Source organism: Chenopodium quinoa, unplaced genomic scaffold (assembly GCF_001683475.1).
Source record: "Chenopodium quinoa cultivar QQ74 unplaced genomic scaffold, ASM168347v1, whole genome shotgun sequence".
NCBI lineage: Eukaryota > Viridiplantae > Streptophyta > Magnoliopsida > Caryophyllales > Amaranthaceae > Chenopodium > Chenopodium quinoa.
The window spans coordinates 242,481-314,569 of NW_018745546.1; the positions used below are offsets into that span (position 1 = coordinate 242,481).

Genomic DNA, 72,089 nt, shown 5'->3' on the forward strand with positions numbered 1-72,089 from the left:
GCCCAAGCGATGTGTAATTGCGTGTGTAGGCACTAGAATGATTTGTGGTATTTGAATACCTAGATTCCTCATGTTGTTAGAGCTAGACAGGCCAGTGAAAGGTGGTGGATTGCAACTGATATTATGAGGAATAATGGGTATCTCTTTCATAATTCAATGGTTCAGGATTGAGCTGAGTTTCTGGATGGTTTGTAATGGCTATTTAGGGATGAAGAAGATATCTGAAGTAGACCTGGCAAACATGTCGTTCAAGTCGGGTTCGGGTCAGGTCAATTCAAGGCGGGTAAAGTTTGGGTCAGCAAATGTTCGGGTCGGGTTCGGGTCGAAGCGGGTTGATTCGGGTTTTGGGTCAAAATCGGGTCAGCACTTCAGGTCAAGTTCGGGTCGGGTCAAGTTCGGGTCAGGTCAAGTTCAGGTCGTGTCAATTCGGGTCGAGTCTGTTCGGTTCGGGTCAATTTTTGAGATTAATTTTCGGGTCAATTATTTCGGGTCGGGTCAAATTCAGATTGAATCAATTCGTGTCGGTTCTATTCGAGTCAAGTTTTTGTCGGGTTATCAAAATAAATTCACTTAAAAAAATAGTTGGAAAAATAAAGTAACATCTTTAAAAAAAAAATGAGTACCTATTACGTAGGAAATAAACAAGCCTTAAACTAAGTGATTCACTATTTCACCCTATTCATTTAGGATTCGGGTCAATTCGAGTCGGGTCACTATGGGACGGGTCGATTCGGGTCAATCAATTTGGGTTAAAATCAGGTGGGTCATTTTGGGTTTTGGGTCATTTCAGTTCGGGTCAAGTTCGGGTTTCAGGTCAATTTCGAGTCAGGTCATTTGGCTTAGGTCACTTTGGTCATAGGGTCATGTTCGAGTCAACTCTATTTCGTGTCGGGTTCGGGCCGGGTCGGGTTAGTTCGAGTTTGGGTCATTTACGGGTAAATGATTTCGGGTCAACTTTTGGGTTAAGGGTCGGGTCATTCAGGTCGGGTCATGATTGCCAGGTCTAATCTGGAGTAAGAAAAGGAAGAGGGAATAAGCTATTCAACCTGGTGGGCAGCAGAAGAAGATTAGACTAGAGTAGTGATGTAAGTAGTGCTAGGTAAATTGCCCTGTGATTTGGTTTTTGGTTAACTAGTAGGCAATCTTTTGTATAGCATGGAATTTTTTGCTCTTGTCTTAGTTTAGTGTGATAGTGTTCTTATGCTTTTGTAAGGAAATGTCACCAATATGAAAAAGTATTAATGTACTTATTTGACAATTATTAATGAAATGAATAAATTTAATTACTGATTTGGACTTAATTTTTTGTTTTTGATTTCGTTTATATTATGTATGTTTTTATTGTTTATTCTTTTTTGTGCATAATGTTGGTGAATGGAAAAACACTCCTAAATAATTGGACTATGTTAAGTTAATTTTCTCAAGAAATAAATTACATCAACCAGGAATAAAATTCTTTCACTCAGAAATTAAATTAACTTAATCAGGAATAATTACATTTTAGTCAGGAATTATACTAATTTAACTAGAAATTAACTTATTTTTGTAACTAAATATATATTTTTAATCAGGAGTAATATTATTTCTTTCAGGATTATTATCCTTTTAGTCAGGTATTAGCTTATTTAGGACAGGAGTTAAATTAAATTTGTCAGAAATTATTTTTGTTGTAATTTTTTTTTTAGGAATTATAATATTTAACTCATATATTATTATTTTATAGTCAGATATTAGATAATTCTTGTCAGATATTGATCTATTTTTGTCAGCTATAACTATATTTTAGTATGGAATTAAATAGTTTTAGAGTTTAATTAGATTGGTTATGAATAATCAAAGTTTTGGATTTAACATTTTTAACTTTGAAATAAGATTATCTTCATCAGGAATTAGATATTATTAGTCAGATATAATTTCTTTCATCTTAGGCATTGGTTGATTTTAGCCAGGCATAACATTTTATTCAGGTATTAGATTATGTAGGGCAGGAGTTAATTTATATTTGTTAGGAATTAAAGAATATTTTCAAGAATATATTTATTTTTGTAAGTAAATACATTTTTAATTGAGAATAAGATAGTTTCATTCAGATATTAGATTACTTTTGTCAGGATATAAAACTTTATAATTAGGAATAAGATTGCTTTCATCATGATTAAAAAGTTTGAAGTCAGGAATTAATAAATTTAAATCTTTCATTAATATCTTTGTCAGTTATTGCATTATTTTTTACAAGAATTATATTATTTTTGTCAGGAATTAAGCTACATTAAATTACTTAGACTATGTTAAATTATAGAATAAAAATCACATATTAAAGTATAAAATACAAATATTATGAAGCTAAAACTGGCGTTGCTCATTGCAAGATCTTGATTAGTGAAGATTGATTTTGGTTTAATTCCACACATTCATTTTTTGAAGATTGAAAGCAGCCAAATCAGTCTTATCATCAGTTATGAATGCACATCCAAACATTGTTGTTCTCAAGTGATTGTTTATACCAACAAATGGAGCACATATCAACCCATATTTGTTTGTTCTGTATGTTGTATCGAAGATTAAAACATCACCATAAGCTTTGAAATCTTCAAGAATTTGAGAGTCACGCCGAAAATAGCTCGCAACATTATTTTCATCTCCAAATTTGAGTTCATAAAAGAATGAAGGATCTTGATCTGCTCTTTCTTGAAGAGTGTCTAATACATTCTGCATGTCTCCACCTTCAACCATACTCATTTTCACCCTTGATACATAGTTAAGGTGATCTCTCTTGGTATGACCTACACATTCTTCTCCGGCCTCCAGCTTCATTGCTTATATAATTATAAGCATCCATTGGTTTAATACCACTCTCAATCATGCTCTCAATTAGCTCACCCATTGGAGCTGATATTTGCCTTTCTGATCATAGATGAGGTCGTTGAACTGTTATTACCAGTTCATGATTATGTTCCAACTCATGTGTAAGAACAGCAAATCTACCTTCTACATTTTTCTTGAAATGAATATGAGCTTTGCATCCAGTTCTTGTCTTATTTACTTCCCTTTATTTTCTCGTTCTTTCATTAGTTTTACCCAATATGGGTATTTCTACTGAACTTTGTTCACATGTAAATTTCATTTTACCCTTCGTCTATCCTTCCTTAGAACATCTAAAATAAAACTCATACATTAAATCATTATTATCACTTCTCTTTGTTGATTTTCTGACGCTGAAACCAACAAATCTTGAATGAGCTTTGTATAAAAAAAATCCTTCATTATAGTCTGATACTGTATAACCTGCTAAACATCTACTTATGTTTTTATTCTTGTCATATTTGTAATAATATGCCGCAAATAAAAGTAAATATAAATTATACAAAAGTCAGGAATTAAAATAATTTTGGTGAAAGAAATTATAAAATTTCAACCAAGAATTAGAATACTTAACTCAAAAAATATATCAATTCAGATAGTTTGTAAGGAATTAAAGATATACAGTCAGAAACTAGATTTTATATATTAGGAATTATAGTTATACTGTCAGGAATTAGTTTTAAGCAATAACACTGTTATAATTACATACCATTTAGTTATCAATTGGTTGAGTAGGTAAACTATTTGATATAGTTAGTTGAGAGTCATATATTCTTACCCTAAACGCACTATGCTTCATTTATCTTTAAAAGGCCAACCACTTTCATTACTTTCTATTGTTTTTCCTCTTAACTGAAATTACTTTTATCTTTCTTCTCAAAACTATATCTTTATCAATGGCAAGTCAACATTCTAATGGCTCATCTTCAAAATCTAAGAAATCTGACTCCCCTCGTCCCCCTCTTTACTGCTATCACGATGTTGTTGCTCCATTAAGGACTATGAAGCACAATGGACCCAACCAAGGAAAGCGGTTTTTTAGTTGTTCTTATTGGCCAGTAAAATACATCCACTCAAAATATCCTTGAATTTTTAATTTGGATGACTATGTTGTTTGATTGGGTAATAAATAAATTTTTTTCTAGGTACAAAGGACGTGCGGATTCTTCAAATGGGTGGATGAGGTCGATGATATTGGCTATCTGCAAGCTCAAATTCTTGATAAGAACTTAATTATCATTGAGTTGGAGGACAAAGTTGAGCAGCTAAAGGATAAGGTGAGAAAGTTGAAGGATAAAAAGGAGAAATTGGCTTAGGAGGTTGGAATGATGGGTATTGCAGCAACTGAATCCCTCATAGAGATGAAGGAGAACATCAGTGATAAGAAACTGATGTTGACCTTGATCTTCTATTGCATGTTTTTTATTGTGTGTTGTTTATGTGGTGAAGGTTTTACTACTATGGAAATGTCAATTGTCCATTTTTGGGGTTTAATCTATGTTGGTGGGATTATGTTGTGGGGTATATGTCCTATTTTGTGTCATGTAGTATGTTATTAGATATGGTGTTGTTAATGATGACGAACTTTTTGTAGAAGTATTGACATAAAAAATGCAGCAGCAACAATGCTTTTAATTGTGTTATGGTTGTAATTTCATGGCATTATATTAGTTAGTATATATGTAGTTATTGTAAATCTTTTGAAATGAATGAAAATGATGAAATTTTCAAGTATGTATTTTCAATTAATTATATTCACAGTTAACATATGAAATTTCAAGGTGTCACGAATTAGTATGTTTCAATCATGAATTAAATATTTTATGTCAGGAATTGAACATTTTTTGTCGGACATTACAATATTTAGTCAGGAATTGAATTAGAAAATTACTATGTTTTAGTGAGAAATTATATGATGTATATATCAAGTATTAGTCTATTTTGGTCAGACTTAAATATACTTTAGTCAAGGATTAAACTTCTACTTTTGAAAATTACTAATTTAATGAATTAGCATCTTTCATTCAGAAATTAGATAATTTATGTTAGCTATTACAATATTTTAGTTAGAAATTTAATAGTTTTTGGTCAGTTTTAAGATAACATAAGTCAGGAATTACATAAAATTACACGAGAATTATATTTTATTACACAGAAATTACAATATTTTAGTCAGAAATTAAACTTCTTTTGAAATTTGTTTCATCTCTTTTTGGTAATATACAGAACTAGATTAGTAATTAATAAGCATAAAGTTAATGGCAATGGCCAACTTACAAAAGCAACTCACCATAGCTACGGTGGTTGATGCTGTAGGGATGTACCCTCTCCTAATATTAGTTAGTCAGAATTAACTAAGTTTGATCCAAAATGGACAATTGAACGATTACAGATCAAAGTATCAGCCACATCCGGCCTTAGAATAATTACTAATTGCCCCAAAATATTCCTGAGATTACATAAATTAGTAGTAGTTCACTGTAGAACAAACATGGCTTGTCTGGCCACCACATCCGCTTCCCCTACTGCTTGCCTGGTTCCTTTGCACAACTTTGGCATTCCTGCGGCTTCCATCAGGTCCCTGCACAAAGAATAGTAATTTTCCATCTCATCAGCACCCATTAGTTTCTTATTTATGCCCTGCACAGCTCTGAGACAATCAGAAAAGATCTTTGCATTCTCCCATGCTTCCCATATAGTCCAAGCAGCAGCAGCTATGATAGCCATGGTTTCAGCCATCACAGCCGAGGTGGCAGTACAATGAACAATAATACCCTTAACCCACAGGCCCTGATTGTTTCTACATATACAAGCAATGCTAGCATCAAAAGAATTTGGCTTAAGGGAGGCATCTACATAAATATTGTAGTCTTGTAGGCCTTCCTGATTTGCAAAACTTTCAATGGTAAAGTTGGCCTTCGGACTTGGGTCCATGAATAAAAGTTCACTGTTTAGGTGTTTCACAGAGGCCACCCATTTTCATGGGGAATTGATTTCTTCTTGAATACCTAGTCATTCCTTCTGAGCCAGAGTCTCCAAGTTATGAAAGCAAAACATTCATTCCAAGGTAGGTTTAAAATAGGGTGGATGGTATTTATTTTGAGGTTTTCCTCCCACCACTCACTGTTGCTAAGGTGCAGACCCTGGAATGGGGGATTGATAATGTTCCAAATCTCAGTAGTTCTATTGCAGTCTCTAAAAATATGTAAACGAGTTTCATTACTAGATGGGCAGAATGAACAACAGCCTGAGGATATTATGTGTCTATAGTTGAGGTGATCAGCATTAGGTAGCCTATCCCAAAGACATAACCACAGGAAAAATTTGGCGGGGGGGGGGGGGGGGGATATGGAGGTCCTAGATGGCAGTGTTAAAAGGCCTAGAAGCTTGCTGTTGGTGAGCTTTATCCCAAAGATAGTTATATGCAGTGTTACTATCAAAATACCCCATTCTCCTAAGAGAAGAAAAGATAAAGTCATCACCATGACAAGGAATTATGGAAGAGGAAAGTTAAGTTGCAACCTGAGGGGTAATCATGGATAGGTTGTCAAGAAGGTCATCCTTAGTTCTACCATTTGAGAAAGAGGATTGCACAGTTCTGTCCTCTTCATTTCTAGGTAAAGGTCCAGAAAATCTATCTCTAATAGGTCCCAAACCTGTCTAATTATCATTCCAGAAGTTACAGTTTCCCCTTTACCAACTCCCCACTAGGAGAAATGAGTAAGAATGTCCCAACCCTTTCCATCATCCTGCCAGATGTGGGATCCTTTGCTGAAAGGAATAGCAGCAGGTCTATAACAGTAATTTTCCCTAACAATGGTGGCAGATAAGTTGCTGGATTTTTGAAGTCTCCATCAAAGTCTAGCCATGGAGACTTTGTTTTGGATATGAGAAAGTCTGAGGTTTAGGCCCCCCTATCTTTAGGAGAGCAGACCTTATCCTAAGCAACGAGAGGGACTTTTTTGGTGTCAGGGGTGGTCCCCCAAAAGAAGTGGGAACATAGTTGGCCAATCTGGTTTGTTAAGACCTTGGGCAAGCAGATAGTTTGCATGGAGTAGGCAAGGATGGAGGAGAGGGTGGATTTTATTAAGATAACTCTACCAGCCTTAGACAGGTGTTTAGCCTTCCAGCTGCTGCGTTTGGTCCTAATCTTAAGAATGATGTGGTTGAGCTGAGTCTTAGTAGGTCTCTTGTCAATAAGAGGAAAACCAAGGTATAAACCCAAGATTGCTTATAGGGACTCCCAGACTAGCACTGAAAATGTCCAAAGAGAAAGGGGAAGCATTCTTTAAAAAGTAAAGCTTACTCTTAGCATTATTCATGCATTGCCTTGACATAGCCCAAAAAAGGTCAAGAGTGTCTTGGAGAGCATTCAGGGTACTAGGGGAAGCTTCTCCTAACAGAAGGAGGTCATCAGCAAAAAGGAGGTGAGAAAGAGGGGTGTTGTTGTTCCTAAATCTAAAGGGGGCCAAGTTTCCTTCAATGAAGGCAGATTCAATTAGGTAAGAAAGGTAATTCATGAATATGATAAAGATATAGGGGGATAAAGGGTCCCCCTGTCTAAGTCCCCTAGATGCAGGGAAAGGAGAGGTAGGGGTGCCATTGACCATGACTTGGAAGGAGGGGTTAGTGATACAATTCATGATCAAGGAGATGGAATCACTGTCAAAGCCAGCTCTAAGAAGGCAGAATCTTATAAAAGGCCATTCTAGCCTATCATATGCTTCCTCCAGGTCAATTTTAAGGCAAAACCAAGCTTTCCTCCCTATTTTCATCAGGAATAAGATTTGTATAGTCAGGTATTTGATTATATGATTCAGGAATGAGATTTACAAAGTCACAAATTGAATTAAAAAATTAATTTTTATGTGTAATTACTATGTTTTAGTCAGGAATTACATTATATATGTCAGGTATTACTCTATTTTTGTAAGCATTAAAATATTTTTCTCAGGAATTAAACAGTTTAAGATCATTTTAACACTTCATAAATCTTCTAATATTTATAATTTTCAAACAAACATACCTATTATATTTGCAGCTTCTTCATCATCTCTTCCTTGATTGGTGTTCTCTTCTATAATTACATTATCTGGTAAATTCATTATTTGTGCTTAACACTTTATGTATATAATCTGAAACTAAAATAGCTTTGCCTGCAAATTATAAGTCGAAATTAACTACGGTCTGAAATCAAATTAGCATCGCATGCAAATTAAAAATAGAAATGAAAATAACTATGATATGAAATTAAATTAGTATTGCTTGCAAATTATAAGTTGAAATTAACAATGATCTGAAAATAAATTAGCCTTGGTTGCAAATTATAAGTCGAAATTAACTCAAAATTAAATACGATCTAAAATTAAACTAACATTGCATGCAAATTATAAGTCCAAACTGATTGTATGCAAATTTAAATTGCATTCAAAATTGAATTAATTCTTTGCAAAAATTTATAAACTCAAAATTGATTACGAACTAAATATGATCTGAAATTAAGTATAATATGAAATTAAATACAATATGTAATTAAATACAATATGAAATTAATACGATATGAAATTATGAAATTAAATTGAAATAAATTGTACCTTTTTCAGCAATAATTGAGCTCAAAATTGATTCTATAGGTGAATCAGATTCTTCTTCAATTATCATTCTTTTGTTTGATTTCTCCGTTTTTGTGATTTGAATTTTATGAAATTTGAAGATTTGAATGCTCTGAAATTTGAGTAAATGAAGGAGTTCTTAGTTTCGCGAAATGAATGCGTTCGCAATTTTGATAGAAAATGACGGCGCTCAAAATTTGAGGAAAATGATAAATGATAAAAAAAATTACACATTTTATAAATTAGTGCGCGGGCTTTGGTCAAGTATCTCAGGTCCACGCTGTTTCGGGGTATTTTTACCCCCTTTTTATAGACAAATGAGAGGCCAACAAGTGGTCCAATTATAGGCTGACACGTGGCATCATGCTCAGTAAATAAAGGCCAATAAAATCATAACACGTGGCCTAAAGAGAGATATCATAAAATTAAGGGCTCAAAGCCCATTAAGGAAGCATGCCTAGCTTGAAGGAAACCCTAATACACGTGTCAATCATGTATAGGGCAACCGATCTTCCTAGGTTATAAAACCCTAGGAGCATGATCTCCCATTTTCTTATAAATACCCCATCATTTCATGATGGATGAGGATACACAATTCCCAAAGGCACAATGCCCAAAATATGCTCTCACTTCTCTTTACCTTCTCTCTCTAAAATTCCGTTTTTCGGTCACTAACTTGATCGTCGGAGGCGGATCTCCGGCACACCGGAGATCTGTTGTTTTGCAGGTGTTGAGGTCGTACGAGTGTAGCGTTCAAGATCTGTCTCCCGCGGGAATTCATACCCCCCTTTCGGGTTATCCAAAAAATGCCCGAAACACACGCCTTTTTTATTAAGAGCCCGATCTCACATGAGTCTAGTCTCACACAAAATGATTTGAAAATTTATATACAACCATTGAAATAAGTTGGTTATAAAATGTTTTTAAGAGCATTACATAATGAGAAATAAGATAGATAAATGAATTAAATAAATAATAACACAATGGGATATAAGATAGATAAATGAATCAAATAAATAATAACACAATGGTTGTGGTTAACGATGACAAATGTAACGTGTCAAAAAATAATACTCCTCCGTTTTCTTTCACTTGCAACACTTTCCCAAAAAGGAAATGTCATAATACTTGCAACACACTATAAAAGGAAAGTTACTTTAGGGAAAAACTATACTTTCCCTTATTTAAAGCACATGACCCACTAAATTACACTCTTAACAACCACTCATCCCATATATTTTAAAGTGTATTATATCATGTGAACCCCACATTTCTTAAATACCGTGAAAAAGTTTTGACAAGGGTTGGAACTAGGTCATTGAAACTAACCCCTACCCTAGGCCAAACAAAATTTGTAATCTCTCAACACACCCTTACACAAGTATAATGGTAAGTTGAGGGTCGAACCACTAAGGAACGGTGGGCGATTATCTATTGCCTAAATCAAGCTACTCTGAAATGGTAGGGTGTAGGTATGTAAATTAGGACAAGGATGACTAAACAATGAATTGAAATCAAGTATGTAAAACGCTAGGGCTAGGATCCACATGTAATCGTAACGGATTCAACTAATTGGGAGGTCAAAGTGACTAAGTCAAGCAATGTGAGGGAGGACCAATCATGCAACCAAAACAACGTATCAAGCTATTTTCCTAGAGGTCTAACTAGCGTCAACTACGATAAACTCTAGCTAGGAACGTCACAAGGCACCTCAATCGTTAAATGCAAGCCACAAATCAATGGTCCGTATCAATGTGAACTTACAATGCAATCTAGTGCAACAATCAAAGTTAGCTACTCTTTAATTAATCACGCAAATGCACATGATCATCAACAATTTAATCACGTCATCAACTCCATCAATTTTCCCCAATTAGCATTAATCCATTACTCATACATGCTTCACCATTACCCTAGCAAGCAATCTTCTCACTAGCCATTGAAATTAAGATCAAAACAACACTAAGCAACAAATTCATCATGATCAAATCAAACAAGCTAAAATCAAACACAAATCAATCAAACTTCAATCAAACTAGAACAATCAACAAAACAAATGAAATCAAACTAAAGATCAAACTATAGATTGAATTAAAGAAAAGGAATCCTTACAAACTTGATCAAAAATCAAAGGAAATGAAGAAATCTTCAATCATCAACAATCCACCATGAATTTCTCTCTCTAAAAACCTAGAGTTTCTCTCTCTAAAATCTCTCTAATTATGAACTAATTGTCATCTAATTTTTCTCCTATTATCCTCTCTCTAAAAATGGAAGGAAAGACTATATAAAGGAAAGATACAAAAGAAGAGTTAGTTAGATAGTCTCAAAAGAAACCCTGGAAGGTGCGGTCGTAACAAGGGGGAGGCACGGCTGCGAGAAAATGGGTACGGAACAAGGATCCAGGCAGGCGCACCCGCACTAGGCGCGCCCGCGCCACCCAGGTGCGCGGCCGCACCACCCTCGTGTGCGCCCGCACCTGGAAGCAGGGTAGCTCCCTCTTCTTCGTCCTAGCTCATCCTCGTGCACTCGTCTTGGTGATGATGATGAACACTAAGGCAGGCAGTCTTGAAATGGCTATTTTGGTGGGTTTATGCCAAAGATGATGCCCCCACCGCATGCATGCACCGATATCAAGAACTTGCTCCTTGCATTCCTTCAAACTTCAGCTCCAAATGACAAGCAAGAGGCATCCAAAATGATGAGAAATATGAGAGGAAGGCTCGGGAATCCTCGGAACACGATCATAACCTGAAAATACATGAAAACAAGCAAATAAAAGGGAAAAAGACCAAATAAACAAAGAAATGCACAAAGAAAGAAAAACTAACTAAGGAAATCACAAACTAAAGAAATAAAGAACAAAACTAAGGAAAACTAAAGAAAAGAGCTATAAAATAGCATGAAATTCATCCTAAAAGCAGCCAAATGAGTGCCATAAATGACACTCATCAAGTGTTTGTTGCATCTAAAAGAAAACGGAGGAAGTATATACTTGGGTTCATAAATAAGTAAACTTTTCTATTGGTTAAGGAACAATTGATGGAACAAATATATTACTTCTACAACAAGCAACAACAAATCCTTAGTCCCAAAATGATTTAGCTAGGTCGGCTACCATAAATCATCATAAGAAATCCTATGATATAAAGAAACGAATATATATAATAAAACCATTATTTAAAAGAGTTTGAAATATAATACTTCGATTTCATAATATTCTAAACTATGCCCCCTCAAGTTATTGAATTTCTAAGCCGTACCCATGTTTTTTCAAAGTTATAAGTTTTTCCCTCCATCTCACAATATTTTGTCAACAATATCCTTTGACAGTCATATCCATTAATTAAAGTTAAGTGGCGTTAATCATTTGACATGTGTCCTATTTTAATTGGTCTAACACTTTCAAATTAAAAAAATCAGAAAATAAAATACTCCCTCCGTGTTTTTTTAAGTATTACAGTTTGACCGGCACATAGTGACACTCCTGCCGGCGAGCCCCCTGCCCTTTTCCCCTCACCCTCCTTTCTTCCTTAACACTCCACGAATACAACCACGTGACGCAACCCAGCCCAGAAAACTAACCAGCTAGAAAATCGACCATGAAACAACCAACAATCCTTCCCCCCCCCCTCAAAACGAGCCTCCCTCGTCGTTTCGGAAGTGTGGGAAAGAAGGTTGGGGTTTGTTTCGTGGTGGTTTAATTAACGGAGGAACAAGGGTGGTCGGTTGTTGGGATTTTAAGAAAGAAGGTGGATGTGGCGGGGGTTAGGGGAAAGGGAGAGGGTCTGGTTGGATGAGATGGGGAGGTGCAGTACTGGCCAACCGGTTAAGGTGGAGTGGCGGCTAGTTTTCCGACGAGTTTAGGGGAAGGGTTAGGGTTTGGCAGTGGGGGCAATTCTGTTTTTTTTTAAAAAACTTTTCTTAATGTTTTTATTTTTTAATCTTTTTATTGTTTTTAATAAGGAACTAGGAACGACAATTAACGACCCTAACGTTCGTTAATTAATGTTAACGTTAAAAGTTATTGCTAATTCAAAGAAATGAAGTTGAGGGCACAAATTAGAAGTTTGAAAAAGCATTGAAACATCTTAGAAATCGAAAAAGTCTATGGGCATAGCTTAGAAAAATGGTGACAGTACCCCTAAGAGTCTATAAACTCATGTTGTAGGTAACATGAAACACAGGTATTTAGTAACTATATGTCTCTGAAGAATAGCTCAAGTGGTTAGAGCTTTCCTTCCGATTTCGGGATATCTTGGGATCGATTCTCACCCTTAATCAACAAAAAATATTTCTCAGAACTACTTAAAACTGTAGTAAATCAAGTGGTAGCCTAATGGTATTGTGGAACACCCTACTCCCACATTTCAACCATAAGGTTAATTGCTAAGGGTTCATTTGGCATTGTTGTAGTTTTCTGTTTTTTAGTTTTTTGTTTTCTAAAAGTATATAATATGAGTCCCATAATGAATCAAAAATTATATAAACTTTTTAAAATTATGATAATTTTGAAAACTGACAACAGAAAAGTGGAAACACCATTTTCTTGTTTCCTGTTTTTGGTTTTTGGTTTTAAAAAAATAGGAAACTGAAAACCGAAATTGATGCCAAACAAGTAAGTTTCTGGTAGTAATTAAATTGTTTAGGTGAAACTCCTAGTTAAAAATTCAAAATGGCTAAAAACTAAAATGACCAAGGATTCCTTATGGTTAGTTCTGTATCCCCTTAACTCCACCCACCTAAGTACCTAACAGCCTAATAAAGGTTGTGTGATTACATTAGACTCTTGATTTAGAATGTAACAACAATATTAGATTATTAGGTCGATTTACCAAGAAAGCTAGTTCTGGTTATACTTCTTCTTATCAACTGCAATAATTGATTCATTAGCAAGTTTTAAAACTCACAATTATCAATGTCTTTTTTTTTTTCGACGTATACATTCTTGTAATTGATCATATATTGAATGTAACCTTTAAGAATCATCTGTAAAATTCCAACAAGAGATTGAATAAGTTGAAATTCCATATTTGTTAAGCCCTATACTTGTAGCAGTGGCTATGCGCCTGTGGTCCTGCACCATGACTTAGTTAGGCATGCATCCTGTATATTTCTTCTTTTGTTCATAGCAATTCGCCCATAAGTGTAAGGAGGCAATGAAGACAATGACACGATCAATTAGTAGTTAGTAACTAGCTTTTGAAATCCTTTATTACCCGAAATGTCAAATTAGTTGTACACTCATTGTGGAAATTAAGGACTTCTAAAACATAAACAGAGACTTGATAACAAAATGCATACATATTTGAATAAAGAACAAATATGGCATAGACTTATCTAACATTTTATCTTAGCCTTTGTTTAGGGAATCCTTGTTTCGTATGAAATTATTCTTTTATAGCTTGTACCGCCTTTGAACTTATAAGGTTGGACACTCTATTGGTTTATAAAGTTCCCTTAATTCAAATAAATACCATAAGAAAACTAAGCATAAGCTACTTTGAAGTTAACAAAGTAAGAATGCAGCAAAAAAATATGCATTCAATATTGCTTTCTTTGTGGTTCATTCTCATTGAAGGTGTCATTCAATTACAGGCATCGCATTATCATTGGGTTGTAAGTATATTCTGCTTCGAACAGAAGCTCTTTTTTCTGGTGATATTCCATCTTCTCTATGTATAGCGAAACACTAACTGTAATGACATGCCATGCATACAAGTAAACCATATTAGGCATATATGATATTTTGAAAATAAAAAAACAGTTAGTTTTGTGTACATGTTAAGTTGATGTCTCTCATGACTGCATTGTGGAATGTAGGTGACAGAAGCACCCTACACTAGACTCTGCGGAACGAAGTCTATTCTTACTGTCAATGGGCAATTTCCAGGACCAACGATCTATACACACAAAGGCGAAACAGTTGTAGTTGAAGTTGTCAACAGAAGCAAACATAACATCACCCTTCACTGGTAAGACCATTTCATTGAACTATTCTCCAAAGTTCTGACTGTAGGATGAAAATACTTTCTTTAGATCTAAAAGATTACATTTTTATTCGCTCCTATCTTCCTCATTACTTCAGGTTTATCATCTCCATCTGTGCCTAGTATATACTGTTAAACTGTTACTAGCGTTACAGCTTGATAAGAAAAAGTTTATAGGAAAATTGTTGTCTCTTTTGCAGGCATGGAGTGAAACAGCCGAGAAATCCATGGTCAGATGGACCTGAGTACATAACTCAGTGTCCTATCAAACCAGGAGGGAGATTTACACAAACTGTGATCCTGTCTCTGGAGGAAGGGACTCTTTGGTGGCATGCTCATAACGAGTGGACAAGAGCAACCGTCTATGGTGCTATCATAATCTATCCGAAACCTGGAACTTTTTATCCTTTTCAAAAGCCTGATCTTGAAGTGCCCCTCCTATTAGGTGCCCAATTCTTATATCATCCTCAAAAATAATGTTTTCATGCTTACTTGTCTGCGTATTGTACTGCTATTTTTGGTAGCCCTCTTTGTTCTTTGTATATATTATTTCATACTTGACACATTTCGATGACCAGGAGAATGGTGGAAGCGAGACATCTTTGAGATCTACGAGGAGTTTCGTGCCACAGGAGGATCGCCTAATGTATCAGATGCCTACACTATAAATGGCCAGCCTGGTGACTTGTATCCATGCTCTAAAGCAGGTTAGTGCAATTTTTGTACTTTAAACCTTTCAAGCAATGCAAGAGTAGAATTATGAGTGAAACAAAAGCAAAAATTATAGAAAGAGATCAATGTGAAATTGTTTTATAAAAAGTCTAAGGAACAAAACAAAAATTATAGTTAAGGTCAAAGATAAAGATTATGAAATTATCATCAGAATACAACCACATCACAGGTTTAGATTAACATATTGTTCTTAAGGTGTGTTTGTCACTTATAAAATATTTCCTTGTATTGCAGAAACGTTCAAAGTCCGAGTACAATATGGAAAAACCATTCTATTACGTATAATCAATGCTGCCGTAAATCAAATTCTCTTCTTGGCTATTAAAAATCATTCAATCACATTAGTTGGCACGGATGGAGAGTACACCAAGCCTTTTACAAGTGACTACATAACAATAGCCCCCGGTGAAACCATGGATGTTCTAGTTCATGCTAACCAGCTCCCAGGCCGCTATTATATGGCAGCTAGAGCATATTCAAGTGGGATTAACGTTGATTTCGATAACACCACAACCACAGCTGTTATAGAGTATGAAGGGGTTAATCTTAACGCGTCTTCAACCCTTTCCCTCCCTTACCTCCCAGCTTATAATGACACCAATGCATCTTATTCTTTCACGAGTAGCTTAAGAAGCTTAGCTAGTAAAGACCATCCTGTAAATGTACCCTTAAAGGTGAACCACCGAATATTCTCCACTGTCTCAGTTAACGCGTTACCTTGCCCTGCTAACCGTACATGTGAGGGCATAAATGGGACAAGATTTGCTGCAAGCATGAACAATATAAGTTTTGTTCTTCCTGATATTGATATTTTACAGGCTTATTATTACCATATCAAAGGCGTGTATGGTAAAAAGTTCCCAAAGTTTCCTCCTCTGCCATTTAACTATACTGCTGAATTTCAAGATTTGGCACTAGAAGTATCAAAACATAGCACCCAGGTGAGGATTTTTAAGTTCAATTCCACAATCGAGATAGTCTTGCAAGGCACCAATTTAGTTGCTGGACTAGACCATCCAATGCATATCCATGGACAAAGTTTCTATGTTGTTGGCTATGGATATGGTAACTTTGACAAAAACAATGACCCTAAGAACTACAATTTGGTGGATCCTCCTCTTCAGAACACCGTGATTGTGCCTAGAAATGGCTGGGCTACCATCAGATTCAAAGCTCACAACCCTGGTAAATTCCGATGCTTATATCTTGTTTTCTGATCTGTTTGCTTCATTTCGTTAACTTTGTTAGTCAGACATCAATACATATCTCTGACATACACCTAAGAATCTTCAATGAAAACCTGCACAATGGGCAGAATGATCGGGTTGTGTAGGAAGCTTTTATGCTTCAACAGTTTTGTTCGAATATGTCATGAAAATATGCATTATATGGTCCAAATGAGGTTCAATTAATCATACTTCGTGCTCATTTCAAGTGTGGAGTACCCTGACATGGTTATTACAAGTAAAAAGTAAAAGTACTTTAAAAACTATCTTCCATTCTAATTTGGATTGATGTCAACTTTGTTCAGGAGTTTGGTATGTGCACTGTCATTTAGAACGCCATGTTACATGGGGTATGATGACCACTCTCATTGTGAAGGACGGAAAAGACCCGGAATCACAAATGCTGCCTCCACCACCAGACATGCCACCGTGTTGAAGATGCTACTCAACCAGATTAATTATCAGTTTTTGATGATCTTAATAGAACTCTTGATTTTGGAATTTGTGGTGTTATGTTATTATCTATGGTTAGTCCATTGCAACTGGCACAACCTATTTCATTTGTTTGTGTAGATGAATGCGATTGTCATGGCATTTGGAAATAATGTTTGTAGCGATTTCTTTAAGAATTCATTACTCCAAGAAATTAGAAATCCAGTTCAAATTTTATGGCTCCAAATGCTATGCAACAGGAAAAACATTATTATAAACCATAATTATGTGACTAATCACACTGCAGCGTAACACACATGAGGCTTTGTTATATACCAACATGAACTATATACATATTCTCGGCATACAATAAAACAACAAAAGTATTCTTGAAAAGTCATCCAATTTTCATAGGAGGATATCTCTTCTGCCCTTGCAGAAAATTGTTTTCATGAAATAGGTAATACATGCAGTGACGCACGAGCTGCTAGCAGCAACCTGTACACGATGATGTACGTTGATTTGCAATTTGTCCCCTCATTAGTACATGAATATACGTTGGGAACAGTTAACTCCACATCCCATAACCCATTTGAAGGTAAAAGATTTTGCAGGGCTGCAGTTACTGATGCAGTTTCTAAGTGTCGTAGATGAAGATACATGACACCAAATAGGCACATACAATCCAGCTAGAATCTCAAAGGTCAAACGCTATTTGCATGAGATGACCCACATCATTTAAGTACTTGGTTGAGTTGTACTCTTCTGCATCAAAAAGCTCCACTGAGTAAGATCTTCGAAGGGAAGGTTTTTGAGTAAGCTTCCCAAGTTCAGAAGAGTTTGAGCCACCTTTCAGAATCTGCACAACCTGCAACACAAATAATCCATTAAAATCTCCTTGTTAATGACAAACAAACTGCACACCCGAACCTGAACACATCAACACACACCATCCCAACCCCCCCCCCCCCCCCCCCAATAAAAAGGAAAAAAGGCCAGGAGCATTTTTCTTTGGATAATATGATTCAAAAACATGCCTCACTCATTTGAGGTCTTTCAATTGAGAATTGATGAATACACATGTTAGCTGTCGTGGCCAGTAGATTTATTTGATCCTTGTCATAGCCATCGCCAAGATATGGGTCAATCAGTTCCTTTAAATTGCTCTTGTCAAGAAACGGTTTGGCCTGACATAATTAATTGAAGATGCTTAAGATCAGATAGCCAATATATTTGGAAGACTAGATTAGCAGAATGGAATTTGCGGGTGAGAAAGCATATCTATGTAAAGGATCATGCTCCTACCCACATAACTAGGCTCTTCTGAGTATTATCCAATGCAAGACGACCTGTAATAAGTTCCAGCAGGAGAACCCCATAAGCGTACACATCAGTTTTTTCATCCACTATGCCATGCATGAAGAACTCTGGGGGAAGGTAGCTGTAACAACCAGAGTTACAGTTAATTACTAGTAAACAATGGGCTCATGACAAAAAAGATCATTTAGTTCAATCTACCAACCCGAATGTTCCTTCAAACTTTGAAACGGTGTGGTGAGTCCATTGATCTGGAAGCCACTTTGCAAGCCCAAAATCTGAGATCTGCATTTGGAGTATTAATTAAACAAAAAAAATATATAAAATAAAAAAATAACGTCCATAATTGATCCACAAAATTCATTTTTAGATATTCTATGTAGCAGTAACCAAGAAAATAAATTTACATTTCACACAGTAAAATAACAAATCAAGGGCCTCAGAAAAAATTATTGAGGCAAACAAGGATCACAGCAAATTTCTCAAAAATCAACAATTACAAAAGAGAGACCGTTAGATCGAGTACTAGAATTCCTAAACAACCCTTTAATATGAGCATACAATACCTGTGCTTCAAAATCCTCTGTAAGCAGTATGTTGGCGGCCTTGATGTCCCTATGGATTATTCTCCGTTGACAACCTTCATGAAGATACTGTAGGCCTTCGGCTGAACCCAAGGCAATCTTATATCGAATATCCCATAGGAGTTTCTCCCTGGAACCTAAAAGGCAGAGATAAAGCCTCATTTATTTTCAATCAACAGCTAGTTGAAAAATGTACCAGGTATTAAAAAATGCTCTTCATTAATACCCACCACGGAGTACAGATTCTAAGCTTCCATTAGGAGACAAATCAAGAATGAGGTGCATGCCCCCTTCCACACCATAACCATTAACTTTAGCAATATTAGGGTGATTGACATGCACAATGATTCCAAGCTCGGATAGAAAGTCTGCAGCCAGCTCTTCAGGATCTCCCTTGGACAGACGTTTTACAGCGATTAGATGTCCACTTGGAAGAACTCCCTTATAAACCTCAGCATAACCTCCTTCTCCTATTTTATTTTCTGCACAAATGGGGGCCAGGGGAAATTAACGACAATGTGGATAAATAAATAATTAAGTACAAGTTAATAAATTGAATGGAAGTCAAGCAGCATTATGTTAATAATATTAACGCTCTGCAAAACTAATAAAGTCTTGGCTACATTTTGTTTAATCACCAAGTTTCAGATCACGAACCACAGAAAATCTCTTATAGAAATGGGGAAAAATGTAAATACAAAACGTTAGCTGCCCTTTCCCCTAAATGTAAACTCTGTAGGTGGTGGCTTAAATATTTAAAATTATAGACTTTTAACTTCTTAATTGACAACATCAAAATTACCTTTGCTAAACATATTTGTTGCCTCTTTAAGCTCTTTGAGTGAGAAATTTTTCCAAGATGGCTTGAAGAAGCACATTCCACTTTCTAGTGCAGGTATAACTGGGATCATGCGATGCCTAGCACTTTTACTCTTTCGCCTCGTAAGCTTTGGCAAAGTCAATGGATGAAGTGTCTGAAAACGCTTAGGTCCCTTTTTTAACATATGGATGAATCCTCGCCAGTGGGAATTTTGTCCACCAGAGTTATGTTCCGAGTCTGAGGTGCTCACCGTATCAGACTCTGAAAATTCCTCGGATTCTTCTCTGAGTGAGTGTTCATCTGCAGGCGCTTCTTCTGTCATCTCAAGTGGTTCCTCTGAATGAGAAAAGACTAATATAAAGGTTCTGTCAATATTACTGCAGACTATGTCACACCTAAAACTGGCAAGGATCATAAGCAGAAGAAAAGTAAAATCATCATACCATGAACAGGAAAAGGATCTGAGAGTCCAGATATTCGTCTGAGCCTCTGAAAGACGCCCCTCTCCGCAATTTCTGATGGATCACAAGAACTGTTTCTGCTGTTACCATTTCAATGAAACGAGTTATGAATAAATCAACTTGCCTTCTGCCCTCCCTCCCTCTTCACACCCAAAAAAAGATAGAGATAGAGCATAGAATCACACAAGCAGCTTACTAAAAATGATTCCAAAAGGAGTTCCTTCAACAAAGTCAAGACTAGAAAATCCCACACGCTACATACGTACACACAATGTAATTAAATGTTTTCAATGTGGTCACAAACTTACATAGAACTGTTTTGCTTGTGAAGGATCCCAAATAAACAGTATCAGTTAAGAAAAACAGCCAATTTCCACATACTATAAAATCTTAATAGTATAATATGTTTCAAATGACCTAAACAAGAGAAAACGTAATGAAAAAGGTGCACAAAGAAATCGCAAAGAGACAGCTTGAGCTCATACCCTACAAAAAACAATCATCAGATTGCTTGATGTATTCTGATCTCATTACTGGGTTTTGCACATGATACAGCTAGTTAAAGACATATGATATGATTTTCTAAATGAAGATGAAAAAGGCACATCTACTAACCACTACTCATAATTAAAATTTTTAGATATAACTATGAATATGTAACAGATACTAAAGCCTAATGATGTGAAAAAGGCACATCCTTTGCTTGCACTTTTATTTTGACATCCTTTAACATGCCTCTAGAAAGATTTCCGTTTTAATCTTCTCAAAGTCGGCTATTACATTTTTGCTATCCAAATCACCAAAAGAGTAAAACGAATATAAGTTTCTTAATTGTCTCACATGACTACAAGCATTCATCAATAGTATAGGTTAATAACCTTCCAAAAGAAGTAAACAATCCTATTATTAACTCATTTTAAACATTCATATCATTTCATACATATCATTAGCTTCAGGGAAAGACCCCCCCCCCCTACTGTAAATACATTTGCCTCTCGAAACACAAACATCTCCCTTTCAAAAACAAAGAGGTTTTAATCCACAATTATATTGATTATGAACAAAAATAGTTCCATTTTGACAAACCTTTCCCTATCCTCACCATTATTAACCCCTTAAACACTTATTTAATCTCCAACTCCATAATAACTCTCCAAAACATCCCTATTCTACCATCATTGTTTACAAAATATCCACAATATATGCTAAACAAAATACATTCAAAACCCATATCAGCCATAGCCTTCCTACCCCGGCTTCGGCCTTGGCCGAGAGATAAACATATAGAGCACAAGAAAAAACACTACAAACAACATAGCAAAATTTGTTGCATGTTCAAAGTACTACATTAACAATTGCATTTCACATGAACAAATGAGCACTAAATGTGCAACTAGAATGATCATCAACAAATAACCATCAAATTATATCATTATGAATTTATGATCATTTCTTTGAATTATTTTAAATCAATGTTTATCCAATATCAAACAATTCATACACAAATAAAGCAAAAAACCAAAAGAAAATAGATTTTAAAAAAAAAATTAAAAATGCAAAGAAATTAAAAATAATATATGAAAGAAAATGATGAAAAATTACCGAGGAGGTAGAGGGGAATGCTCCATAAATTTCAAAGAGAAAGGGAAAAGAATGAGGCAAGCCAGAGGAGACAAAAATGGAGAAGTTCTTTAATTTTAAAAATTCCGCTTTATTTCCGAAATACTTTGCTGGAATTTCGGCAACTTTTTTTTTTTTTTTTTTTTTTTTTTTTTTTTTGTTTTTTTGTTAAAAATGGAATTGTTTCGTCTGTTGCTAAATAGGATTATATTACTCTTATCAGAAAATTTAAAATGTACAACAAATATTTATCTCTTATTACAAACAGATAATATCCATTTTTTTTTTTTTGGGTGAAATAAGGATTTGAGATGAATTAATCAAAGATACTGTGATTGTTGACGGCACGAAATCGTTGTTGCGATGCCTGCACTACGGAGTAGACCGTTCTCATTCCTTATTCAAGAAAAATAAAATTATTTTGTGATTTAGGCTCACCACTCGGCATGTTTAGTTGTTTGTAATTTTTTTTTTAAAATTTTTTTTTTTAACAAAGATTTCATATAACGAAACAAAAATACAAAACAACAAAGGAAACAAAAAAAAGGAAATCAAAACAAAACAACAATCAAAAAGACCAAAAGAGAAAATGTCACTGACTGACGAGCACGAAGAACCTGAAATTTTTTCAGTGGAGGCAGATGCACCATGGTGCATCCAGTGTTCTTTAAAAAAAGGTGGAATGAACATTTAGCTATTCAGTAAAGAACATATACTTGTTTTGTAAAGAACATATAGCTATTTTATAAAGAACATCTGTTTTGGGTGTTTTTGACTGACGAGCACGAAGAACCTGAAATTTTTTCAGTGGAGGCAGATGCACCATGGTGCATCCACTTGGTGCATCCAGTGTTCTTTAAAAAAAGGTGGAATGAACATTTAGCTATTCAGTAAAGAACATATACTTGTTTTGTAAAGAACATATAGCTATTTTATAAAGAACATCTGTTTTGGGTGTTTTTGTCCATCGGGAGAGTTACAACACGAAGACTGATCCGGGGTGAGCTGTACCTGCAAAACAAACGGAGACACCAGTTGGGTGGTGCTCCGCCTCCGACGCATAAGTTAGAAACTTGAAGAGAGAAAAAAAAGGTGCGGAAATTTAAGTGGGGATCCGCTCGGATTCCAAGCTCAGGATGTCTCTATCAAAGAGTGAAATGTGTAATAAATGGTAAAACGTGTCCTCAAAATGAGGGACATCTCCCTATTTATAGGGTCTTTGGGAATTGTGCCCCTGATTAGGTTACTGAACCCTAATCATTGGTGGATTGCGCCGTTTGGCGGTATTCTCGGGATTTGGGCCTGAAGGCTGCCTCTTCCCTTGATTTCGGGAATGACACGTGTCGAGCAGGGATTGGTCAATTTTAGACCAATCTTGGGCTGACACGTGTCACCTTCTGATTGGGCCACGTGGCAGGGTAAAATTACCCTAAACATTTGCCCCTCACAGATGTGACGTGGCACGCCACGTGGCATCTGTGACACATGTCACGCTCCAGCTGGCGGTAATTTTACCGTTATAGAGTAACCGTTCATCTTCCGGGTAAATTACGGAAATGCCCCCTAATTTACCCTCTCTATATAGCCGTTTTACCCTCATAATTTTGTACGTTTACAAAAATTTTCTAGAGAGAAACTTCGAGAGAGCAGAAGACATCCGTTTTAGTCAGGCGCGAGCAAGAAACTTTGTTCTTCCGCAACCCAGCCGGACCCACCTTTCTTCAGATATCAAATCCAAAGGTACCGTCTCTGTCTCTCTCAACTCTTTTCTTTTTTCACCGTTTGTACATATTTCTTGCAATAAATGGATGCATCACCAACACACACGGCGCAGAGTCTAGCCGGTCACTAGGGACGGCTGAGTCTAGGACTGGGAGTGCCGACTCGGGGTGTTGGGACCACCCTTTGCCATGGATTCCCACCAGTTATGTGTCTGTGCAGGACACCATGGCTCGGACAATGCAGACGGCCACTGATCCGAATTATAGAAGCGAAGGCTCAGGCGGCCAAACGCCTGAGGGATAATCGTCTGGTTAGGGAGACCAGACAGCTCTTGAGAGATCCCCTCCGCGCGCCCCTTCAACCCCTGCTGACTCTTTCTTGGAAGAGTGTGACCAAGGCGGCGACGAGGCCGCCTCTGCCCCCATGGACCAAAGCGAGGGGGAGACGGAGAGCGACAGCTCCGCCTCTACCTCCGAGAGTAGCGATGACTTGCCCCCTCTTCCGGATAGCGAGGAGGAAGAAAGGAAAAAGTGGAATGAGAAGGACGATCCCTTTAGCATCCACGTCACCTCCAAGGACCGAATCCAGATGGGGGAGAACTTAGAGAATTTTAAGAAAATGCACCCGCTTGGAGACGGGTATAAGATCCGGGTGCCGCCTGAGCTGGGCACCATCGCTTGGGGGGATGATCAAGAGAACGCCAACAGCTATTTTGGCTGTTATGAGGCGGCGTTCAAAGCCGGCCTTCGCTTCCCCCTTCACCAGGCGGTGAAGGTAATTTTGAGAGGCTACGGCCTTGGGGTCTGGCAACTTACCCCCAACTCCTGGACCAACATTCTGGGGTTTGTTTCCGCCTGCGAGTTCCAAGGGCTTAACCCCGGCTAGGAGGCCTTTGCAAGCATGCATTATCTCAGCAGAAGCCCAGGCGGCTGGAGGGCGTGGTATACTCTAACCACACAGCCGCAATACATGATGACCTTGGACAAGGTCTCCAAGTTCGATGGATGGAAGCACAGGTTCTACCTGATGTCAGCCCCATCCAGACGGGAAAATTATGAATTCCATCTGTATAATAAGAAGCCCGACTTGTTGGGCAGGAAGTGCGCTCTTCCCCGGATCCCAGAGGAAGACTTTGACAAAATAATCGGGGCAGACTTTTTCGGCCTCACAGACGCAACTCTGTCAACCGGGGAAACAATAAAAGTCCCTAAGAATTGGATTCCCAAGAGCGCCTGGTTCAGGGATGAATGTTTCCTAGCCGCCTGCGGGCTAGGGCACATGTTTAATAAACGTATGCGCCTGGGTTCACACCGTCTGTAGTATTTTTCTATCGGAATTGATTTATGATTCTAATCAATTTCTTTCTTTTTTGCAGAAGAAGCGCTAAACATGTTGCAGTCGGAAAAAAACTCCCAAGCGGTCTTCTGCGACCATCCGCAAAGATCTTGCGGAGAAAGCTGCGGCCGAGCTCAAGGCCAAGGTATTGAGCGCCTGACCCTTTCTTAAGTTTATTTTATAAACTGTCTTGCCCGAATACTAACCTTTACTTGTGTATTTTCACAGTGGGGAGAAGTTGGGAAATCGTTTGAGAAGAATCTCAAACGGGCTAGAGAGGAGGCCCCAGCCGTTCTCAATAAAATAAAAAAGTCTGCCTTTGCGTCAACTCCTGGCGCCTCAGCCGGGGCTAAGACGATGTGGGTTGCGGGGCGACTCGAGAAGGTAGGCGGCAGCGTGGGCCTTGATCTTGTCAACCCCTTATCAGCAGCCGCGGGGTTCACCACGCCTGCAAGCGTTTCCCGCTTGGCCGGCTCTGAAGGTAAGAACCCTTTTGAATCCCCGCTTGAGCTGGGGTGGCCTTTACGGGTGAAATCCCACTCCCAACAAACGTCATCCTCAGACGGTCGGCAACAGATAGGTGCTGCCTTAGTTTCGCACTCATCACGTGTTGATTGTGGTGCAGATCAATCTCCCCGCTGGCCAGACGTCCAGAAGCACGCCAAGGCCATGTTGGATGCCGTCCGGAAGAGGGATAAGGACAATATCCCTGGAATAGAGACGTTCAATCTTGAACGCATTCTATCCCTTCTGGCTGAGGTAAGAAACTTGTCAACTTAATGTTATTTTTTCCAAGTAATTATCCCGCCTGTAATTCTTATACTGCCTGCTTTGCAGGCCATGCTGCGAGTGGACGGGCTCAAACGTCCTTATTCCCGCAAACGGGAAGAGGTAAAAAGGGCCAAGAAGTCCGCCATAGACGCTGATAATATTGCTTTACACTCGACTATCGTAAATGAACTTGAAACTAAAGCAATAATTATGACACAGGCGTCTAAAATCCAGCAGCTGAAGCTAGATTTGAAGGCGGCTGACCAGCGGGCAACAGATGCTGAGACGGCCAAGAAGGGGGCGGAGGAGGCCCAGAAGAAGCAGACGAGAGCGCCAAGCAGGCTGATGAGGCGCTCAAGAAGGCCCAGGCGGACCTTGGCAAACTGAAAGCCAAGGTTGAGAGACTGGAGAAGGATGTTGCTCAAGCTTAGAAAAACTTTGCAACAACCCTGGAGGCGGAGCAAAACCGCCTTGTTGCTGAGAGTGATGCTAACAACGACGCCTGTATGAAGATTACTTGGGCTGCCTTGTACCCAGAAGCTGATTATAACATCTGGGCAATGGCACACAGCTATGCCGAGTACGTGGTGTACTAGAGAGAGCAAGGTGAGCCAGAGCCTGCCTCCTTTGAAGCCTGGCTCAGCAACAGTGAGCCAATCGCGCCTGAGCTTCCTGGTCCCGACGAAGCGCACCAAATTCCCTCAGATGATGAGGAGAAGGTGGAGAACCAGGAGGCTCCGTCTGCAAGTCAGAAGTGACCCCTCAGCGGAAGTATGCCAGTCTTTGCTTTTTCAATTCCTTTTTATTCAGCGGCTGTATGCCAAAACTTGCTTTTTCCGGCCTGCGTGCCGAGTATTTGTGTTTTTACCGGCTATGCAGCCGGGTTAATTAACAATTTCTTTCTCCCGGACGGGGTCTGGTTAACATTTGATCCATTACAACCGTTTGGTTGGATGGACTTTTATGAATTGCACCGACTAGGTCGGTTTTGATCATTTAGCATTTGAATTTTTTTTTTTGCAAATTTTAATTTTTTCCTAACTTATCGAAAGCATGCGGCGATTTCTTGCCTAACTTATCAAAAGCATGCGGTGAATTCTTGCCTAACTAATCAGTAGTCCGGTTGTCCTTGCCCCTTGACGGCTGTGTGATTGGTTTCAATTGGAGCTGGTTAATTGACTTGAAAACGTCTGATGCTGCAAAGAGCATGATATGTTTACAAGTCAATCAATCACAGTAGTGATTGCCCCAAACCAAGTGCACAGCCGTACACCAACAGGCGTTTCAGTCACTACACAGACGGCTTATGCCCGTCTTGGTAGAGATTTCATAGCCATTGAACTCTTGCCCCAATTGGGGTGAGGTGCAATTTTAAAATAAATAACCTGTGAGAACTTCAGCCGGTTACCGACTGATACCTATGGGCATCCGATATTTAGGAACTTATTCGTTCTTCGTAGGTTATTTTAGTTAGACGGCTATGAGTTGACCAATTTGGTCGTTCAATTTTTACCGTTTGCATGGATACGTAGAACCGACAATCTTTTCTCTGCGACGATTGCACCCGGAGGGGTGTCGCCGGACGACTTTTTCCATGTTGGGACAGGCGATTTTATAAAAATAGCAACCATCCGGCCATTTTAGCCTCTGGTCCTTTTTTAGACCGGTTGTGTAGCCACTAAACGTTTTTGTGCTTAGTTTCTTAATCAGTGTTGAATTTACACTAAGTATCGAACTTATTTTTTTAAGCATACGAGTCTGTCTAGGTAATATCCAGACGGACAGACAAATATTTGATCATACTAAGTATCAAACTTAGTTAGATAAATGGAGAATCCGTCTGAGTATTACCCAGGCGGATAGTATCATACTAAGTATCAAACTTAGTTAGATAAATGGAGAATCCGTCCGAGTATTACCCAGGCGGATAGTCAAGCAGTTGAATAAACAAAATCAAACTTAAATAAACAAGATATCCGAGTATTACCCAGGCGGACTAACAAATGAAACCTTCACTAAGTATCGAACTTAGTTAGGTAAATGAGGAATCCGCCTGGATATTACCCGGATGGATAATCAAACGATAATTTTGCAAACAAAGTCTGAATCTTCATTAACTGACACTATTTAAAAAAAATTTACATTCTCAGAAGTAGTACTTTTTTAGATTGTCTACATTCCAAGTTCTAGGCAGGCGCCTTTCGTCTGGAGTTTCCAGGCGGTAGGTGCCGTCCCTTACTTCTTCATAGATCCGGTAAGGGCCTTCCCAATTTGGGGTTAGCTTTCCCAACTCATTGGCCCTACCGGTTGCCTCCATTTTTCGTAACACTAAGTCGTCAACTTTCAAAGGACGCTTGTGTAATTTTTTGTTGTAGGCTCTCGTCATTCTCAGACGGTAAATCTCATGACGCAAGGCGGCATTGCCCCTGCGTTCTAGGAGTGAATCCAATGCCAGGCGCATTGCTTTCTAGTTTGCCTCTTCATCATACAGCATGACTCTGAGAGTCGGCTCGTAATGTTTGATGGGCAAGACGGCTTCAGCACCGTAAACCATGAGAAATGGGGTTTCACCGGTTGCCCCTTTCGCTGTTGTCCGGATGGCCCACAGGACATGGATTAATTCTTCTTCCCATAAGCCACCAGCTCTTTCTATTTTCTTTTTAATGTCGTCTGAGATGAGTTTGTTGAAAGCTTTAACTTGGTCGTTTGCTTGGGGCCGGCCAACAGATGCGAAATATCTTGAGATCCCCTGATCTCCCAACCAAGTTTTTAGCTGAGGCGTCTCAAACTGAGGACCATTATCAAAAACCATAGACATGGGTACCCCGTACCGGGTGATAATGTTCTTCTAGATGAAGGAAATTACGTCTGAGGTCTTGATGTTTTTAACCGCCTCAGCCTCAACCCACTCGGTGAAGTAATCCACAGCCACTAAGATATAGCGCTTTCCGCCTGGAGCAGGCGTGTTAGGACTTAGAATGTCCATGCCCCATTTTGCAAACGGGATTGGGCTGTGGATGGTCGTCAGATCAGTAGCAGGACGGTGAATGAGTTTGCCAAATTTTTGGCACTTGTCACATTTCTTCACCAACTCCTTGGCGTCCGCCTCAAGATTGGGCCAAAAGTAATGTCGTCTGGCTCTGACGGCTAGGGACCTGCCGCCTATGTGAGTGGCGCAGAATCCCGAGTGCAAGTCTTCGAGAATTTCTTTCCCATTTTCTAGGGTGACACACTTCAACAAAGGCTTTAGAAACCCCGCCTTGAAGAGTTCTCCATTTTTCAACTCGAATCTTGAAGCTCGCTTTTTCTGGACGGCTGCTTCCTGTGGCGAATCAGGAAGTGTGCCGTCTGAGAGATAGGCCTGGATGCCATCCATCCAGGTAGAGCTTCGGTCCAGAATTCCAACGGGATCCTCATAGATGCTTCTCTTTTCAAGAACTTCCCAGAAGACTGACCGAGGCGTATCATGGCAGGCGGAAGATGGCAGCTTTGACAATGCATCCGCCTGGCTGTTTTCTGACCTAGGCACCTGATTCAGCCGGAGTTCCTCAAGTGCCTTGGTCACTTCTTTGACTGCCTGAAGATATTTAATCATAGCTGGATGAGTAGCCTCGTAGCTTCCCTCATACTGGCTAACAACCAATTGAGAATCAGAGTAGGCTTCAATTTTCATGGCCCCTGCCGCCTTACACATGCGAATGCCGGCTAGCAGGGCTTCATATTCCGCCTCATTGTTAGAGGCCTGAAATTTGAAGCGTAGTGCATACTCAAATCTGTCTCCTTCAGGAGACTCATAAATTACGCCTGCACCACATCCGTTCTTTGTAGAGCTCCCGTCTACGTACACTTTCCAAACCTGATCAAGATTATCCGGAGCCACCGGACGAGTCATTTCCACAATGAAGTCGGCAAACGCCTGACCTTTCACTGCCTTTCTTGGTTCGTAAGTGATTTCAAGGCTCTGCATTTCAATAGCCCATTTCAACATTCTCCCGGATGAGTCCAAGGTAGACATTGGCCGCTTGAGTGGTTGGTCCGTGTAAATCACCACCGGATGTGCCAAAAAGTAAGGCTTCAATTTTTTGAATTCCATATACAAAGCGAGGCCAAAATTTTCAACCATGGGGTACCGGAGTTCAGCATTTTTAAGAACATGGCTAATGAAGTAAACCGGGAGCTGCACGCCGTCTCGCTCAGCAAGGAGAATGGCACTGAGGGCATGGTCTGAGATGGCTAAATACATGTATAACGTCTCCCTAGGCAAAGGACTGACCAACCTAGGCAAAGAATGTAAATGCTCTTTCAACCTCTGGAACGCCGCCTCAGCATCATCCCCCCATTCAAATCTGGTCTTCTTCCTGATTGCTTGGAAGAAGTAGAGGCATTTGTGACCGGCTGAGGAACCTCCCCAGGGCGGCCAGACAACCGGTGAGTCTCTGAACTTCCTTAACAGAGCAAGGTGATCCGTCTGTAGCTTGGATTTGACTATCATGTCATCAATGTACGCCTCCACATTCCTCCCAATCTGATTAATGAAGATCGTATTAATCATCCGTTGGAAAGTGGCAGGCGCATTTTTCAAGCCAAACGGCATCACAGTATAACAGAATAGCCTCTGATCAGTGACGAAGGCCGTCTTCTCTTGATCTTTCTTCCACAGGGGTATCTGATGGAAGCCAGAGTAGGCATCCATAAAGCTCATCAAGGCGTGCCCGGCTGTAGAATCGACCAGATTGTCGATCTTTAGAAGCGGATAACTGTCCTTTGGACACGCCTTGTTGAGGTCTGTGTAATCAACACACATGCGCCAGGTCCCATTCGGTTTCTTCACAAGGACCACATTGGCCACCTAGTCGGGGAAATTACAAGGCCGAATGAACCTAGCGTCTAGCAGCTTTTTGACTTCGGCAGCTGCCGCCTGACTTCTTTCCTCGCCGTGGTTTCTTTTCTTTTGCCGGATGGGCTTCTTTTTGGGGTCCACGGCGAGTTTGCGGACAGCAAGATCCGGGCTGACGCATGGCATCTCTTCCACTTCAAAGGGAAAAATGTCTTTGGATTCTTTCAGCAGAAGGTGCAAGCTTGCACCCAAGGTAGCATGAGCAACCGTCCCAACCTTAACAGTGCGTTCTGGACGTCTGTCGTCCAATACGAGATCAATGCTTTCGCCAGCCGGTGGGGGACGGAGCTCATCTGACCGTTCACCGGTTAGTGATTGCTATTTTTTCTCTTTTTTCACCTCCACCAGCAGACGAGCCTTTCTTTTCTTTCCGGCTGATGATGGGGTAGGAGCTGGGTCGGCCTCCTTGACGTTGTCAAGGTCTATTTGTTCCTGACCGCCTGGGGCCACGGTATCTCGGACGGCTGAGAGATAACATTCCCGGGCCGTCTTCTGATCCCCATTCAAGGAACCAACAGAGCCTTCATCCCTCTCATACTTGATGAGCATGAGGGAAGGGATGATTACTACCTTGGCTACGTTGAGGGTTGGCCTGCCAAGAATGATTTTATAGGCGGTCAACTCCTCAACGACCAAGAATCTGACGACAATATGTCGTCCTTGGCCTTTCTCTCCCAGCCGGATGGGTAAATCAATTCTCCCGGCTGGGTAGACCATCCCACCCCCAAAACCAACCAAGGGGTGGGTGACCGGATGCATGATGCTGACGTTGTATTTCAGCTTTTGCAAGCACCGGAGACTGATGATGTCTGATGAGCTGCCGGTGTCTATAAGGATCCGTCCAACCAGCTGATTGGCAACCTTACATTCAATGACCACCGGGTCATCATGCGGGCGGCGAACGCTGCCCCTATCCTTCTCAGTGATCAAGACGTCTGGGAAGGAGGAGCTGGCTTCCGCCTGCTCATCATCATCTTTGTCCATCTTTCGAAGATGGCTCATGGTGCCCCGGATGATAGGGCCACCACATGAGAACCCACCTGCTATAGTGTAGACCGGCTCCTTATCGGTATCCGAGATACTAGCAGGCTGGGGGGTAGTCTTGGAGGAGTGACCCTTGTTTTTCTTTTTTGCCCCAGCTGGGGACTTAGAAATGTAGGACTTCAACAGCCCTTTGTCAGCCAGACGGTCCAACGCACGCTGAAGACTGAAGCAGTCGTTGGTGTCATGGCCGACCTCCTCATGGAACTGACAGAATTTATTCTTGTTTCGTGACTGGACAGAACTCTTCATAAGATTCGACTTCTCAATGGACAGTCGGTCCTTTACCTCCATGAAGATGGAGTTGCAGGCTTCTCAATGGACAGTCGGTCCTTTTCTTCTGGGACGGCTGGTCAGAGTCAGTAACCGCCCAGACTTCTTTTCTTTTCTTGCTCTCTTCTTTGTTTTTAGCAGGCTGAGCTGACCGGCTGTCTTTCTGTTTGTCAGACTTCTTGGAGTCTGATTGGCTACCAGGCGAGCAGAGGTCGGTAGCTTGAATGTAGCTTTCCGCCTCCCTCAGGGCCGCCTGTAGGGTGAAAGCCCCTTTTCTGACTAGGTCGAACTTAAAGGTCGACCCGTCTCTCAGACCTTTAAAAAAGTCTGTAAAAGCTACCTCATCAGGTAGTCCCTGAATCTGAATTCTGATCAGGTTGAACCGCCTGACATATGAGCGCAGCCCTTCTCTCTCTCCCTGCTTAACAGTGCTCAAATCAAGGCTTGTTTTCTTAGCAGGGATGTTCATTGAGAAGTTGGAAGCAAACAGGAAGGCAAGCTTCCTGAAGCTGTCTATGGACCCGGCTGGCAGGTTGCCAAACCATTGTTGGGCAATGCCCTTCAATGTAGCCGGGAAGCATCGACACCAAGTGGCATCATCCAACCCCTGCAGATACATGAGGTTGGTGTAAGCCATGAGGTGGTCTTCCGGATTGGTGGTACCATCATAGGTACCAACCAACACATTCTTAACCTTGGCCGGCTGAGCCGCCTCGGTTATCTCCCAAGTGAACGCAGAAGGTTGTTCACCCAAGCGCAGCAGGCGAAGCTGCCAGTCTAATGGCTGGACATTTGGATATGCCGCCTGTCCCCCAAAGAGGGCCGGCTGCATCAAGTGAGGAGGATACTGTCCGTAATCCTAAGTAGGCACATACGGTACATTTCCAATCATATGAGGGCCAGAATGGACGGTATTACCGCCTGTCTGACTCTCATGCAAGGAGGGTGCATTCCCTGCAGAAATATTGTTGAAGCTGTCTGGAAAGTTCGACGTTGAAGCCGACTCAGACAACGATTGATTTCTCTTCCGGTTGATGATCTCCCGGGCATCGAGAGTTGATTTTTTACTTCTCACCGGCTGATGAGGTCGGCGAGGGTTATTGGTGTTCGTCCAAGGAAGGAGAATTTTCGACCAATCGATGGTCCCGACTGCCTTCTCCTTTGGGTGAGGAGTGGGCTGCCGGTTTCTGACTGACTTCCCCTTCTCTGGAGGAGTCTTCTTCGCCGACTGACCTTTACTTGGGCTAGTCTGGCTTTTGGTGATCAGCTTTGTAATTTCACCCTTGAAACTCGTCATGAACCTCATGAGTTCGTCTCGGGTGACAGGGGCCGATCCAGCTGCCGTTTGGGTTGCCCCTTCCGGCTGCCCAGTAGGTCTGCTCGGACCCGCCTCGGGAGAGTTACAAAACGAAGACTGATCCGGGGTGAGCTGTACCTGCAAAACAAACGGAGACACCAGTTGGGTGGTGCTCCGCCTCCGACGCACAAGTTAGAAACTTGAAGGGAGAAAAAAGGTGCGGAAATTTAAGTGGGGATCCGCTCGGATTCCAAGCTCAGGATGTCTCTATCAAAGAGTGAAATGTGTAAGAAATGGTAAAATGTGTCCTCAAAATGAGGGACATCTCCCTATTTATAGGGTCTTTGGGAATTGTTCCCCTGATTAGGTTACTGAACCCGGTGGGCTGCGCCGTTTGGCGGCATTCTCGGGATTTGGGCCTGAAGGCCGCATCTTCCCTTGATTTCAGGAATGACACGTGTCGAGTAGGGATTGGTCCATTTTAGACCAATCTGGGGCTGACACGTTTCACCTTCTGATTGGGCCACGTGGCAGGGTAAAATTACCCTATACAACATCCAGTTTTATATGGTTTTTTTGTAAATTTCAAGAACATTTGTAATATTAGTAAAGAACATGATAATATTAAAGAACATCATTCATATAGTACAATTGGTATAAATGATCATGTATGTATATAAAAATGTACATTTTACTGTATTATAATGTACATTGTATTATATTCTAATGAACATATACGTTATAATGTTGGTTACATGTTTTATGTACATTGTATTATTTGCATCATATAAGTATATAAAAAAAGAATATTTAACTGTATTTTAATGTACATGGTATTATTTGGATCTACAACTTTTTCTAAATTTGTCTATTTTCTTGCTTTCTTCTTCCAAAATATATTAATCGGTTGATCTTCTTCAAGAATTTCATTTTATTTCTCATTGCAACTACAAAATTATATCAAAATCACAATTAGTTTTTAATAAAATCAAATATTACAATTTTCAATAAATTTTATAAAAAACAAACACTCAAACTCAAAATAAACAAGTATGAATATCAAATAAACAAGTATAAATGTCGAATTTGGTCTTACCTTTCATTTCTATTTGTCATCTTGAACAATTTTGGGCTCAAAATTTCGAATTTCTTTAAATTTTGTTTGAGGTTTGAGGAATTTAAACGGGTTTGAAGTTTTGTTTGGAGAAAAAAAGTGAACTTTTGGTAAAAAAAAATTGAAATGATTTGTAATTAATGTATGGTAAAAAAAATTTAATTATAGTACTATTTATCTATTTCATTATACAAAATTTCTTTTTAAAAAAAATATATATATACAAAATTGTTGCATAAAAAACTGATGTACATTACAAATGAACACTATGTTCCATTATGTATATGTCCATGTACATTATAAATGATTGTTATGTTCTTTAATATGACCATGTTCATTAGTATATATCTGAATGTTCATTCCGCCTTTTTGTATTTTGGAGCGGATGCACCATGTGGATCGTGCATCCGCCTCCACAAACCAACTATTATGAAGAACCAATCAGTGAGCTGGAGCCACCCATAGACGAGGAACTTTACGAATCCAGCAAGAACCAAATTGTAACAGAATATCTCTAATAGCCCCCAACAACCTAACACAAGAAATATCATCCGAGCACGAACGACATAACATGGAAACAAGAACTAAGATGTCTGTATACATGAGAAGACAAAAAAAAAACCCTTTTCGTCTAGCAGCTTGAAGAGCCCATAAGTAGTTCTGATAGTAAAGCTGACGAGGTTCGACAGTCTCGGGCACACCCACCCAAAACAGTAATGGAAAGCTCCTCTCTGAAAATCCAACGTGCCCCTGCAGCCTGATCACAATTGTTACCGAGCACCATCAAAGAGTGTACAACAATCTACGATACCTGAATGTAAGCCACATAAACACCCAGATGTAACAGGAGGAGAGACGAAACAGACGTCGCCGGAAAGATAACACGGAGCTAGAAAGCTTAGCAACCTTAAAACTATGTGATACCCATTCTGCACAAATATGAAGAACGGAAGCAGGAGACCAGACCGCCTATCTAAAAATAATCTGATTATGAGTAAGCTAAATAGCCCACAAAAGAGATACCAAAGTGGCTATACTATGTCAATTCTTAGATTTCCCAAAACCAAAAATAAGCTCTGTGAACCAATGAGTAAACGAGTGCACTCTCAAAGAAGTACTCTAGAGTCCCAAGGGACAAGTGATCAAGAGATGGGAAACAAACGGACAATCCCGGAATAAATACGAAGTCGTTTCCAAGTAATCATGACAGAGAACACACACGAGATTGACTGGAAGTCCCCGAGAATGCAAAGTAGCAGAAAGAGGTAAAGCATCATGAAGTAGCTTCCAGCAAAACATCCTCAACTTGGACATAATGAGCATTCACTAAAAGCGTTTCCACCATGAAGCTAAAACCGGATCACTAGCCACTAACACCATGGACTGGTCAATCAGCATCGCATAAAGCCGATTTAGTGGAAAACTGACCATCACGTGTAAATTTTAATACACAAAATTATCCATTGGTTTTTGAGGGCGATTAGTAAAGAAAATATGGGAAGCCGTAATATTGTCAAATAACCTATGGACCTTAGAACTATCCCACGCATAAGAATGCAGATCAATAATAGAAGAAACATGAGTTGGAACATCCGACTCACCTAAACCATATTTGAAGGAAACCGGCCCTCTAGGGCCCAAACATCCTCGAGGAGACGAACTTGAGTCCCCAAACTTACTTTCCCCGCAGTCCCCTGAGCTAGAGTGGATATGACATCCAAAAGACCTCTATACCCCCAGGAAGACCGTAAAACCTGACTCGGCTGGAAAGAAAGAAGGGAGGAATACTTCGCTGATAACACACGCAAAACTAGAAGCTGAGGATGACGATATATAGGCCAACTCTTCTTGGCAAGCAGCGCAAAATTTAAGCTCTATAAACTACGAAGCCCTAGTCCACCCAATCCTTTAGGACGATGAAGCAGAGAAAAGGGGCGAAGGGCCATCCTGATGAGTCTATTTTGTATATATTTTTATTATTCCTCGTCCCACGGTCATATTTATGTTTATTTGAGCTATACGGAGCTATTTTTATTACTAATATACATTTTCTAATGTTTTTGTATAGTTGATATTATTTTGTAGGAATTTGCAGATTATGATGATTCCTTAGCTTGTTGAGCCACTATGAAGCATTAGAGTCGGATTGTATTTTATTATCAAATATTTTAAACCCTAGAATGTTCATGTTACGAGTATATGGACTAAACAATTATGACGATCCAAATTACTTGAATGAATAAGAGGGATTTTAGGGCCTAAAGCAAACGAAAGCCAATCCCAAGTGATTAGCTATTGTGCATGAATTAAAAAGGCAGGCCTGATTGGGTGGCCTAGTGTTTGATCGGCCATGAGAGTAGAATGTCGGCCATTTTAGAGTTTTATTCCTAATGGGATTTGTAAAAGCCCATTGCTTGGTTATAAAAAGGGGGGAGTTGCTGGTTTTGCGACCAGCGATAGGTACCTGGTCCTACACTAAAAAAATGCACATTTACTAGAAAGAAAATGAACATTTAATAAAAATGAACATTCTCTCGAAAAAAATGAACATTTAATAATTGAACATTGTATGATATAAAAATGAACATTTATAATATAAGAATAAAAAAAAGAGACTATAAAACATAAAAACACAAAAAAAAAAAAAAAAAAAAAATTGTATATCTGTATTATATAGTTGAACATTTCAATTTTTAATAAAAATACCCAACAAAAATTAAAGGAAAATGGTCAAACCGCATAAATCAAACAAACCTGGAAACCAAAAAATTGCTTCAATTTCAACAAGAGAAAAGAGGTAAAATCAATAATACAATCTTTACAATCTTCCTAATTTGAACATGGAGGGGCAGTGCGTCTTTGCGGGGCAAGTGTGAGCTGATATGTCCAATTTATATAGTGTTTTACCCCCGTCCCATGGTCATAATTAGTAGTGTTTTTGGCTCTTTAGAGCCACTTTTATCACTAATTAGTGTTTTCTAGTGTTTTTGTAGCTTTGCTTGAGTTTTGTAGGAAATTGCACATTTAGAGCGTTTTCCGAGTTTTTGCACGAAGCAACTACAAGCATTAGGAGGAAACGACCGTCTTTGAAGCCTTGGAACGGTTAGAGCCGGTGATTAAAGGTTCGGTATGTGATACTGGGGCATATGGATCGAGTATTCAAGACCCAAAGAGGAAATTCGAATTGGGCCGAAGAATCGAGCCCAATCGAAGTCCAAGCCTCGAAGAAGAAGTCGGGCCCGATCGGGCAAGCTTGTGCCCGATCGGGCAGGAACGCACAAAGAAGCAGCACCAAGAAGGCGCGCCTGATCGGGTGAGCGTAAGCTCGATCGGGCGCGGCGCATCAGGAAGGGCGAAGGAAAAAAGGCAGGCCCGATCAGGCGGCCCTTCGCCCGATCGTGCGCGTGTTTTAGGAAGACCTGATTGTCGAGATTGTTAGTTTTCATTTAGGATTTGTTTTAGGGATGTTTAAGTACGATTTTTGTACGTTATTTTGATTACCTTCTTTTTTAGATTTTCTCTCTCTACTTAGAATATTTTCTCTCTTACATTCTCTCAACTTTGTTCTTAACTCCATTCCTTAATCCAGATTTCTTTTGGGTAACAATTTCTTCTCTTTTAATTTTAGTTATTTTCTTTTATTCTTTCATCATGTCTTGATTTATTGTTTTGATTAGTTTAGATTTAATTATGCTTGAGTATTTTTATTTCTAGGGTTTATGGGGATCTAATAAATAATATGAAGGGGTAATTTGTGATTGTTGATTATCAATGCTTGATTAATTTCCTATTGATTGATTTAATGTTATGCAATTAGGTTTGGCCAGATTTAATTGTATGAATTAAGCAATATTAATTCGAGATTCGACAGATGAGAATTGATGTTTAAGCTTAGTTTCAATAGGCGAATTAGTTTATAAATGGTTAAGTCGAGATTCGAGAGATGAGATTTAATACCAGTAAATTAACTCTATGATTATAATACGTAGCGAAAGCCCTTTATGATCTTACTAATTGATGCTTGATGATTGTTTATTATGATTTGCCCTGGAATATTGTTTATTAGTGAACCTATGCCCTAGGTTTTCCCTTCATTGAATTATACCCTTTTTACTCCCTTCCTACTCTTACCTTTTAGTATTTAATTACCTTTTTACAACAATTTGTACTTGATAATTTAGATTGCATTTAATTAATTAGGAGTAAATTGACTTGTTTCCATGTGGTTCGACCCTTCTTCCCTATCTACATAGTTAGTGGATTTAGGTTTTATTTTTGATTAGGTGAATACGACTTGAGCCTGTCAAATTTTGGCGCCGTTGCCGGGGAAATGGTTTTATTTTTATTTTCTGATTATTTTTTGTAGTCTAGATTATCCCCTCTTGTCTCAAAGAACGTTAGTTCTTTGAGACAATTCTTATATTTGTCTTTTAGTTCCTTGTTTATGCCCAGGTGTTCCATATCAGGTAACATTCCATTCGATCCTGAGATCGAGCGCTCGTTTCATAGGCAAAGGAACCTTTATAGACAAATTCTAGCGGGTTTTGAGGAAGACAACAATCGAAGAGACCCTCTCTCTGATTCTAGCGACGTAGAAATTCCTTCAGATTCAGAATCAGAGATGACGGCCTAAAAGAAGCTCAGTGACTACTCGCAGCCGAAGCTCACAGATTTCCCGCACCTTACTCCCACTTCGGCTCTAGATGGAGTTCAATTTAAGATCTAGCCCCAATTTATCACTATGATAGAGAGGAAGCAATTTAGTGGAGCTAAGGGTGAAGATCCCAATCTTCACATTGCAGATTTCTTCTTGTATTCTAACACCATTAGACAAGCCGGGGTCACGCAGGACCAAACCAGGGAGATACTTTTTCCCTTTTCATTATGTGGCAAAGCTAAATTATGGTTTAAAACTCTTGCTTTTAATTTCTATAATAAATATTAGCCTGTAGAGAGAACAGCTGTACTAAGTAGTGCTATTTAGAACTTCGCTCAAGAGGCCAACGAAACTTTATACGAGGCTTGGGAGAGGTTTAAGGATCTACAGAGAGAATTCCCCCACCACAATCTATCACAATGGCAATTGATCCAAGCTTTCTACAATGGACTTGGAAATTCATCTAGATCAGTTCTAGATTCTGCAGCTAGTGGGAGATTCATGAATTTAAATGTGGACGAAGCAGGACAGGTTATTGAAGATATGGCAATACACAATTCCCAATACGGGAATCCGAGAGGGTTTGCAAATAAAGGAAAACATAATGTCGATTCCGTATCCTTTTTGCAAGCTCAATTAACGTCTATTTGTTAAAAATTAGATAATATTACTACTACTCCTAACTCTGTAGCTAATGTTTCTGCTGTTGCTAACAATGAAGCTTTTTGTGAAAATTGTGGAATTGTAGGGCATTGGGAGCAATATTGTAGGAGTTCCATGGAACAATTTAATGCCTTCCAAACCTATAGGCAGAATAACCCATATTCCAACTCTTATAATCCTGGTTACTAGAACCATCCATATCTTTCGTACCGGAGTACCAATGTACAAAAGCCTCCACCTCCACAACAACCACAACAGCAACCCCCACCACAGCAGAAATATTACCATCCAAATTTTTGCCAGAAAAGCCATGCACAACCCTTATCATCTTCTGACCCTGCCATGACAGAAATTAGAGCAATGCCTACTAATATGCAAAAGCATATGGAGAGTAGGGATGCGCAAATTGATTCTATTTTAGCCCACAATAAAATCATGGATAATCAAATTGCACAACTTTCATCTACCCTACAATCCCGTTAGCAGGGAGCTCTACCATCACAACCTATCCATTCTACAGATCATGCCAATGCAATCACTCTAAGGAGTGGTTCACATTATGATGGACCTCGTATGCCAAATGAAGACGGACCAGTTCCTGATCCAGATTCCTCTATACCAAACGCTAATCCTGCTAACCCTGCAGGGCTACAAACAGATACTAACCCTTCTAATGTTTCTTTGCAGGATAAATCTCAGGATAAGGGATGAGATGTGTAGAGCCCGGTTATCAAACTAACCCATTCTGTTGGTGATGATAATGTTACTTTTAATATAGGGAACGTTTTGAAAGGGCCTATGCTAGAGGAAAATTGTTGTTATATTGATGTAATTGATATAATGGACAATATTTGTGATGATAGCTTGCCACAGGTTCTTGCAAGGGATCCCCTGGAGGAAATTCTTTGTGGGAATTTATCTACAGATAATGCAAGCGTATGGGGTAATGAATTATAGGATATTGAAAGTGCTCTTTCCTTAAAAGAGTTAGACCCCAAGGAGACAATGAAGGTAGTAAATTTAGTTCAGGAATCGAAACCTGCAGAGGTCAAGAAACCTGAACTAAAACCTCTCCCTTCTCATTTAAAATATATTTTTCTGGATGAACATGAACTATACCCCGTGATCAACAGTACTGCACTTAATGACCTACAAACTTCCAAACTTCTAGGGGTTCTTCAAACCCATAAGAAAGCAATTGCGTACAATATTGATGATCTTAATTAGAATATCAATGGCTATTTGCTGGGTTTCGGCATTCTTCGGGTCTATAGCCCACGATCCATCTGCATTACGAGTTTGACGGGACAAAATCCAATAAAGAGACCGATTTTTAAGCTTTTCACTCGCTACACAGCTTGTCGTGGACTCTGTGGTGCTTGAGGTTGAAGATTCTGCTGGAATTCTATTGGTCTTACTCCAATCAACTCGAGCCCTCTCATAACTCTTGGAGCCTAGATGGTGGCGATGCTTATTCTTCTTTGCATTTTCCTTGCCTTTTTCACTCAGAGCCTATTACAAAATGGAAAGCTATTGTAAGTAGTATTGTAGTTGAAATAAAGTATATATGTGAAAAATACTTACATAATATCTTACATACCTTAAATTCATCTGTATTGCAATATGTCTTAAACTTTTTCCATTGCTCTTCTGTGATGTAACCTTCATAAAGCTCCCAGGGCTTAATGTTTGCACTTGGTGAGTCATGCGGAGGTGCAGTTTCCTTAGTAATGAATCGTGAAACTAACCAAGACTTGTGCTTCCAAAATCTAGCACCAACAGCTTCGTGGAACTTCTTCTCTTTACTACCCTTGGGATCATCAATGTGGAACTTCCGCTACAAAATTAGAGAATCTTAAGTTTCATAATTAATTATAAGTATCGTTAAATTTAGAGCAATAAACCATATTTATATCGTAGAGGAACATGGGTGTAGTTGTTTGGACTGCTCTAGACGGACCTCGTCCCTGTTTTGTAGAAGATTTTACTTGGGAAGTGGAGGCATCCATGTCACCAGATTGTTCCTGTCCATCATGATCATCTATGTTTTCTTCCATTGTAGTATGCCTACACCTACACAAATAATGAAATTAACAAGAACAGAATCAAAATCATAAAAATAAAATCATATTAATGTAAATACTATACAATAAAGAAATTAATGATTTAGATATATACCAATTTAATAAATTTAATATTAATTGCAAAAAAATACTATTGTTAAAGGAATACAATAACACAAACCTTGGTTGTAGTTATAGGAACCACTAACACTTCCTCACGATCATACTCTACGTCATCAACAATATCTTCCCCTTCTTGTAGAGGTTGCACTTCCATTATTATAGGCGGAATGTCATCAAATTGGTCATTCTCTTCTTCATCCACAACATCTTCCACACCCACAATTTTTCTCTTGCCTTCAACTACAACACGCCATTGCGGATCTATATTATCCTTGATGTTGAATACTTGTTTCGATTGTGAGGCTAATACAAAAGGCTCTTCACCATCAGTATAACGACTAGAGTCAACCAAGGTGAATCCAAATAACTCATCAATTTTCATACCACGACGGTTATCAGCCCATGTGCAACGAAATAAAGGAATTGTGAAATCACCATAATCCAACTCCCAGATTTCTTGAATGACACCGTAATATGCCTGTGTAGCTTCAACTGGCCTTTTATCCCTAGAACTTGAGTATTCAGTAGAAGATGCAACCACGATAACAACACTATTTTGTTGCACACTTTTTTCATCTTGACGACAAGTGGCAAAAGTAAATCCATTGATATCGTAACCCTCATAAGTATACACAAGTGGTTGTGGACCTCGTGAAAGCCACTTGATCATTTCAGAAACATTCTCATCTCTACTCAATTCAAGCTTCACTTGGCCTTCAAACCACTCAACAAAGTGGAGATTATGCTCCTGCATCAACGCATAGGAGCTGATCCTGGGATTGTGAATTTTCAACTCATGAAGATATTTTTCAATATATGGATGAACTGCAGATAGGTTTTGTAGCACAAATCGGTGGGCTGTCTTATATCGATCAAGTGGAGGTTTAACCAATTTCCGACCTACTGTACCCTTTCCTTGAAGTCTTCCCTCGTGACGAGTAGTCGAAATCCCAATTTCTTTAGCCTTAGCTAAAAACACTGAACAATAGTTCCCTGCTTCCTCTGCAATGCATCCTTTCACGATGCTCCCTTCAGGATTTGCTCTGTTCTTTGCCTTATCTGCCAAAGTACCCATTTTCCTCTCATAAGGGTACATCCAACGCATAAATACAGGACCACACTCCTTTATCTCATGAGGAAAGTGCATAACAAGGTGAGTCATTATGTCAAAAAAGGAAGGAGGAAAATACATCTCAAATTTGCATAATGTTTCAACAATATCATATTCCATATCGTCGAGTTTTTTTGGATCTATCACCTTACTACAAATTGCATTGAAAAACAAGCAAAGCTTCACAATAGCATGCCTAACATGTTTTGGCAAAAGGCCTTGGAGTGAAATTGGCATGAACACTTGCATCATCACATGACAATCATGGGACTTCATACCAACTACTTTCTTATCAATAGTAGAAACAAAACGCCTTATGTTCGACGAATACCCTGTCGGCACCTTGATTCCTTTCAAACACTCACAAAAGATTCTTTTTTCTTCTCTAGACAATGTATAACACGCATAGGGCAAAAATTCTTTTTTCGTTGCTTCATTATCCTCAGGCCATAACTTAGGTCGAATTTTGGCTTCCTTCATGTCTCTACGCACATTATCACCATCCTTTGTCTTCCCTTTGATATTCAACAAAGTCCCAATTAGTGCCTCACAAACATATTTTTCAATGTGAATAACATCAAGACAATGTCGAACCGACAAGTCCTTCCAATAAGACAGATCCCAAAACTTAGACACTTTTTTCCATAACACACCCTTCTTCGATATCTCTCTGTGCATCTTACCGAAGATTGTCTTAACATTTTTAATTTTCTCATACACTTCAATTCCTGTCAATGGCTCACGACTCACTCCCTTCTCAACATGCCCGTTGAATTGTTATCTCATCTTCCTGTATGGGTGATTTCGACGAAGTGATCGTCTGGTATGCATGTACACATTCTTCCCCCAATGCTTCAAGCGTGTAATTTGCATGTCATCCTCACAAATAGGGCAGGTTTTTGTCCTCTAACTTTGTACCCTGACAAATTTCCATATGCAGGAAAGTCATTTATAGTACAAAACACCATGGCTCTTAATATGAAATTTGTACCCGAAAGAGCATCAAATGTCACAACACCTTCATCCCACAACAGTTTCAAATCGTTAATAAGGGGCTCCAAATAAACATTTATCTCATGGCCAGGTTGTTTAGGACCTGGGATTAGAAGTGATAACATGATGTACTTGCGCTTCATGCATAACCAAGGAGGTAGGTTGTATGTTGACAAAAGAACAGGCCATGTACTATGTTGACTACTAAGAGTGCTAAATGGATTCATCCCATCCGTACTTAATGCCAGTCTTATGTTCCTCGGCTCCTTCCCGAATTCTAGAAATTTCTCGTCAATGTATTTCCATTGAAACGAATCAGCTGGGTGTCTGATAAACCCATCCTTCTTCCGCTCATTTTCATGCCAAACCAACTTCTTTGCTTCATCCTTAATTGAGAACAGGCGCTTCAACTTTGGTATTATAGGAAGATACCATACTACCTTAGCTGGTGGCCACTTCAAGGGATCCTTATTTAATCCCTCTCGCTTGTATCGTGACACACCACACTTTGGGCAAGCATCCAATTTTGCATTCTTCTTTCGATATAGCACACAATCATTAGGACATGCATGGATCTTGGTGTACTCTAAACCCAATGGACACATCAACTTCTTCGCATAGTAAGTCGACTTAGGAATGTCATTTCCTTCTGGAAACATATCAGAGAAGGTTTCCAACAACAAAGTGAAACTAGTGTTGGTCCACCCGCTCTTCGCTTTCAAGTTATATAAAGTTAAAATCCCAGAATGCTTGGAATACTTAGAACAACCAGGATACAACGGTGTCTCAGCTGCTTTCGACACATTCTCATATATATGAGAATCTTCATTAACATGATCGCCTAACCCATCTATCGTCTCTTTTATCCTGTCTTCCTTCATGGCATCATTAAAACCCACTTCATTATCATGAAAACCATTCACCTCTCTCTCATCAGCTTCATTGTCGTTAATAGAAGAATTATCCGCGAGAGGAAATTTTTCACCATGCCAATACCAAATACTGTAGTCTGGCATAAACCCACGAATAATCAAATGGTCCTCTTTTTTCTTAATGTCTTCCCACCTCTTCACATTCTTACAATCACGACAAGGGCAGAAAATAGGTCTTGCTTTGGTTAACCTTTGTTCAACGAGTGTACTCCATTGGTGTTGCACTGCGATTCTACAGAACTCATTGACCCCGGCTAAGTATTCTGGTGTGGTTCGAGAACCATTATACATCCAACGACAGTCCATTTCTAAAAATGTATGATTAAAACCCAAGAAACAAATTATATTCAACATCACAAATCAACACATTCAAAATGCATGATTCCAAAGGTCCTTATCGCTCCAACCTAACCCATCCTTGGAAGTGTATTCTCACTAGCAAATGGTTGACCATTTTTCGGCCCTAAGGAAATTTCGGCAGCATTTCCATATGGTTCTCAAATTACACGATGTAATTAATTTCTTAATTACATATGTACCCTGAGAACACATTAGGGAATGCTAACACAAAATTACCTTTACTTCCAAAAAACAAGCAACCATTTACATCCTATGTGAGAATACAATTCCAAGAACAGTCCCAAACGGGGACTATTCAAGATTTACTCCTAATGAGTAAATCTTGAACGGGTATCTAGGCATATGAAGATATAATGCATAATAAATATTAACACATTCAAGATCAATCATGTCAAATAAAAGTAACCAAACACATAAACATGAGTTATTTACCTAACAAAGAAAATTTGATATTTGATGCAAATAAATTATGCGCATACAATAAAATAGACCAACCATAAAACTATACAGTAAAAGTATCTATATAAAGTACAACATACTTCAAAATTTCCAAATGCGAGAAAAATATTCACCTCTACCTCTAATTCTTAGGAATTCGTCACATAAATATCAAGCAGTTATAGCTCTCATCTTTGGTACATCAATCCAACAGCAAAAAAAGGAGAAAAATTGCCCGAAGCCTCAAAATTTTTTGTAAGAAAATAATCCCAAGCCGTTCGCAGGCTTTCATTTACCATACAATGAGAAAATTATTTTCTACAAAAGAAGCATTTTTTTTATAATTCAACTAGAATGAAAAAAAGGAGACAAGTAACCTAAATCCCTTTCATTAAACTATGGCTATCTACAAACTCATTATATCCTCAAATCTTTACGATGATATAATCATATAGCAGATGCTAAAATCCCAACAGATTTTACTCCGTAAGAAACAATAATTCTGTTCCTAAGCATTACCCAGCTAGCCATAAACAACATCAATTCGATGGCGATCATTGCAAGATCACAATAAAACCCAATTGAACCTCAAATACGAGAATCCAAAGACAGATATAATCATTGCAACGTCACAATAAAACCCAGGTGATCCTCAAATACAGCTCACAACATTCATCACCAGCTATATTATATAATAAACAGAAAATTTCATCAACTTGATAATTTCAATAATCAACAACCTTAAACAAATTAACCCTTTCTTTATTCATTATTATATAATAATTCACAAACAAATATATAAAATTAAGAATTCCAACTTTCCCACTTCACAATATCAACTCGGCTCCCCACTTCTAAAATCAACATCAATTATCCAAAAATCCACTCAAATTCATAACAAACAAAATAAAAAACTCAAGCTCAAATTCAAATTCAAAAAAGAAAAAAAAATACCTGGATTCTTGAGTTTCGAGAAGAGAGCTTGCAAAGGAGACTGGAGAAAACGACCGGAGAAAACCACCTGAGAAAACGAATGGAGAAAACCACCGAAGCAAACGGCGGAAATTGCGAGGAGCAAACGACCGAAGCTCGCAAGGGAGAAAGGGATGGAGAAGGGACGAAGAAAAACAGGCGACCACCGGAGCTTGCAAGGAGAAAGGGAGAAGAGTTGAGGCCCGACGACGGAGAAACAGAGGACTGGTGACGTAGAAAGAGAGGATCGGCGAAGGAGCTTGCAAGAAGATGAGATTACGCTTCAGTAATGGGGAACATATCGAGTATGAGGGAGGGAAAATGAAAAAAGGGGATTGAAAAGTTTTTAGGTTTAGAAAAGTTTTGAGGGTTATTAATTTTGAACATTTAATCGTAACGGACATTTTAAGTCAGTTACAAATAAGTTGGTCAATCTCGTGTTGAGTTTACTCTTTGTAACGGACATAAAATGTTCGTTACAAATAACTTAGTATTTGTAACTGTCAGTAATTGCCCATTACAAATAAAAATTTATTCGTAACGGGCATAAAGGTGTCTGTTACGAATAAGTATTTATTTGTAACGGACACCTTACCGCCCATTACAAATACTCATTTTTTACGCGGATTGAAATTTTTTTGTAACGGACCTTACTATTGCCCGTTACGAATGATGTTATTGTAACGGGAAACAACATGCCCATTACGATTAAGCCGTTACAAATAGACTTTTTTCCACTAGTGTAAGGGTATTAGCCCTGATTTTTGTATGCACAGGATACATTTAGAGGATAACTATAAGCCCTGCATTCAACCCCAAAGAAGATTGAATCCTAACATGCAGGAAGTAGTCAAGAAAGAGGTTATGAAATTATGATGCAGGTATTATCTATCCTATTTCTGACTCCAAGTGGGTAAGTCCTGTGTAGGTAGTGCCAAAAAAAGGTGGGATGACTGTGATCACTAATGGAAAAAATGAATTAATTCCCACTAGAACTGTAACAGGGTGGTGTATATGTATTGATTATCGTAGACTAAATATCGCGACTAAAAAGGACCACTTCCCCCTCCCCTTTATAGATCAAATGCTTGAGAGGTTAGCTAACCATAAGTTCTTTTGCTATTTGGATGGGTATTCGGGATTTTTCCGAATTCCGATTCACCCTGAAGATCAGGAAAAGACAACCTTTACATGCCCTTATGGCACTTTTGCATATCGTAGAATGCCCTTTGGTTTATGTAATGCTCCCGCTACCTTTCAACGTTGTATGATGAGCATCTTTTCTGATTTCAAAGAGTCTATAATGGAAGTCTTTATGGATGATTTTAGCATGTATGGTTCTTCATTTGATTCTAAACTGGGAGAAATGTCACTTTATGGTGACAAAGGGAGTAGTTCTAAGTCACATTGTATCTGACAAGGGCATACAATTAGACAAAGCTAAGATTTCAGTGATTTAGCAATTACCTACCCCAGTTAACGTTAAGGGAGTTAGAAGTTTCTTGGGTCATACAGGGTTTATCGTCGCTTTATCAAAGATTTTTCTAAAATTGCTGAACCACTAACTCACCTTTTGCTCAAGGATGCCCCTTTTATTTTTAATGATGAGTGTCTTAAGTCTTTTAACAGGATTAAGCAGGCTTTGAAATCGGCACCCATCATATGTGCTCCCGATTGGAATCTCCTTTTCGAGATCATGTGTGATGCAAGTGACTTTGCACTAGGAGTCGTGCTTGGACAAAGAAAGGACAAGTTTTGCATGATATTTATTATGCAAGAAAAACTTTGGATGAAGCCCAAGTTAATTACGCCACTACGGAGAAGGAATTTCTTGCTGTTATATATGCTTTAGAAAAATTTAGATCATATCTTGTTGGTTCTAAAGTCATTGTTTTTACTAACCATGCAGCGTTGAAGTACTTGATAGCTCAGGCGGAATCAAAGTCAAGGCTAAACAAATCTTTATTAATGGGTAAATTTGGTTGTTGGTTTTGAGGTTTGACTTTCGTTGACTTTCTCTCTTCTCTCTCTTCTCCATGGTTAGTAGATTTTGATCGGTTTCATCACCAATCTTGATCTTCGATGGCTAAGAAGAAGAAGCAGAACAATTCTACACCTCAATTAGTACAGCATAGGAGTTCTACTGATACACTTTTGCAGAAGTTGCGAAACTCAGGTACTACTTTTGTTCCAAGCCCGATTCAGGAGGTAGATGAGCTTGTCACTCTGGCGTCGGCTCTGGTCAATCCGTCTTGTGGTTCTATTCCCCGGAGTGATGCTGAAACTATTGTACTATTTGCTAAAGCCATTTCTAAACCATCATCTTCGATTTCTAATAAAACAGTACCTAGGGTTTCTAGGTTTACTGTTCCATTGGATGCTGGAGTTGCTGCTCATCGATCTGAACCAGCTGTTCCTGATTCTCACTCTGTAACCCCCCCAGAACAGAACTTGCACAAGGATGGTGAAGATCGAAGCTTATTCTCTGGGAAGTTGGCTGCTAAGGGAGCTCCCCTGTTCTTTGTTGCCTTGGTGGTTCAGAATGGGAAGCAGGTAGCTCAGCTTTAGGATTCTGAACTTTTGGAAGGTAATAATAAATGGTCTAATGCTTTAGTTTTCTATGTTGTTGGTCATTATCCTACTATTGCTGCTGTTCATCGTTTTCTAGCTCAACAATGTCATGATGTGAAAAAACTAGACATTTTTTAGCATGACGATGGGTATTTTATCATTAATTGTTGCTTAGTTAGTGATAAGGATACTATTCTTTGCTCTGGTCCGCATATGTTCATGGGAAAACCAGCAATCATTAAACCTTGGAGTCCTAAATTTGATTTTGGTGCTGAGATTTTGAGAACTGTTCCATTATGGGTTAAGTTCCGAAACTTACCTTTAAATTGCTGGGGTCCTGAAACTCTTAGTCGTATAGGTAGTTTGCTTGGTATACCAATTTAATCTGATGAATGTACTACAAGACAACTAAGAGTTTCCTTTGCTAGAGTTATAATAGAAATTGATGTTAACAAGCCATTGCCTAAATCTGTATTTATGGAAAGCCCCTCGAAGGAAACTCTAGAACTTAAGGTAGTCTATGAATGGACTCCTCCCTTTTGCTCTAAGTGCAATAAAGTGGTCCATGATTGTTCTGTCAAAGTTCCAACAGCTCCTAAGCATTCAGTGACTGCAGCTCCCAAGCAGTTAGTGACTGCAGCTCCTAAAGTGCAGCATGTCTGGGTTGCTAAGCCTAGTCAAGCTCCTGCTCCTGTTGTTGATGTTGATGCTTCTGCTCATAGGAAATCTGTTATCACTCCACAGGTTCATACTTCTCAAAACTCAGATGAGGGGTGGAGAATAGTTGGAAGGAAGATAAAAAGTCAGCAAACTAGGGTTAATCAGCCTGCTTCTACCTCTAATGCTTTTGTTGCTTTAATTGCAAATGAAATGGATGGTGCAGGTGGTTTCACTATAAATCCAAGCGGGGGTGAGGTTAATCCCCCTTTGTGTCATGATTTGCTCTATCTGGAATGTCAGGGGCCTAAATGACCCTGGCAAAGTTTCCTCTGTAAAGAGGTTGCTTCATTCTCATTCAGTTGATGTTATTGGCCTAATTGTCACAAAAGTCAAATAAAAAAAAATGTTTTCACTTACCAAAAGAAGTTTGGCTCTTCTTGGCTTTGGGTGTCCAATTATGATCATTCTCCTAAAGGAAGGATTTGGCTTGGTTGGAATGCAGATAGAGTAACTGTCAATGTCTTAAAGATTCATGACCAATTTATACATTGTAGTGTCCTTTCTAAGGATCTTTCTACTCAAATTCATCTCACTGTTATCTATGGGCTTCATTCTATTCATGATAGGCTTCCTATATGGGAAGGGATTAGGAACATCTCTATTCAGCATTCTCCATGGCTCTGTGCTGGTGATTTTAACTCTATTCTTCATACTTCAGACAGGCTTCATGGTACTAATGTCACTGATTATGAGACTAGAGATTTCCAGAGTTTAGTTGATGATTTGGACCTCACTGAGGTCAAGAGCAAAGGAGCTTTTTACTCTTGGTCAAATAAGGCTCACACTGGTCCTAGAACTCTATCTAGGATTGATAGAGTCTTTGGTAACCAAGCTTGGCTGGCCTCTCATGGGCATGTTGAGACTGTCTATATCCCCCCTTCTTTATCTGATCACAGTCCAGTTCTTTTGGATATTTGTCTTGCTCTTGCTGGGAAAGGTAGACCTTTCAGGTTTCTAAATTGTATTGCTGATCATCCTGATTTCCTTAATACTGTTTCTCAGGCTTGGTGTTCTGGTGGTTCTGTCTGGCAGAAGCTTAATTATGTGAAGTCTAGTATCAAGTCTCTTAATAGCAAGCAGTTTGGCAACATTGCTGAGAAGATTGATCAAGCAAATGTTGAGCTTGCTGGAATTCAGAACTTAATGGCTCAGAATCCTGATGATTTGGATTTAAATGTTAAAGAATCTGATGGTATTAAGGTTGTCAAACACTGGAATGATATTCAAGAAAGCATCTTCAAACAAAAGTCTAAGATCAACTGGATTAGGCTTAGAGATGGCAATTCCCATTATTTTTTCTCAGTGATTAAGAATAGACAAGCAAGGAACAGAATTGACTCCATCTTTGACTCTAACCAGGTTTTGCTTAAGGATCCGTATGCTATTTCTCATGAGATTATCTCTTTCTATAAGTCTCTTTGAGGGACTCAGGATCCTTGGCCTCCTGCTGTTGATCTTGTTACTATGAGGAGAGGTAAATAACTTAGCTCTGTTGCTTAGAGCTATCTCATTCAGCCTGTCTCTCACGTTGAAATTAATGCTGCTCTTAAGGGAATTGATAGCACTAAAGCTCCTAGTATTGATGGCTTTAACTCCTTTTCTTTAAGAGAGCTTGGCATATTGTGAAAGATGATATTTATGCTAGTGTTATTGATTTCTTTACTAAAGGGACCTTGCCTAAGCAATGGAACTGCACAACTATCACTCTTGTTCCTAAAATCCCTAATGCTTCCCATGTTAAGGATTTTAGACCTATAGCTTGTTGCACTGTGGTTTATAAGCTCATTTCTAAGGTCATAACTTCTAGACTTGCTATTATCATTGGTGAGGTCATTGATGATGCTAAAGCATGTTTCATTCCAGGAAAGCACATTGGTGACAATATCCTTCTTGCAACCGAGTTGATCAAAAGCTATGATCACAAATTTATTTCACCTAGATGCATGGTTAAGGTAAATATGAAGAAAGCCTATGATTCAGTTGAGTGGGGATTCTTGATTACTATTTTGAAGGAGCTTGGTTTTCCTCAGAGATTTATTAATTGGATCTGGACCTGGCTTACTTCTGTCTCTTATTCTATTCTTATCAATGGTTTCCCTGCCCCTCCCTTTGAAGCTAAGAAAGGTTTAAGACAAGGTGATCCTATGTCTCCCTTTCTTTTTTTCTATTTGTATGGAATACATCTCCAGATGCCTTGATGAGCTTAGGTTAACTCCTGATTTTAACTTTCATCCTAGATGTGAAAAGTTAAACCTAACTCATATGATGTTTGCAGATGATCTATTGATGTTTTCTAGAGCTGATAGTGTTTCTGTTAAGCTTCTCTTCTAAGCTTTCTTGAAATTTTCTAGAGCTTCAGGGCTTTCTGCTAATCTTGATAAAAGTAAAGTTTACTTTGGAGGAGTTTCTGTTGATGTTCAGATAGAACTTAAAGAGCTTCTTTGTGTTTCTCAAGGTTCTATTCCTTTTAGATATCTTGGGGTCCCTCTCTATTCTAAGAAGCTTACAATTGCTCATTGTAGGCCTTTAGTGGAGAAAGTGACTGCTAGAATTCAAGGGTGGATGGATAAACACTTGTCCTATGCTGGGAGGCTCCAGTTGGTTAAGAGTGTGTTGTTTGGTATTCAAACATATTAGGCTCAAATCTTTATCTTACCAAAGAAAATTCTGAAAGAGATTGAGGCTAGATTTAGATGCTTTCTTTGGACTGGATCCTATGCTCCTACTAAGATATCTTTGGTTGCTTGGAACTATGTCTGTCTTCTTAAAGTCTGTGGTGGCTGGAACTTGCTTTCTCTCCCTGAGTGGAATAACGCAACTGTCACTAAGTTACTTTGGGATATTGCTCACAAGGCTGATAATCTTTGGGTTAAGTGGGTCCATATCTATTATTTCAAGCATAAAGATTGTTGGACCACTCCTATCCCGGCTAAATGCTCTTGGTTTTTGAAGAAAATTCTGAGTTGTAGAGATATTGTGAATGATCAAGGGGGTTGGGATGGTTTCATACAGGGCAATAAGATGAAAATCAAGAAGCTTTATGCTGCTATTGGGCCTCAAGTCCCTAAGGTTCCTTGGAGGAGGGTCATTTTTCATAACTTGGCAACTCCTAAAAGTGTGTTTATCTTGTGGTTAGCTTTGTGGGATAGGCTTGTCACTAAGGATAGGTTTCTACAATGGCACATCTCTTGTGATCCAAGGTGTTTCTTTTGCTTGAATAGTAATGAAAGTGTTCAATACTTATTCTTTGATTGTGAGTACTCCAGACAGGTTTGGAACAAGGTTTTGAGTATTTTACATGTTTCCAAGGCTGTTCAACAGTTTGTTGATGAGACTGAATGGTTGAAGAAAATTTGCAGAAGTTCCAGAATGAAAAACAAAGTGATCCAAGTTGCCTTCACTGAAACAGTCTATGGTATTAGGATACAGAGGAATGCAGTTTTGTTTACTGGTTGTTGCAAGCCTGAAGATGTTCTTGTTAAGGATATTATCTTTCATTTAGCTTGTAGAATCCCAGCTGGAAGAAAATACTTGATTGTTTGATTTTCTGCTTAGTTGGTTTTGACAGGGAGCTGCAGGTTTGCTGGTGTTCTGTTATGGTTTCAGGTTGCTGGTGCTGTTCTGAAGTCTGTAGTAGCCTAGGTTTCTGTTTGCTGCAGCTTTTTGTATGGGGCTGCTCTTGTTCTGCAGATGCTCTGTTCTGGCAGAATGCTATTTCTAGTCTGCTGCTACTGCTGTTCTGGTCTGCTGCTGCTATTGTTGGATGACTGTTGCTGTTCTGTTTTCTGAGGTTTGTGGCAGCTGTTTCTGCTTGCTGCAGCTTGATTCTGGGTAGCAGCTGAGTTGTTGTTCTGCTGTTGTTGTTCAGGCAGTCTGTTTTCTGCAGTTGCTGGTTCAGGTGCTCCTGTTGCTGTTCAGTTGCTGTTTCTGGTTTGCTTGTTCTGTTCTGGTCAGCAAGTTTGACAGCAAGGTTGTTGCAGCTTGGGTGCTGGTGTTGCCTTTTGTTTTGGCAGCTAGTAATTTGGTGTTTTTTCTCTTGTTTTTTAGCTGCTCTTGTTTCTTTGCTTGCTAGTTTATGCTAGTTTTGGTTTTTCAGCTGCCCCTTTTGCCTAATTTTTTGTGCTAGTTTTGTCTTAGGTTCTCTTGTCTGGTCCTGGTTCTCACAACCCTTCCTAGAAGGTGGCTGTGAGCTTGAGTCCAGTAGGTGTCCTTGTTTCTCTTAAGCACCCTTCCTAGATGGTGGTTTGGGTAGATTCTTGGACTATTGGTGTTGGTTTGGCCTTTTTGGTCTGTGGTGTTTGGTGGTGTTACAACTTAGCTTCTTGTAAGTTGTAACTTTCTTATTTTGGCAATAAAATTCATATTTTCCAAAAAAAAAAGCCAAGGCTACTCCGTTGGGTTCTTTTTCTCCAAGGTTTTAATATCGAAATAAAAGATAAAAAGGGAGCAGAGAACGTAGTGGCAGACCACTTGTCACGTATCAGGTATGATGAGGGTAATGATTCTCTTCCTATAGATGATTCATTCCCTGATGACAATCTATATGCAGTTGTAGAGTAACACCCATGGTATGCCGACTTTGCTAACTATTTAGTGGGTGGTACTCTACCTCCTGACTTGTCCTACCAACAAAAAAAGAAATTTCTTTATGATATTAAACATTATTTTTGGGATGATACTTTTTTGTTTCGTGAGTGTGCAGATGGATTATTTCGCAGGTGTGTTCCCGAATGGGAAGTCCACGGTGTGCTTACTAGTTTCCACACCTCACCATATGGAGGACATCATGGCCCCACTAAAACGGTGGCCAAGATTAATGAGTAAGGTGTTTATTGGCCTACAATGTTTAAGGATGCTAACACTTTTGTGCAGGCTTGTGACTCTTGCCAGAGGAATGGCAACATCTCGTGGTGGCATGAGATGCCCTAAACTGGAATTTTAGTAGTTGAAATTTTTGATGTTTGGGGTGTTGATTACATGGGATGGTTCCCTTCTTCAAAAGGGAACCTCTATATACTTGTCGCCGTCGATTATGTATCCAAGTGGGTTGAGGCCATCGCTACTCCTACTAATGATGCCAAGGTGGTCCACAGTCTTTTTAAGAAGACCATCTTTCCAAGATTTGGCGTGCCTAGAGCTATAATCAGTGACGGAGGATCTCACTTTCATGAGCGGCAAATAGACACCCTCCTCAAAAAATATGGTGTCTACCATAGGACAGGTTTAGCCCACCATCCCCAAACTAGTGGCCAAGTTGAAGTTTCTAACCGTGAGATCAAGGCCATTCTAGAGAAGGTGGTGGAAAAGTCAAGGAAAGATTGAAGCGATAAGTTGGATGACACCCTTTGGGCGTACAGAACTGCGTTTAAGATCCCAATAGGCACTACTCCATATAGACTCGTGTACGGTAAAGCATGTCATCTCCCGGTCGAATTAGAATACAAGGCATATTGGGCTATTAAGGAGCTAAATTTGGATGCCAAATTAGCGGGAGAAAAGAGGTTACTTCACTAGCTCGATGAGTTTAGGTTGACGGCCTATGATAGTGCTCTGTCTACAAGGAGAAGACAAAGAGATGGCACGACAAGATGATCCTTCCGAGAGAATTCAAAGAGGGTGATAAAGTGTTGTTGTTCAACTCTAGACTTAAACTATTCCCAGGAAAGTTGAGGTCAAGGTGGTGAGGTCCTTTTACTGTAAAAAGGGCTAATAAATTCGGTTCTGTGGAGGTTTTCGATGAACATAGTCACGAGTTTAAGGTTAATGGCCAAAGACTCAAGCTATATCATGAGGGGGCTACGATTGGTGCAGTTGAATTACTCCACCTAAGTAGTTCCGATTCATTTTGAGCTTCAATGTGGTAAGAGGGTCGCGCGGGACCTAGTTAAACTAGCGCTTTGCGGGAGGCAACCCGTATTTCTTGCTTTCTAGACTAGTTTTTCTTTTATTTTATTATTTTTTATTTTTTATTTTATTTAGAGAGGTGAGGAGAGTAAAATTTTACCTTTCATAAGTGTTTTTGTACAGGTTTTAGATCGTAAAGTAAGGAGTTTTCAAGAGAAAAAGGTGAAGAAAAGAGAAGCTTCAGATTGGGTACGGGCCCGATCGGGCGAGGCTCGCCCTATCGGGCGCGCACCTGGAGGTCAGAATCAAGGAAAATACGCTCGATCGGGCAAGGAGTCCCGTCAGGCGCGAGATATGGATTTTATCGGAGCTTTAAATCGCCCGATCGGGCGAGGCACGCCCGATCCGGCGCCCAAAGAAGGAAGAAAATCAAGGGAAATTTCGCTCGATCGGGCGGAAATTTGGAGAAATCGAGTGACACAAAAAGAAATATCGGGCGAAGCTCACCCGATCGAGCGAGCAATTTGGCGATTCCAAAGTTCGAGTTCGCGCTCAATCGGGCGCGCATTTCACATTTCAGCCTACCACATATTCGCCCGATCGGGCGTGTCTAAATCCTCCGGGCATTATAACTTCTTTCTCCCCCTTTATTTTCTTTTTCTTTCTCACTTCTTCTTCTTCATTCACACTTTCTCTCTCTAAAACCTCCATTTTCAAACCTCTAAACTCACTTTCTTTTCAAGATCTCGTCAAATTCATCCATCAAAACTCAAATTTTTTTACATATTCTTAATCCTCACACCTTCCTCTACATTTTCCACTAACTTTCTACCACTTTCTCTCAAGATTTCTCAAAACCCTTAGAGAGAGAAAGCTTCAATACCCAAATTTTTCACTACAAATCGCTTCAAAGAGATCTAGACAACAAAGGGGTGAAAGTTCTAGGCAACAACAACTGATGGTCGACCCGGAGCTTCAAATACCGGGATGAGAGGAGGTTTTTATCACCTCAACGGAACAACGAGCTAAGATGCTCAACCTCATCTAGAGGCAGGTAATCTCTACTCGATTCGTTCATCATCCTACATTGTCTAGGCTAGGTCTTGATAAACCCGTAGAGAAATTGTTTAAGGGTATAAGAATGAGTGGTTTTTTCCAAATGCATCATGATACCTATGATTATTTGACATTAGAGTTTATTTCTAGTTTCAATATTATTATAATGAATGCTTTAATCACTCATGTACAATTCCGATTGCTAAACAATGATGTGCGATTAACTTTAAAAGAATTTGGTAAATTGTTTGAGCTTAAATCGGACAAACCTATCAAACCCTCCCAAGACCACATTGCCGTGGTCTATAAGAGACTCACCGGAGAGGGTTTTCTTAACCTCCAACACGCCAAAGGGACGTGGATTCAACATCCCATCCCAAAGTTTTGGCAAAGGTTTGCCGGCCTCACAATTTTTGGGAGGCATGAACCGGCAAACGTTAGGAGGGATGAACTTGAATTGTTGGCTTCCTATATGATTCCTAACGCTGAGAAATTAAACATACCACATAGGATAGCCCAACACTTTCAAAGGGCGGCCAATGCGGCCGAGGGGGGTAGGTCTAGGGCGCCTATCTACTTTGGGGGGTTGGTGACCCATATTGTTGTTAAGCACCTAGGATGGAACCCAACCGGGCATAGGAAAGTGAAGGGTTCAACCCTCATGGACCTAGCTTACTTAGGGGGCCTAAACTGGGTGCAACCTATTTGCGGTGAGACTTGATGGATAGTCCACCGGGAATCGCCCACCGGGAATCGGGTAGGAGAGACCAAGCATTTACACTACCCAACCCCTCCTTGACCAAATTTGAGAAGGGGAAGCCTTCTTACACTTTCGAGATAAACGGTCAAGGCGAGGTTCAAGAACCTCACCTTTCACCACAACCCCACCATTCCCCCCAACACCATTCACCATACTACTAACCACCACCCCAACCCTACACCTATGGCATGCCCACCTCCTCCGTCGATTATAACATCGACCCCCATGCCCCTTATGAATTTTCGGCTTTTTGGAGCCAACTTGACCACATAGAGAGGGGGCAAGGGAGAGTGGAGGGCATGGTGCAAAACCTAGACTCTAGGTTAGGCACTTTGGATAGGCGGGTAGGTCATGTAGAGAGGAACCTCAAGAGGGGTTTATACCCTATGTACGCTGACTATGCACGCCGAGGGGCTATCCCCCCCGAGGCATTAGTCCCTGATTGATTCCAATACCTCCAAGGAGGGTATTCTACCCCCGGAGCTTTTGATACTTACGTGGACTACTCTTCAGTCCATGGATATGGGGGTGATGCTCCTTTTGGGGGTATGGGGGGGGGGGGAGTGTAGACCCTAACTACTTTGTAGGTGGTTCAGGCTATGGTGGTGCTGGAACGAGTAAGGGTGGTGCCGGCTCGAGTTGTGGAGGAGGCTACGAGAGGATGGATGGTGATGAGGAGTAGTTTCTCCTAGCTACACTCCCAAGTCAATGAGGGCATTGCTTGATTTGGCTTGGGGGGAGATTTCTTTTACATATGGTAACTCTTTCTCTCTTTTCTCTATTTATTGCTTTCTAGTATAGATTTTATTGCAATCTAGTGTAGTTTTTATTGCTTTCCATTATGAAAAAAAAATATAAATTTTTTTTGAAAAATAAAAAAAAAAAATTCAAAAATACGTTCCAATGAATTGTAAATCATGCTTCCAAGTGCCCCATACTTGGAAAATATTGTTTTGATTCTTGGTATATGAAAATGAGGTTTGTGAATTTTGTTGATCATGATTTGAAGTTTAATTGTTTGGATTCCTAAACATGCGTCAATTTTGCCAACTATTTGTGAATATAGTGCTTGACTAGTTGATTTGGTTACGAATGTGTGATAGTTCCCGGTATGTCAAGGAATTTGAGTATTGGTTTGCAACTATTAGTAATGTTTTTATGGCTCAATATTATGCACATTGAGGAGGATGAAGGCATTTGTTCTCTTAGGTAGCCTTCAGACGGTATTAGATACATTTGTTCCCTTCTTTTTACCCATGTTGTTGCTTGTGCCCTTTTTATTGTTTATTTAGCCACATTACAAGCCTATATGAGCCTCATTGGTTACTAGTCCCAAGCTTGGCTTGGGGGAGCTATTAGTTGGTTAGGTGAAGGAGTTGTGGTGTGCATATCATTTGCTCAAAGTGGGAATAAAAGAAGAGTGATTGTTCTTTGATATTATGATTGGAAAATATTGATGTTTTGTGTTTCAAAGTTGAAAATTTCCAATATGAGGTAAAAAGAAAAAAAAGAGCAAAGAGAAAGGGTGGTGCCGGCTCGAGTAAGGGTGGTGTTGGAACGAGTAAGGGTGGTGCTGGAACGAGTAAGGGTGGTGCCGAGTATTTGAAGGTTGCTCAAGAAAAAAAAAAGAAAAAAATTCAAAAGAGAAAAAAAAAGGTTCAAGTTTGAGAAAAAAAAAAAAGAAAAAAAAGAATAAGTAGTTCAAAGTTTGTTTTAATTCACTCTATTTCATATTATCATACTTTGTGAGTGAATATGTAAGTGTTGGGATTGTGTTGTGTATATGATTGTTTGGTGAACTTTCGTGGAGTTAAGTTGTGATTGGAGATGTTTTGGTCATCACTTATTTTTGACCTTGGGCTTTATTAGGATATGGCTCCCTTAAGCATGGCTTTACTCTCACATTTTCCTAAATTTATCCTACCCTACTTTGCCCTAGCCTTACATTACAAGATTTAAAGACCTTCCGACCTTTGTGAATAAGAGTTGTATGAATGTGAAAGTGTTGTTTATCAGTGCAAGTTATGATTTGACATATTTCGAGTCGAATAGTAGGTTGAGCGTTCATTGTTGTAAACACACGAGAGTGTTAGTTGGGAGGGCATTGTTCACAAATAAAGGGGTTTCTTGGAGAGCGATCGAGTACATCTTTTACTCGCCACATAAATGAGATTTGGGTGTGTGTGCACTAGTCTTGAATTCTATATGCTCATGTGGTTTTCACTATCTGACAATTGTTGGGGGTGAAGAATGATTAGATGAATGAGATTGATTGACATTGAATCATGTTCATTAGATTTGCCTTGAATTGTTTGTGCTTGATTTTGTTTATTTGGGATGAAGCATGTTTTATATGTTGATTAATGAGCTCTTTGCTTAGGGACAAGCGAAGGTTTGGCTTGGGGGAGTTTGATATGTCCAATTTATATAGTGTTTTACCCCCGTCCCATGGTCATAATTAGTAGTGTTTTTGGCTCTTTAGAGCCACTTAAATTACTAATTAGTGTTTTCTAGTGTTTTTGTAGCTTTGCTTGAGTTTTGTAGGAAATTTCACATTTGGAGCGTTTTTCGGGTTTTTTCACGAAGCAACTACGAGCATTAGGAGGACACGACCTTCTTTGAAGCCCAGGACCGGTTAGATCCGGTAATTAAGGGCTCGGTGTGTGATATCGGGGCATATGGATCGAGTATTCAAGACCCAAAAAGGAAATTCGAATTAGGCCGAAGAATCGAGCCCAATCAAAGTCCAAGCCTCGAAGAAGAAGCCATGCCCAATCGTGCAAGCTTGCGCCCGATCGGGCGGGCACGCACAAAGAAGCAGCGCCAAGAAGGCTCGCCTGATCGGGTGAGTGTAAGCTCGATCGGGCGCGGCGCATCAGGAAGGGCGAAGGAAAAAAGGCGGGCCCGATCGGGCGCTTGGTTTTGGAGACCTGATTGTCGAGATTGTTGGTTTTCTATTAGGATTTGTTTTAGGGATGTTTAAGTACGATTTTGTACGTAATTTTGATTACCTTATTTTTTATATTTTCTCTCTCTACTTAGAATATTTTCTCTCTCTTAAATTTTCTCAACTTTGTTCTTAACTCCTTTCCTTAATGCAGAATTCTTTTGGGTAACAATTTCTTCTCTTTTAATTTTAGTTATTTTCTTTAATTCTTTCATCATGTCTCGCTTTATTGTTTTGATTAGTTTAGATTTAATTATGCTTGAGTAGTTTTATTTCTGGGGTTTATGGGGATCTAATAAATAATATGAAGGGGTAATTTGTGATTGTTGATTATCAATGCTTGATTAATTTCCTATTGATTGATTTAATGCTATGTAATTAGGTTTGGCCAGATTTAATTGTATGAGTTTAGCAATATTAATTCGACAGAGGAGAATTGATGTTTAGGTTTAGTTTCAATAGGCGAATTAATTTATAAATGGTTAAGTTGAGATTTGAGAGATGAGATTTAATACCGGTAAATTAACTCTGTGATTATAATACGTAGCGAAATCCCTTTATAATCTGACTAATTGATGCTTGATGATTGCTTATTATGATTTTCCCTGGAATATTGTTTAATAGTGAACCTGTGCCCTAGATTTTCCCTTCATTGAATTATAACCTTCTTACTCCCTTCCTACTCTTACCTTTTAGTATTTAATTACCTTTTTACAATAATTTGTTACTTGATAATTTAGATTGCATTTAGTTAACTAGGAGTAAATTGACTTGTTTCCCTGTGGTTGACCCTTCTTCCCTATCTACATATTTAGTGGATTTAGGTTTTATTTTTTATTAGGTAAATATGACTTGAGCCTGTCAAATTTTGGAACCATTGCCGGGGAAACAGTTTTATTTTTATTTTCTGATTATTTTTTGTTGTCTAGATTATCCCCTCCTTTCTCAGAGAACGTTAGTTGTTCGAGGAAATTCTCATATTTGTCTTTCAGTTCCTTGTTTATGCCCAGGTGTTCCAGATCAGGTTACATTCCATTCGATCCTAAGATCGAGCGCTCGTTTCATAGGCAAAGGAACCTTTGTAGACAAATTTTGGCAAGTTATGAGGAAGACAACAATCGAAGAGACCTTCCCTCTCATTCTAGCGACGCAGAAATTCCTTCAGATTTAGAATCATAGATGACGGCCCAAAAGAAGCTCAGTGACTACTCGCAGCTGAAGCTCACAGATTTCCCGCACCTTACTCCCACTCCGGCTCTAGATGGAGTTCAATTTGATATCTAGTCCCAATTTATCACTATGATAGAGAGGAAGCAATTCAGTGGAGCTAAGGGTGAAGATCCCAATCTTCACATTGCAGATTTCTGCCACTATTGTAACACCGTTAGACAAGCCGGGGTCACGCAGGACCAAATCAAGGAGATTCCTTTTCCCTTTTCATTATGTTAAATTATGGTTTAATGGTTTAAATAGTATTGCACTTGGTATTACTGACTGGGAAATTCTTGCTTTGAATTTTTATAATGAATATTACCCTGTAGAGAGAACGGCTTTACTAAGGAGTGCTATTCAGAACTTCGCTCAAGAGGCCGACGAAACTTTAGACAAGGCTTGGGAGAGGTTCAAGGATCTACAGAGAGAATGCTTTCTAAAATGGACTTGGAAATTCATCTAGATCAGTTCTAGATTTTGCAGCTAGTTTGAGATTCATGAATTTAAATGTGGACGAAGTAGGACAGGTTATCAAAGATATGGCAATACACAATTCCCAATACGGGAATCCGAGAGGGTTTGCATATAAAGGAAAACATAATATCGATTTTGTATCCTTTTTGCAAGCTCAATTAACGTTTATTTGTCAAAAATTAGATAATCTTACTACTACTCCTAACTCTGTAGCTAATATTTCTGCTGTTGCTAACAATGAAGCTTTTTGTGAAAATTGTGGAATTATAGGGCATTAGGAGCAAGATTGTAGGACTTCCATGGAACAAGTTAATGCCTTCCAAATCTATAGGCAGAATAAACAATATTCCAACTCTTATAATCCTGGTTACCAAAACCATCCATATCTTTTGTACCGGAGTACCAATGTACAAAACCCTCCACCTCCTCAACAACCACAACAGCAACCCCCACCACAGCAGAAAATATTACCATCCAAATTCTGGCCTGAAAAGCCAAGCACAACCCTCATCATATTCTGATATGTAAAAGCATATAGAGAGTAGGAATGCGCAAATTGATTCTATTTTAGCCCACGATAAAAACATGGATAATCAAATTGCACAACTTTCATCTACCCTACAATCCCGTCAGCAGGGAGCTCTACCATCACAACCTATCCATCCTACAAATCATGCCAATGCAATCACTCTAAGGATTGCTTGACATTATGATGGACCTCCTATGCCAAAGGAAGATGGTCCAGTTCCTGATCTAGATTCCTCTATACCAAATGCTAAACCTGCTAACCCTGTAGGGCTACAAATAGATACTAACCCCTCTAATGTTTCTTTGCAGGATAAATCTTAGGATAAGGAAGGAGATGTGCAGAGCCCGGTTATCAAACTACCGTTCCCTAATAGACAATTGAAGAGTAAGTTTGATAAACAATTTGGTAAGTTCTTAGAGGTTGTGAAAAACCTGCAGGTAACAGTTCTTTTCACTGATTTAATCACTCAGGACCCTGCATATGCTAAATTTATGAAAGACATTCTGACTAGAAAAATGGCCTTTAATGAGGTAGAAACTATAGCTTTTACAGAGGAGTGTAGCGCTTTATTGCAAAATAAATACCCTCCTAAATTAAAGGATCCCAGTAGTTTTTCTATCCCTTGTCATATAGGGAATGTATTTATTAATAATGCTTTGTGTGATTTGGGTGCCAGTGTCAGTGTTATGCCATCGTTTGTCTTTGCTAAACTTAATATGGGAGAATTAAAAGTTACTAATATCACTTTGCAAATGGCAGATTGTTCTGTAAAATACCCCCTAGGTATTTTAGAGGAAGTCCCTGTCAGAGTTGGTAAATTTTTTTATTCTTGTTGATTTTATTGTTTTAGACATGCCCGGTTATCAAACTAACCCTTTTTGTTAGTGATGATAATGTTACTTTTAATTTAGGGAAAGTTTTGAAAGGGCCTATGCTAGAGGAAAATTGTTGTTATATTGATGTAATTGATATAATGGACAATATTTGTGATGATAGCTTGCCAGAGGTTCTTGCAAGGGATCCCCTAGAGGAAATTCTTTGTGGGAATTTATCTATAGATAATGCAAGCGTATGGGGTAATGAAGTACAGGATATTGAAAGTGCTCTTTCCTTAAAAGAGTTAGACCCCAAGGAGACAATGAAAGTAGTAAATTTAGTTTAGGAATCGAAACCTGCAGAGGTCAAGAAACCTGAACTAAAACCTCTCCCTTCTCATTTAAAATATATTTTTCTGGATGAACAAGAACTATACCCCGTGATCATCAGTACTTCACTTAATGATCTACAAACTTCCCAACTTCTAGGGGTTCTTTAAACCCATAGGAAAGCAATTGGGTACAGTATTAATGATCTTAAGGGTATTATCCCTGATTTTTGTATGCACAGGATACATTTAGAGGATAACTATAAGCCCTGCATTCAACCCCAAAGAATATTGAATCCTAACATGCAGGAAGTAGTCAAGAAAGAGGTTATGAAATTACTTGATGCAGGTATTATCTATCCTATTTCTGACTCCAAGTGGGTAAGTCCTGTGTAGGTAGTGCCAAAAAAGGGTGGGATGACTGTGATCACTAATGGAAAAAAATGAATTAATTCCCACTAGAATTGTAACAGGGTGGCGTATATGTATTAATTATCGTAGACTAAATATCGCCACTAAAAAGAACCATTTCCCTTTCCCCTTTATAGATGAAATGCTTGAGAGGTTAGCTAACCATAAGTTCTTTTTCTATTTGGATGGGTATTCGGGATTTTTCCAAATTCCGATTCACCCTGAAGATCAGGAAAAGACAACCTTTACATGCCCTTATGACACTTTTGCATATTGTAGAATGCCCTTTGGTTTATGTAATTCTCTCGCTACCTTTCAACTTTGTATGATGAGTATCTTTTCTGATTTCATAGAGTCTATAATGGAAGTCTTTATGGATGATTTTAGCATGTATGGTTCTTCATTTGATTCATGTCTAATAAATCTCGCTAAAATTTAAAACGATGTGAAGAATGCATCTTAGTTCTAAACTGGGAGAAATGTCACTTTATGGTGACAAAGGGAGTAGTTCTAAGTCAAATTGTATCTTACCAGGGCATACAAGTAGACAAAGCTAAGATTTCAGTGATTGAGCAATTACCTCCTCCAGTTAATGTTAAGGGAGTTAGAAGTTTCTTGGGTCATGCGGGGTTTTATCGTCGCTTTATCAAAGATTTTTCTAAAATTGCTTAACCACTAACTCACCTTTTGCTCAAGGATGTCCCTTTTATTTTTAATGACGAGTCTCTTGAGTCTTTTAGCAAGATTAAGTAGGCTTTGATATCGGCACCCATAATATGTGCTCCCGATTGGAATCTCCCTTTCGAGATCATGTGTGATGCAAGTGACTTTGCACTAGGAGCCATTCTCGGACAAAGAAAGGACAAGGTTTTGCATGCTATTTATTATGCTAGCAAAACTTTGGATTAAGCCCAAGTCAATTACGCCACTACGGAGAATGAGTTTCTTGCTGTTATATATGCTTTAGAAAAATTTAGATCATATCTTGTTAGTTCTAAAGTCAATGTTTTTACTGACCATGCAACCTTGAAGTACTTGATAGCTCAGGCGAAATCAAAGCCAAGGCTACTCCGTTGGGTTCTTTTGCTCCAAGATTTTAATATCGAAATAAAAGATAAAAAGGGAGCAGAGAACGTAGTGGCAGCCACTTATCACGTATCAGGTATGATGAGGGTAAGGATTTTCTTCCTATAGATGATTCATTCCCTAATGACAACCTATGTGCAGTTTTAGAGCAACACCCATGGTATGCCGACTTTGCTAACTGTTTAGTGGGTGGTACTCTACCTCCTGACTTGTCCTACCAACAAAAAAAGAAATTCCTTTATGATATTGAACATTATTTTTGGGATGATCCTTTTTTGTTTCGTGAGTGTGCAGATGGATTATTTCGCAGGTGTGTTCCCGAATGGGAAGTCCACGGTGTGCTTACTAGTTGCCACATCTCACCATATGGAGGACACCTTGGATAACGAACCACCTATTAAGTGAACATTGAATATTATAATCGAAAACTATCCCCAATCAAGGTCATTTAAATGATGGACGATCATTGACCACTTGAGATTAGTGTGTAGTTTGATTTATATCACCTTTTTTTGTGCTACAAGGACATGATTGTCATAAATCATTTTCACCGGTATTGGTTTAGAACTATACTAGATCTACCTATGAGAATTCTTTAAGAGATTTAAAAATTGTCATAAGTATACTTCTCATTATAGCTATCGGAACCTCTTTCCTCGATCGAGAGTATTGTGAGTTCTCTTGTTTGAGTACTAGTCCATTTTGATGATCGTCAAACGCCTGACGTACATGGGGATTATAACGATAACACTCGGATGGCTAGGTCCTCTTAGTAAGAGAAGCTGACATTATAAGACTGGGAATGTCGCTTTACTAACCATAAGGAACATGTCTTTGTTGTTTACAAGGGATTCGAAGAGTGAGACTGTAAAAATCATAGCCGTGCTCAGATGGATTTAAAGAAATCATCTTCTTATTGACAGTCGAACTCAGATTTCGAGAAACACTTTTGGACACAATAAGGATGACGAATAATCTTACCTTATAATTAATATAAAGAGACATTAAGTGACATAGGAAATAGGCTATACACAAAACCCCATTTATCCGGAAGGACAAGTGGGAGATTGATGGGAATGGTGTTCTTCGAACAAGTGTATTATTTCAATAGAGGGTTTGTAAATATTAGAAAAGCTAATTATTCCGTAAGGTCAAGTGATCAAAATGCCTAGTTGGAAGCTGCTTCCGATCAGTAATATTAATCCATAATTAATATTACTACATAATCTAGACTGAACCCTTTGGGTCACACCCAAGCACCTAATGATCTGATACGACGAATTAAGCCAGAAGGAATTAATGAGTCACCCGAGTATTATGAATTAGACCGAGAGTCGAGACCGAGAGTCGCAAGTCGAGTCGAATTAATAAAAGACAAGACGGTAAAGTCTATAATTAATTAGAAATTACCAAAATACCCGAGCACCAAAATGCCCCAAGCAAACCAAGTGCTAGAGGCGAATGGTACTAGCATGCAAATGCTCGCAAACTAGCACATAGCATGCTAGCAGCAGGCCTCGGCCTGCAATCCGCGTCTCTATGTTGCTTGCTGGGTCGAGCCTTTGACCAGCCTGCACGCACAAAACGCACACAGCAGGCACAACCAAGGCATAACTTGGTGTGCAAGGTAGGCGCCACGTGGCGCGCGGTGATTGGTCCGTGTTGCTTGAATATGGCACGGCTAAGGGGAAGTTTGGGGAGGAAGGAAATGGTCCCCTCCCCTTATGGTACTCACTTAACCTCTCCCTCCATGTTGCCACTTGTTGATAAATTATTGCCTTAAAATTTTCTTTTATTTTTTATTTAAATATAAAATGAGAAATTAATTTTACTAGCTCTCCCACATTAATGGGTAAGTGAAATCCTCATATGACATTCTCTATAAATACTCACCTTTGAAATTAGAGAATTTCAGTTGAGTAGGAACTCAAAAAGGCATCTCCATTTGATAGAAAACCTATAAGTTTAAATAATAATCGTGTAGTTGTTTTTGGTACGACTCAACTAAACTCCAAGTAAGAGACCGTTCGGGTCGAGTTACGGGTGGATTCCGTCGGAGGCCTTTACACTTGCAAGACTCGGCTTTTCAAGTAAGAGCTCCGTAGTGTGAGCGAAGCACGCGTCAAGGGTATGATGGTATTTTCATTATATCTTTTTGTTATATTAATTGTGAACGGGTAATGGGGTCAAGTTTTGTTCCGCGGAAAGTCGGATTTTTTGAAACCCAAAAGTGTGTTTCATTACTGTAGACATCTAAAAATGTCTCCCCAAAACCAACCCGATGATGAACAACCTTTTACCGCCAATATTGGTAGGGTTCAGTATTTAATCCTGAGAGTGCTTAAAAAATCGTATTTAATTAAATTCTATATTTGAATAGTCCATGGATTAGTCTTGATGTTTAGTCGAAGCATAGTTTTTTTTTTTAATTTTTTTTTAATTTTTTTTTTTAATTTTCAGCCCAAACCTTTTTTATTTTATTGTTTTATTATTTATTTTTGCCCAAACCTTTTATTTATTTTATCCCAAATAATAATAATAAATCAGAAATGGCCCGAAATTATCAAACGACACTTAAAATGCTGAACGAAATTAGGGTTAAAAATGAATTTAGGCTGAAAAAACGGACTACAGACTCCCGCTTCATGGCATTTGTCCACCGTGTCACGGGAAACTGTCTCATCATACTGTGGGATTCCCCGTGACACGGGGCACCTACCGTGACATGGGGGTTTCCGTTTCTTTTTCGCGTAAACCCTTAACGCGTTTTGTTTCCCGTTTACTAAATATTTCCCGCGTCACACAGCAATTCATCGTGTCACGGGAATGTTCCCCGTCTGACGGTGGGATTTCCCGTGTCGCGGTGCATTTTTCCATGTCGCGGTGTACTTTTTTAGGGTTTTTATATTTTTAGGGTTCCGTGTGTTCCCTCAACACATTTTTTCAATAAATACCCCCTCATATCTGATGTACGAGGCATCAATTAATTCTCTATTTTTTTCCCTGCTCTATGCTCTAGCCTAAACACTAGCCTACCGTTCTTCTTTCAAAATTCCTTCTTCAAGAACTCCAAGGATTCCATACTTTACACGTGGTTCTATCCTTAAGCCAAGGCGTGAAAGGTAGAACTGTTTTAGGGTTTGGCCCCAAATCAACTCTATTTAATTTAATTATTGTTTTGTTATTATTTCCTTGAAGTTACTAGCTCGTTTATTATTTTATAGTTGCAAGCAAACAAAATCAAAGTAAGCATTATGTTCCTTTTATTTATATTATTTTTCTAACGATTTTATATTGTTGGAATTGCTTCCAATGTTAATGTTTATTCTATTATTATTTATGATCACCATATTGCATGTTTAAAGGGAATATGTAATTGAAAATCACGCCTAATAAGATAATTTGGACAACCGGTTTAGGATCCTTTTCAATCTTGTTATTAATTCAAGTGATCAGTAATATTTTAGAATTATATGTTGCATTAATATTCAACCAATTTAGCTTAATAATAGTTTGGAGCAAATTAAATCTTTGTTTGTATGCCTTTGAGATCGCAGGAATCATCTTTTCACTATAAGAATCGAGTAGAGGCCAATACGGGCGAATGTGACTCCATGACTCACTTCGTAACATCATCCCCGATCCTCCTTTTGTGGTTCCGAATTATATGGAGTTAGTAATCTCATCGATTATGAGTGGGGTTTAACCTTCACGGGTCATTCGTTGTTGCCTATTGTTGTCCCTTAATCGTGGTTGCCTTTTATGATCCATGAACGGTTTACAAGTTCCTTAAAAACTTGTTGGCGGCTCCCTACTTTCCTTGTCCCTAATCGTATATGTCAATTCCCACTTCCTATGAGTGCCAAGCATGTTAAAACATGCTTTAATGTAGGCGCACTTCGAACGACGCCTACAATTTTGCGACTCCACTGGAGAGGATTCTTGATTATTTATTGATTTGAGTGATCGATATTTAATTAAGATGAGTGGATGAGACTTGAAAGATTCTTGAAAAAAATTCCTGTGATTAATTTAGCATTTTTGCATAAGCATAAACGCGTCGCATATAGGTCTGTCCTGTAGGAAAAATTGAATAACTTGATTGTGTACGTAGGGCACCAGTCATATCTTCTGACTTCCGTGCCACGGCAGAATCTGCCGTGTCACGGTGCAGTTAACCATCTGATGGTGGGCTGCACCGTGGCACGGTGCTATCTGCCGTGTCACGGCAGTCCTAAAATCAGCCTGGTGGCTTGTTTTCCCTTCCCACAGTCAACTTCCTTCGATTTTTCTGAAAAAAACGTGTGTGTTCTACATGCAACTTAGCCCCGGGGAATTTAAGCTCTATCAACCCAAAAAATCTCATGGAAATAAGGGTTCATTTGAGTTATTAAATCCACCCAAACCATGGAGTCAAGTTTGATTTCATCACGAACTCGCGGAGTCCAGAAGGTTTGTCCAGTCAGCTTTTTTTTGGTCTTCGTGCATGCTTATGTGGTTCGTATGTCTTGTTTGGTGTCCCGTCTAGCTGTACGGTCATAACACGTGTCCATAACCTTCACTTAATCACTCACATGTCGAGTTCACACACTTTTTCCGTTAGTCGTGCACCATTTCATGACCGTATTTTAGGGTAGTCTTGTGTCGTTTTTTTGTGTCGGTTTTTTTTTTCCGGAGTAAGTCGGATGGTATCCTCCCATATTTAAAAATAAATAAATAAATAAATAAATTAAGATAATTTAAAATTTTAAAATAATTTTTTTTTCTTATTTCCGGATGGGTTAAGGTTAAGTTTGGTCATTAAAGGTGCGTTTGTTTCGGTGTCACAGCACTTGGTCAAGAAGCAGGGGTAGATTGTTACGGTTCGAGTCAATACCTCAACAACCTCTCATACCAAAGAGGCGTACAAGGAAACCACCACAATCATCTCCACAAGATCCATCTCCAGTCTACTTTCAACCAATGGCTATTAAGGAAGATATCGAGAACATCAACAAGACAATTGAGATGTTGTCTAACATGATGCAAACACTGACCACTAGATTCAACACGGTAGAACAAGACAATCAGAACAATGTCACTACCGCTGCAATGGACAAGATTAAGGAACAGATGAGTAAGATCTCTGAAGAATTCACTTATGTGGAGCAACCTGTCACCTCTTCGTCCATAAGGGACAAACTTCCCGAGAAGTTTTCCACTGCTGAAATTCCCAAGTTCAAGCCTACTGATAATCCGCTTTTCCATTTGAAGGCCTTTTCTGCGACTATGACTCTTAAGGGAGTAGATGTGACACTCTTCCCTACTGTGTTCCCTCTTCCTTGAAGCATGCCTGTCAACAATGGTTCTACACTCTGGAATCCAAATATGTTGCGACCTGGGAGGATGTTGCTGAAAGCTTCATTAATCGTTAGAAGTGTAACATCCAGGCTAAGACTTCTGAACGTGAACTCTCCATTCTTACACAGAAAGAGAATGAAGGCTTCACCACTTACTTAATTAGGGGGAGGGAAACAGCTGCGCTCTTGGTGGATCCCCCCAAGGAAAAAGAGATGGTTCGCTTGTTTATTGCCAAGTTGACTCATAAGTACAAGCAACACTTGAAGTTTCTGCCTTTGAGTACCTTCGAAGCTGTATACGATATTGGAATCAATATTGAAGATGAATTGATGAAGACTGTTGGTAGCTACAATAATAACAACATCATTTGGAAAAACAAGAAGAACGACACTCCTTCTTCTTCGTCTTCCAAGCCCAATAATGCTACCAACAATGTCAATATCAATGATGTGCTGACCCTTAATGCTCCTCCTCAAAGATTCCAAAGGCAAAGGAGGGTTTAAACGCCTTTGGGAATGACTTATGATGCTACTTTTGATCATTTGCATAGTCAACGACTGATTATGCCAATTGGATTAATTCCAGAACCTCGACCAGAGAACAGAACCACTAGCTATGACCCCAATGCTCATTGCAAGTTTCATCAAGGCAAGGGTCATAATACTGAGAAGTGTTGGAGGTTGAAGGATGCGATCCAAGACCTGATTAATGCTAATCAAATTCCTGTCCCTCCAGGAGGCAAGAAGCCTAACATTCAAACAGGTCCTCTTTCTGATGCTTTGGCTATCATAGGAGATGAATTCTCCTTTGATCCGTCAATACTCATTCATGCTCTGAATGAACCTTTGCGGAAGTTGTATTTGTCTCGAGCTATGAAGAAGTGAATGGAATTTGGGATAATGACGATGAAGAAATCTATCTCAAAGATATGGCTTGTTCGTTTCTTGGCACAAGTGAAGATGTTTGGGGAGACCTTGAGGTCAAGGTTCTCACTAGAAGTGGACGGTTGTAACAGCCTAGTCCACCTCCACCTTCACCGCAATCACAACCAATAGTTGATCCCATCGACCCTGTGAACAACGATGTTGTCAAAAAATTACAAAAGACCAAGGTGGAAATGAATGTATGGAAGCTTTTGGCCACCTCTCACGAGCATCGAAAGGGTGTGATGAATGCTCTGGTGAAAATAGGAGTTGATGATGATATGACTCCTCAAGGACTGGTCAACTTTCTCAATACTGCCCCCGGAAGGGGACCAACAAAACAAGGCCTTACACCTCACTATGGTGGGTAGGCAGATGAATGTTCCTATGAGCTTGTTGATAATGGCTTTGCAATCAATGTATGCCCACTTCGCACTGCAAAAGAAGTTGGGCATAAAAAATGAAGAATTGACTCCCTCTACTCAAGGGATTCGTGCTTATGAAAATACTCGCCGTTAAGCCGTGGGTTTTATCATGATAAACATAACTACTGAAGCCATTGAACGTCGCACCAAGTTACAAGTGGTGGACATTAAGGCTTCTTTCAATCTATTGTTAGGACGTCCTTGGCTTCATGAGATAAAGGCGATCCCA

General features: G+C 39.2%; 2 protein-coding genes and 1 long non-coding RNA gene across 5 annotated transcripts; 1 reads left to right on the forward strand and 2 right to left on the reverse strand.

Moving 5' to 3' along the window:
* The first annotated feature begins 13,995 nt into the window (after window positions 1-13,995).
* On the forward strand, window positions 13,996-16,970 carry LOC110716188 (laccase-15-like). The gene is made up of 6 exons (XM_021894811.1): window positions 13,996-14,093; window positions 14,298-14,449; window positions 14,665-14,909; window positions 15,043-15,171; window positions 15,431-16,381; window positions 16,728-16,970. The coding sequence occupies exons 1-6, from the start codon at window positions 13,998-14,000 to the stop codon at window positions 16,856-16,858; spliced, it is 1,704 nt and encodes a 567-aa protein (XP_021750503.1). The 5' UTR covers window positions 13,996-13,997; the 3' UTR covers window positions 16,859-16,970.
* Window positions 16,971-17,112: 142 nt separating this feature from the next.
* Window positions 17,113-22,176, reverse strand: LOC110716189 (receptor-like cytosolic serine/threonine-protein kinase RBK2). 3 transcript variants are annotated; one of them, XM_021894813.1, is made up of 9 exons: window positions 21,639-22,176; window positions 20,019-20,113; window positions 19,558-19,926; window positions 18,986-19,237; window positions 18,738-18,892; window positions 18,377-18,456; window positions 18,160-18,295; window positions 17,892-18,041; window positions 17,113-17,722 (listed from the first exon to the last, which is right to left on the reverse strand). In XM_021894813.1, the coding sequence occupies exons 1-9, from the start codon at window positions 21,662-21,664 to the stop codon at window positions 17,552-17,554; spliced, it is 1,434 nt and encodes a 477-aa protein (XP_021750505.1). In that variant the 5' UTR covers window positions 21,665-22,176; the 3' UTR covers window positions 17,113-17,551. The 3 variants fall into 3 exon arrangements, with proteins under 3 accessions (XP_021750505.1, XP_021750504.1, XP_021750507.1); XM_021894812.1 differs by having other exon boundaries at window positions 17,114-17,722; window positions 20,019-20,116; XM_021894815.1 differs by having other exon boundaries at window positions 17,116-17,722; window positions 19,558-19,911; window positions 20,019-20,116.
* Window positions 22,177-40,465: 18,289 nt separating this feature from the next.
* Window positions 40,466-46,842, reverse strand: LOC110716198. Its single transcript, XR_002510418.1, has 3 exons — window positions 46,401-46,842; window positions 41,027-41,499; window positions 40,466-40,938 (listed from the first exon to the last, which is right to left on the reverse strand). It is a non-coding gene; the product is annotated as an uncharacterized LOC110716198 (long non-coding RNA).
* Between the last annotated feature and the right edge of the window lie 25,247 nt (window positions 46,843-72,089).

Excerpts from the sequence above, each read along its gene's own strand:
- LOC110716188 (XM_021894811.1), top strand. The coding sequence starts at position 13,998 with ATGCAGCAAAAAAATATGCATTCAATATTGCTTTCTTTGTGGTTCATT. Across the intron at positions 14,094-14,297 it reads CATCGCATTATCATTGGGTT|GTGACAGAAGCACCCTACAC; the intron begins GTAAGTATATTC and ends TGTGGAATGTAG. Across the intron at positions 16,382-16,727 it reads ATTCAAAGCTCACAACCCTG|GAGTTTGGTATGTGCACTGT; the intron begins GTAAATTCCGAT and ends AACTTTGTTCAG.
- LOC110716189 (XM_021894812.1), bottom strand. The coding sequence starts at position 21,664 with ATGGAGCATTCCCCTCTACCTCCTCG. Across the intron at positions 18,893-18,985 it reads CTTAGAATCTGTACTCCGTG|GTTCCAGGGAGAAACTCCTA; the intron begins GTGGGTATTAAT and ends TCTGCCTTTTAG. Across the intron at positions 18,042-18,159 it reads AGAAGAGCCTAGTTATGTGG|GCCAAACCGTTTCTTGACAA; the intron begins GTAGGAGCATGA and ends TAATTATGTCAG.